The sequence below is a fragment of the Podarcis muralis genome, chromosome 6 (genome assembly GCF_964188315.1).
Source record: "Podarcis muralis chromosome 6, rPodMur119.hap1.1, whole genome shotgun sequence".
NCBI lineage: Eukaryota > Metazoa > Chordata > Lepidosauria > Squamata > Lacertidae > Podarcis > Podarcis muralis.
Window position 1 is genome coordinate 6660999 of NC_135660.1, and position 63811 is coordinate 6724809.

Consider the following 63811-nt stretch of genomic DNA (forward strand, 5'->3'; position numbering starts at 1 on the left):
CCACACAACCTATTTCACTCCTGATACCTTGTGTGGTCCGCGTTCCAGGTTCCGGGTTCAATGTAGTGATTTAGAAGAGATATTTTATTAACAAGCACACATGTACAGTATCCATCAAAGAAACTTAACATTCTTCAACTGGAGAAGCTGATAGCCTTGCTCTTAGGAGTCTACTCAACTTCAAGATACAATAACATAGCATGGGGGGTGTTAGAAGGGGGCTGTAGAAGAGGGAGAGAGGAGGAGGTGTGGGAATGTGTGTGTAAGGGAGATTTGAGAAAAGGAAGGGGAGGGGGAGGAGAAAAGGGAGCAAGAGTAAGAATGGGGATGCAAAGGAAGTTGTCAAAAAGGAGGGAGTAAGGAGGCATTAGGAGAGGGATGAAGATGAAAGCAGGGGCATGAAAGGGCCTGAAGAAAAGGAGGAGATGGGGTGAAGGGGAAAATGGATGCAAAGCAGAGCTGCAGAAAATAAGAGAGAATTGGCTTCAGAAATGGAGCTGCGAAGGTGAAAAGAGACCTCAGTAGTTGCATGGGATGAGATGGGAAGGGAAGGGAAATGCTAGGGGGTTCATGTGTCAGGAGTGGCCAAGGGGTCACCGAGTGCAGGAAGCAGGGGTGCAGCCCCTAATATTTTCCTATCTTCTTATGTGTTGCAGCGGGGAACTGCACAGAGTTTATAAGGATGGGGATGTGCTGTAGTCCCTATTATAGCCTCTTGATTGAGCTCTTTGACTCCTTCTGGCAGCTGAAAACTGAATGCCCTCAGCAGGCTGGTCAGGAAGATGAATATTTCGATCTTTGCCAGCTGCATTCCCAAACAAATGCGAGCCCCTGAAGAGGAGACAAGAAGAAGGCAGCAAGTGAGCAATAATTTACTTTCCCATGTTCATTGCTTTGTAGCTATAAACATTCTGCATAACACTTTGGCAAAATAGACACAGTTAGGATAGGGAAAACATCAAGGCTGCTGTCAATTTTCTAGCCTGGTTAGTGCTAACCTTTCTTTCTTCTTGCTATACTTATGTTTTGTTCTGTAATTTGAAGTTCCCAATCTCATATCAAGGAAGATACATTCAGGAAGAGGATGGATTGAAGATGAAGGGTCCTGTGGGAGGGGCAGGGCAGAGAGCATCTCCCAGGGCTAGAAGCCAGTCTAAGAGGGTCTAGCTCCCAGTGAGAACTGGGAGGGCTCACTTTTCTGTGTGCAGAATAAGGGTGAAGATTTAATTTTGATAGAGGACCCTGTTATTTCCTTTATTTCTTTTCAATCTTTTCTTCCTTTCCTATTTTTCTTTTTCTTTTCCCTTTTAGATTAGCATGGTTTTTATTGTGTCTCACGTATAAAACATTCAATAAAACTTGATTTTAAAAAATGAAAGGAAAACTTTGGTCAACTGCCCAAATCAGCAATGCAGAAAGGGATTAAGACCATGAGCAAACTGTCCTGCCAGATTTCTCTTTCTCGCAGCCCTGCACCACAGCGGGTACGGAGGGGAAAGGAGCACAGCACGTGTCCTTCAAACAGCACATTCGCTTTCCCACCTCAGCTGGAACGGACCATTGGGAATCTCGGGCATAGGGGATCCTGCTGCTGCTGCGAATACAGCTTGCCTCCCTGGCTGCTTAAGAGTGCTTCTCTCCCCTCCACCTTTCTCACTTTCTCACCCACCCCTCTGCCTTTCTCACTTCCTGGTTTTTGCGGGACTTCTGAAGAATGCATGCTCCAATCGCATGGCTGAATCGTTCCCTTAGGGTAGCAGCCAGGCAGGGCAGGGCGTTCGCTCCAAGGGTGGATCGAGCACTTGGATGGGGAACGAAAAGTAAAAAAAGGAGGGGAGAGGAAGAGGCGGGAGAGGAGAGAGTGCCTTGAGCATCAATTGTTAAGGTATTATGCTTCTGTGTGTGACTTCTGCGGACACGCACAAACGCGCCCTCGCGCAAACTGGCTAACTTGCAAATCAGCCCCGTAATCTCCTCTCTGAAATGAAACATTCCAAGCAGAGAGGCTCATCGGCAATCCAGTAGCCTTTCTGAGAAAGGGAAAGGTTTTGTTTCCGCCTGCAATCTATTTATATGGAATTGCACAGTGCAAACGGCAATGCTAGCTGTTTATGCTTTTCCTCATGCGATGTGAATAGAAATATTGTTTTGCAAGGTGGAATAGCCTTTGCACAGAGAAAGAGGGAGGGGGGAGTCCAACGCTTACAATTCGAGCTGAAAACAGGCTGGTAGTCAACTAAGCTTTACTCAGAGTAGACCCATTAAAATGAAGGACTAAGTGAGGCCCATTAATGTCAACAGTTGACCTTCTCTGAGCTGACTACTGTCCAAAGTTTCTTTCAGACGAATAGAGTGTGATCCTGGGTCCTAGTATGGCTCCACTGAAGGAGGGAGAAACATAGACTCTGTTGATGTGCGTGAGCTAATTGAATATGAAACATTCACTGAAAGCAAAATCTCTTTTAAGAATAAAAGTCCTATATGTTTCCGAAAGGTCATGTTCATGCCTTAGAATCTAAGGTGGCCCCCAGATGTTGGTGGGTTCCAACTCCCATCAGGCCCAGATAGCACAGCCAAAGGCAAGGATGATGGGTGTTGTAGCCCAACAGCATCTGAAGAGCCTACGAAAGCAAAGCAGGTCTGGTCTGATCAGATGTTTTCAAACTTGCTGTATACTCTGTGCCTATTGAACCAATGATATCTGTAGTCATTATTTAGCACTTGAATACTGAGCAGTTAGGCATAATCTAATCCACAAATATCCTTGCAATAATCAGGTCAGTCAAGCCCCAAGCCAGTATCCCAAGACCCAAGCATATCTGTGGAAATAGTTGAGCTCAGTTTCCTAAACCCTTGTCTGATACCATCCAGCTACACATATTCTGGAAACAAAAGTTACTGAAACAATTTGTTGTTCCATACCTATATATCTCAATGAAAAAACATGTTTATTAAAAGCTGACTATTTGTTTTCTGTTTCTATTTCTTATTTTCTATTTCTTATTTTCTCCCAGACTTAGAAAGATTGTCCACCAACTGGGAAAACCAACGTCTCTCAACTTTCAATTTCCCTGATTCTAAAATTGGATTTATTTTTTGTTTGTTTTAGTGAATCCATCGCACTAATTTTCAAGATTAGTGAAGCACACAGCCAAGGACTCTGTAAGCTATATGTGCTACATATATAGTAAATGTATAATAAACAGATAGCTGGAGGTCTTCAGAATTTGTAGCACTTTTAGTTGAGGTGGTCAAGTACCGTATATGCATTTGGAGAGTGCCCCTAAATTCCATACTGACAGACACTTCAGGTGATTTACACGAATTGCATACTTTAGTAGTACTTTGGTCTGCTTTGTTATGTGAAGTATCACAGACTGTCAGAAATTATCTAGGTAAATGTTTTATCTGTGTTAACAAGAGTTCTTTTCTTTTGAAGAGTTGGAAGTATGTCTACAATAGTGTTGTGCAGAGTTGCTTTTTAGCCTAACATTTTTGTCACACCTCTTATAGTATGAACTAGCATCAAAAACTGACTTTGATGAAATTATTACTGAGTCTTCTTCGATTAAAGCTAGAAAAATAAAGTTCTAATCACATGAGACTTCATTGAGGAGATTCCTACTTGAAGCCAGAGTTGAATAAGAACTTGTAACGTGACTTGTGAATAATGTTAATAGTTTTCTTATTTATATCAACCAAATAACACAGATACTGTGAAAACAATGCCGTTTTACATCATATAGTATTATAATATAAAGTTATCATTGTGAAATAAATCAGTATGATATTTTTCTACATTTCATTTAGGCCTATCTGTATAGTGTTTTACCACTTAATTACATTAAAAAAACTGTCAACTGCCATCTAAATGCCATTTGCTTTCCTGAAACCTTTTATTAAGACATAATAAATTAAATATTCTATTTTCTGGGAAAGAATTCAATACAAGGTGAAGTGTATGAGGAATTGAATGGCACAGGTTGGGGTGGGGTGGAGGAGAGGCAGAAAGAAGAGCTAATTTGTCCGTGGCTAGAGAGCGCACTGATCACTGCAGATGGTGACAGCAGCCACAAAATTAAAAGACACCTGCTTCTTGGGAGAAAAGCAATGACAAACCTAGACAGCATCTTAAAAAGTAGAGACATCACCTTGCCAACAAAGGTCTGTATAATAAAAGCTATGGTTTTCCCAGTAGTGATGTATGGAAGTGAGAGCTGGACCATTAAGAAGGCTGATCGCTGAAGAATTGATGCTTTTGAATTATGGTGCTGGAGGAGACTCTTGAGAGTCCCATGGAGTGCAAGAAGATCAAAACTATCCATTCTTAAGAAAATCAGCCCTGAGTGCTCACTGGAAGGACAGATTGTGAAGCTGAGGCTCCAATACTTTGGCCACCTCATGAGAAGAGAAGACTCCCTGGAAAAGACCCTGATGTTGGGAAAGATGGAGGGCACAAGGAGAAGGGGACAACAGAGGATGATATGGTTGGATAGTGTTCTCAAAGCTACCAGCATGAGTTTGACCAAACTGCGGGAGGCAGTGGAAGACAGAAGTGCCAGGCGTGCTCTGGTCCATGGGGTCACGAAGAGTCGGACACGACTAAACAACAACAACAAGGGAGCGCAATCTGGACAGTTCTGTCAGGGGCGAAATATCACCTAGCTATGGCTCTGGTCCCAAGCCACCAACTCAGAGATCCCCTTAACTTGCCACTGCCTTGCCCCATTCTGCTGACCAGCACTGCCACTACAGCCAGAAAGATGCTCCTTCTGCTCTGGCCCACTTCCTCATGTGCTGCTGCTGATGTCATTTCCTGGAAGCAGACCAGTAAGCACATCTACAGATCACAACGTAGCTTGGTCTTCTGCGTTTACCTGCACCAAATGGGAGATATTCTTCTCTGTTCATGAATTGTCCATCCTTGTCCAAAAAATGATTTGGGTTGAACTCTGCAGGTGTCTCCCATTGTGTTGGATCAAGAAGAACAGAGCGTAGATCGGGAACAATAATCGTCCCCTGCAAATAAGAAACAAGTGACTTGGAATGCATTCATATCAATACTTTTTTTTTAATCGTCCCACACTATCCCAAGACTAATCATTGCAGAGACTGATCTGAATTATTATTATTATTATTATTATTATTATTATTATTATTATTATTATTATTATTATTATTTTGGTGGGTGGCTTTGTATTCATCACTGTAAAAACTTTCTGTACAGGCAGGAACACAAGAGGACTTTCCCCCACCTCTTTTAAAATGATAGCTCACAACCAGGCGGAGACTTCTGGCCACTACATGCTCCTCCCCTGCCACAATTGCCCCATGGAATGGCACTTGCTGATGGTGAAACATGTCTGCAGATGGAACTCCTGCTCTTGCCCTTCAGATTTTTGAATAGTTCCTGTACAGCTGGCAGCATCTCTCAATATGAAACCTTCTGCTGCTCTTTGCTCTTGGGCTACAGGAGTGCAGCTGTATCACACTGTTATACCTTGGGAATGAGAAAACCATGCAGCTTGAAATCCTTTGTACATTGCCTAGGGAACCCCAAAAAAGTGGCAAATTTAAAGCGCTGCATCTCATGAATCACAGCATTGGTGTAGGGCAGTTTCTTCTTATCTTGATAGCAGATTGAGTGAGCAGAACCTATGACATCTTCTATTTCCTTGTGCATTTTATCTGAAGAGAATGATGGAAACAGGTTTATTGTGAATACTGCATTTTATTTCAGTTGGACATTTATTTCCCTTGAACATATTCCATAAATCTCTGTGAATGAGTCCCAGGTTCTTGCATTCAAAGCCCACCTCGTCCTCCAAAGAGTTTAAGTCAGTCTATATGGTTCTTCCCCACTCTAGATCCCAGGTAAGAAAAGGTTGAAAGAGAAGCTCATCTCAGTAGTTTCTGGTTGCCAGAACTGTCTGGATTTGCTGAAGGGCTGGGATCAAAGGCTGTCATATATTCATCCTCCACCCCCAGCCCTCAATATTTCCTGTTTACTTACACTGGCATGCTTTCGAACTGCTACGTTGGCAGAAGCTGGGACAGAGCAACAGGAGCTCACCTGTCTTATGGATTCGAACTGCCCACTTTCTAATCAGCAATCCCTAGAGGCTCAGTGCTTTAGACCACAGTGCCACCCGCATCCCTCATGTAATGGAGCATGGAGAGGCAGGAATGAGGCTCAGTCACTTATCTCACAGCAGGGGCATTCTTGTACATTTGCTGCATAAAGAAACTGCTAGCAGATTTGCAAAACAAAACAGGTACAGGTTGTGGTATGGTATCAAACTGGAGGGGGGAATGTGTTGATTCCTGCATTGCAGGGGGTTGTATTAGAAGACCCTTGGGGTCCCTTCCAACCCTACTATTGTAGGCTTCCTTATGACAAATGACAGAGCATTGCCATGAAACTCATCTCCAACTATAAACCTCCTAGAGACATTTTATTCTGTTACTTGACTATTCTGCTCATTCAGTGAATTTAGGGCAAGGCCCATGGTTTCCCCCCAGTCCCAGCTTTCTGGACATTTTACTTTTTTCCATCTGTTAATTATAGGTTCTAGAAACTATGAAGGAAAATGTTGGTGGGAAAAATATCTTTCCAGACATGAAAGTCAAAAACATTTAGCTTATTTCGATATTGTTTACCTTCCATAATTTACATGATAAACTCACTTTTAACTCTTTCCAATATGAAACCTTTAAAGAACTATGCTCCACCCTAGTTGTCAAGAGAAGCCCTGGCTCTCCTCTCTCACCTTGGATATCTGGATGACTTGCCAGGAGGAGAAGTGCCCATTGCAGAGAACTCCTAGTTGTGTCCGACCCTCCTACAAAGAGGTCAAAAATGCACTGGGCCAAGTTTTCTTCATCATAGGTGGACTCTGGGTCATTCCTGCTCTGGTGTTGAAAATGGGGAAAGTGACATGTCATTTACATGCATTACATTCTGTCCTTCAGCACTTTATCTTCCTTCCCCCACTTATTACCATACCACCCACACATGCTTCATGAGAGGTGGGGTATCCTCTTATAGTGCCTAAGGTGAAATGGGAAGCTGCTGCCACCCCCACCCCCCGCTGTTGCTGCCCTCACTCGCTGGATCATCACCTTTTCGTGATGAGTGGGCTTGCAAAGAATTTACCTGTCGCCATGACAACTCATGCCATCAGAACAGAGCCTTACTGCGAAGACTGTTCATTGGTCAGTGTGCACTGATCTACAGACGTAAAACAAATTCACGTACAGGCGTCTTCCAAAAAACCCATCCCAAACCAAAACACCCAAAGTCCCATGGTGATCAGCATATGGTAACAGGGGCAGGATTGTGAAATCTGGAAGCCCTTAGTCATGAAACAGCACATGGGCAGTGGATACAGATTCAGTCATTGTGACTCAAGGAACAAGGCAGTTGAGCAGCTCGGCAGCAGTATCCATGACTGAGCAGCCCTATTTAGGATCTACTCTGCTCGCTCCAAAAAGCGGGAGGGGCTAGAAAAGGTGCCCTAACCATAGTCTGCCTCTCTTTTTCCCTGACTGGATTACCACGCCCAGTGGCGTCACCACCCAGCGGTGGTAAAAGACAATTGAACTTTGGAACATGGAATATATGGACAGATATAACACAGATAATGAGCATCCTGAACACAGAACTGCCATCATTGCAAGAGAGATGTGACATTTTAACATCAATATTGCAGTGCTTCAAGAGACTCAAAGAGCAGGCAAGGGACAACTGAAGGAAGAAAAAGGAGGCTACACATTCTTCTGGAAAGGTCTATCGGAACAAGAAGGTCAAATACATGAGGTAGGCTTCACTATCAAAAACAATCTTGTAAAGCTCCTGTCAGAAGTCCCTACCAGACTTCTGGTAAACTCACCAAAAGCCAACAGGCTACTATTACCAACACACTCGTTTGACAGAAAAATAAATTTAAAACTTCATGGAGGCATCCTCAGTCAAACCACTGGCACCTCTTAGACTATGTTATTGTCTGTGCTAAAGATTTCCATGATGTGCTCCTTACCAGAGCTATGACGAGTGCCGACAAATGTTGGACAGATCACCGACTAATACGTTCCACGATGGCTATCAAGATTATACCTCAACACAGGCTTCAAGAAAGGAAACGAAGGTGCAAAATGAACACTCAAGCCCTTCAAGATACCATTAACCGGGATTTCTGTATCTTATATTTTATCCTTGGCCTTTTGCCCCCCCCCCCCAATAAACCTAGAAATTTCTTTCTGCCATTTTTTAAAACATTCATCTTTCACAATTACTGGGACTGATTAGAAGAGGAATAGCATTTTAGGCAGCACAGTCATTTTAACCGCCACTCTTTTTCCTAACAGTGAGAGATATTTCTAAAAATTTTTCATAATTGTCTTTGTATAAGTTTATATTTCTTGATGTTAGCCATATCCCTAAATATTAAATATTTAACCTTTTTATGGACTTCTATCTCAATTCCAATTTTGCTCCAATTCCATTTTTTCTTCGTCCTTCAAGTTTTTAACTGGTAGTTTTGTTTTATTCCTGTTTAATTTAAATCCTGCCACTTCCCCAAATTTCTGAATCTGCTTCCAAACAACTCTTAAGGACCATCTGCTTTCAGAATTCCCTGATAACATCGAGGAACACTGGACCAAGCTAAAAACATCCATTATTGCAGCCTGTGAACAAACTATCGGATAGCAAACCAAGAAACACGAGGACTGGTTTGATGAGAAAGACAGGGAGATTGAACGCATGATTGACAAGAAAAGGAAGGCCTTTCAGATCTGACAAAGAGAGAGAAACTGTGCCACTAAGAAAAAACAACCTATGCCAATGCTAAGGCTGAGGTTCAAAGAGGAACCAGAGAGCTAAAAAACACCTGGTGGATTAAAAAAAAGGCTCAAGAGATCCAGTGCTTAGCTGACACTCATGATGCACAGAATTTCTTCAAAGCCACAAAGACCATGTATGGGCCAATAAATCATGGCATATGCCCCCTATGCTCAGCAGACAGTACCACACTTCTAAAAGATAAAGAAGCTACTGCACTGCACTGGAAAGAACATTACCAAAATCTCCTTAACCGCAACTCCCCCATAGCTGCTGAGGTCCTCTCACAAATTCTTCAAAAACAAGGTAGAGATGAGCTTGCAGTATCTCCTAATCTGGGAGAGTTGTGTGCAGCCATTAACCAAATGAAAAACAACAAAGCCAGTGGACCTGACAGAATACCTGCTGAAGTCTTCAAAGTGGGTGGAATTGAACTTACACAACAACTTCACAAGCTCATCGAAAAAATCTGGGAGAGAGAAGAAATCCCAGCAGACTTTGGGGATGCCAAAATTATCAATCTCTTTTTAAAAGGTGACAGAATTGAGGCCGGATTTGGACTACCTTTACCTGTTCACAAGTATTCTGTGCATCCTAATAACACCAAAAACAGTTAGTAACAAGTAATAAGCAATGTTACCATAAGTATGTTTGTTAATAAAAACTGTTTCCTTGCATAAGGGTCATGCCTTAGTTTTTCACCACATAATTGTCGCAACTCCCTTTTTTGAAAAGAATAATTGGCATAAAAATGTGACAATTATGTGGTGAAATATGGCACTTCCCACTAAACATATTTAACCATTCTTTTGTCACCATAATAAGCATTGTTCAAAGAGGGAAAGATGAAAATATATTTTGTCCTTTCTAGTATATGAAGATGGATGAGACAGGGATTTGAAGTCATAGTTAACTTAAGAATATTTTGTTTTGGATTTTCTGTTTTCTCAGTCCACATTTGAATGTCAGATAAACATCAATCCAAAAAATGCTCCAAAGCAAGACCCCATAATACACTTAAGTTTCCACTCCTTTACACTCACATTTCCTAGACATTTCTATATTTGCTTATGGATGGATGTCAACCCACTTGAGCAACTAAATTGACTATGAGAAATATTTGGAGGAAACTCAATGTGATTTTCAACTGAGATTCAGAAAAAAAGATACAGTGGTACCTTGGTTTTCAAACAGCTTAGTTCCCGAACAACTTGGAACTTGAATGCTGCAAACCTGGAAGTCAATGTTTCGGTTTGCGAACTTTGCTTCGGAAGCTGAATGTGCTCCTGAGCTTCCATTTTCACTGTTGCGCTGCTAATTTGTCCCCCCCCCCCATTGTAATCAAAGCCTTCCATTTCCGATTGAAGTGTCATGAGGTGATATTTGGAGCTTATATTTGGTGCTTTTGTTTTTGCTATTTTTTTTGCGGTTTTGTTTGTGTGGCTTTTTCATCTCTGTGACTGTAGCTTGTTCTTCATTTTATGATTGATTGATTGATTGATTGATTGATTGATTGATTGTGTGACTACGGAAATGGATAAAAACCCACCATCCAAACAATGACTATCATCAGTGCAGGTAAGAAAGAATTTTAATTTTAATTTTTATCATCCACAATACTGTTTTATTTATTTTATAGTACGGTACAGTGATTACTGCTTTCATTTTATGAATCAATGGCCTCGTTAGATAGAAAAACTCACGTTAAATTGCTGTTTTAGGGGTTGTTTATAAAAGTCTGGAATGGATTAATTCGTTTTCCATTACTTTCTATGGGAAAGCATGCCTCAGTTTTGGAACACTTTGATTTTGGAACAGACTTCTGGAATGGATTAAGTTTAAGAACCACGGTACCACTGTACTGGTTTCCAGGCAATAATAATAATAAAAAATTTTTATTTATATCCCGCCCTCCCCAGCCGAAGCTGGGCTCAGGGCGGCTAACAACAATCAAATAATCCCACATTCTAAAAACATTCCATTATAAAATTAATTAAAATCAAATTGATGGCAACTGATAAGCAAAATTCTGTGCAGAATGCCAGAGGAGGGAGTCAGGCTGCGCCCTGACCAAAAGCCTAGTGGAACAGCTCTGTCTTGCAGGCCCTGCAGAAAGATGTCAGGTCCCGCAGGGATTAGCAAGGGATTAGTATTCACATATAACAGGGAATATAATGATTCCTTGAATGAGCTGCCTACAGTTTTGAAGCAGATACTCATTCGCATTCACATTTGTACATGAAAATATCTATCCTTTCCTAGCTATTTTAGTAGATGCCTATGGAAGGATGTCAACTCACTTTAGCAATTAAAATGACTATGAGGGAATTGGAGGGGGGGCAGAGAGATATATTGGTGCTTGGCAAGAGATTAGTATTCACTTATATTTATTTATTTTTTATTAAAGATTTCAACATAACAATTAATCAAAAACATATCATCCTCATTCCCCCCCCTATTTTCCCCTCCCCGAAAAGAAAACCAGCCCTCCCACCCCCCCAGACTTCCCTCAGCTCCTCTCTCTGTTCACTCATAACATGGAATATAATGATTCCTTGGATGAGCAGCATTCGGTTTCAAGTAGATACTTACTTTCTCCATCTGAAGTAGATAGAAATCAATGAGATCCTGTGGCTCATGCACAGACTGATTCTCCTTATGCTTCTTTATCTCCTCCTTTGCAAATGAATGCACCATCTCCACGCAGGAGAAAGCCTTCTTGTGGGGCCCTGGGAGATGTTTCATGAGCCATGGTAGCATTTCATAAAGCTAAAGGAAAGATAGCAGAAATGCTGCCATTACCATGAGGAAGCTTGTTCAAACCATTTGTGCTTTGGAATTGGACTTAAAAAACATGATCTGCATTATTCTTCAGGGCTAGCATATTAGTTTGAGTCTCACTAAGAAGAAGGAAGGTGTCTATAGCTTCTCTGGCATCCCACAATGATTGGATTCTGTGATTTATCCCTAGCTGAAAATGTGAAAGAAAACTATGGCTCAAAATATTTTTCCAGCTCCCTGGCATAATTTCAAAACTGGGCACAATCTCAGGACCTCTCCTGGAACAAGTTAGTGCCCGTTTGTGGTAGGTGGGGGTGGGTGGAAATAGGGTGTGGGGGGATATTCAAGTAAGTTTCATGAGTCCTTTTTTTTTTTTTTTTTTTTTTTTACAGATTAGGAATGGAGGTAGAAATGTGGAGAACTGAACTTAAATTTGAGGAAAGGGTTTAGTTGATCATCCAGAAGGGGGCTGCTTTCCTCAGCAATAGCTATAGTGCTTGAGTTGCTGGTCTCTCTTTCATTAAAAAAAATTCCAGCCAAGTGGTGGCTGCAGGGGCCTCACCATGGATGCCATCATGATTGCCACTGCTAGGTGGGTATAGAGTAGACACATTTAGTTTTCCATGATGGCAACAAAAGGATGTAATTCCCTTCTTGAGAAGATTATTTTGTTCACCTCTGTTCCCTTTGGTGGGCTCTAGATGACCTGTTGTGAAGGTCATTGTTCCATTTTTGTCCCATCTTCCCTCTAAAGTGTCTCCTGTGGTGGACAAAGTCTTCTTTTGTTGCTTTTTTATGGGGGGGGGGGGTTGGTGTGTTTTTTATCTCAATGATAATCATGAGCAATGGATCAGGCTGTGAGATAGTAAGTGGCCCTTATCTCAGATCAATTTAGACCTGATCTCACTTCTCCAACCCTCTATCAGAATATTGATTTGTGGTATTAAGGCCCTTGGGAGACCTGTTTGGCAGGAATGGAAATGACTACTCACAGCATAACCAAAGCTACATATAAATTGTAGGATAAATTCTATGGCTTCCATCAGCTTCTGGAACCGTTCATCTTCAAGAGCAAACTGGTGCCCAAAAGCCACAGCACATATCACGTTGGAGACTGAAGTAGCGATGGGCATGGAGGGGTCAAGTGGCTGTCCTGCAAAATAAAGTTATACTAATGTTAGCTCAACTGGTCCAGTTCATACTGAGAGTGGGGTTTCATGGTGGCCAAGAGAAACTGCTGGGATCTCCATTAGGAACCAAGAAAAGCATATCACATTCCTTTCTAAAATGGACAGAGGTAGGACACAAATATATCTCCATATGCCAGCTCAGCACCATCACTGAGCATCACATACCCTTTGAACGTGCAAAAACCTCCACGAGCTGATGGGCCTCCTCTGCTACTTGCTGCTCCATGCCTTTCTTTTCCCGCCACAGCTTCTGCAGAGTGACTACAACAAAGCGTCTCTGTTGCCTCCAGGTGTGACCATTTGATAATCCAATACCTATGAAAAATCAGTGAGAAATAATTACAATCATACCTCGGGTTAAAGTCGCTTCGGGTTAAATATTTTCAGGTTGCCTCTCACGGTGACCCGGAAGTAACAGAACAGGTTACTTCAGGGTTTTGCCACTCGCACATGCGCAGATGCTCAGAATGTGCACTTTACAGTATCAGCAAAAAGTGAGATTTCTCGACAGCTCTACCATTTTGATTTTTGAAGAGAAAACTGGTATCTGATACAGTGTGATGTCGACAAGTTTAGATCTTTCCATGGAAGGCCGTCACGATCAAATTTCACTTCTCATTTGGGAGACAAATCGATGGCAGGTGTTGTAGAAGGATAAAGGACTTAACTTGCTTCTGGCCACCCTAACCTGATGGGTCAGTTTCTCAGCCAGAGCAACAGACCACACCAGAGCATATCATGAGTGTATTGAGAACCCTGCTGTACAGTGTCAACATTTAGCTTTTTGTAAGCAAGCATTTATCAGCAAAATAGATGCTTTGATTCACCAATTCTTCCTAGCAAAGCTGAGAAGGGAGCTGGGTTTATCTATGTAAACAGTGGTGATTTCTGCAACAAAGAGTGAACTTGTAGGTATCACCTGAGTTTTCTCATAACAAACCCAATTCAGTTAAGGGACTTCCATGAAGAAAGATGGCTGACTAAATGTCTACTGCCAACACCCCACCGACAGAGATGATTATGTGGTGATTAATGATAGCCAAGATATAAATCTACCAATTGAACTTTCACTTGGAAAGCAAGCTATACGCTGGCACAAGAAGAGGCAATTATTAACAGGCAGAAAACAAAACAAAAAGCATGTTTTTATTATTTGCAACTAAGAAATATTCTAAACTGCTAAGGTTGATCCGATGGCCAAGAATTCTCATTTTATATTACTTTTAACTTCTTCGCCCCTTTGGTGTAAATGCCAACTGCAAAGTGAAATTTACCTCTCTGATTGTGGGAACGAATATGCTCCTCTATTAAGGAGACAGATGCAGATTTTCAAGGCAGACTGTTAAGGTGGAGAGTGAGTTGTTAATAAGACCTCAGTATGGTATAAAACAGGGTGTAAAATAATAAATATACAACAAGTAATTAACTATGGATTAGTTTTTAATATTGTATATGACTACAGTGCAGAGATTCCTGTTTAAATAGAAATGAAGGATTGGTTTTTAAAAAAAAAACATGGAGGAATGGTTGGAATTTTTGGGGAGATAAAGTCAACATACTGGAATGGAGGAAGACTATTGGGTACACACATGAAGGTGATATCTGGCTGGTGAAAGACCCTGTGTGAGAGGCAGAGAAGGAAAGATCTCCCAGGATGGGAGACTGGGGCAAGAAAGGGAAGCACCCAGGTGAGAGCTGGGAGGGTCCACTCCATTCTGTGTGAGACAAGATATAATAATAATAATAATAATAATAATAATAATAATAATAATAATAATTTTTATTTATATCCCTCTCTCCCCAGCTGAAGCCGGGCTCAGGGCGGCTAACAACAATAAAACAGTACAACAGTACAACACAACACAACACAACACTCTAAAATCATTCATTATAAAATTAATTCAAAGCAAACCACTGGCAACCATTGGGCCAGAGCTCCACAAAGATTGCCGAAGGAGGGAGTCAGGCTGTGCCCTGGCCAAAGGCCTGGTGGAACAGCTCTGTCTTACAGGCCCTGCGGAAAGATGTCAAGTCCCGCAGGGCCCTAGTCTCTTGGGACAGAGCGTTCCACCAGATCGGAGCCACAGCCAAAAAAGCCCTGGCTCTAGTTGAGGCCAGCCTAACCTCTCTGTGGCCTGGGAACTTCAAGATGTTTTTATTTGAAGACCGTAAGTTTCTCTGTGGGACATACCAGGAGAGGCGGTCCCGTAGGTACGAGGGTCCTAGGCCGTATAGGACTTTAAAGGTTAAAACCAGCACCTTAAACCTAATCCTGTACTCCACCGGGAGCCAGTGCAGCTGGTATAGCACCGGGTGAATGTGATCTCGCAGCGAGGACCCCGTAAGGAGTCTCGCTGCAGCATTCTGCACCCGCTGGAGTTTCTGGGTCAGTCTCAAGGGCAGCCCCACGTAGAGCGAGTTACAATAATCCAGTCTGGAGGTGACCGTCGCGTGGATCACAGTGGCTAGGTCAGGGCAAGAGAGGTAAGGAGCCAACTGCTTAGCTTGGCGGAGATGGAAAAATGCCGCCTTTGTTATAGCTGCAATCTGCGCCTCCATGGAAAGGGAGGTGTCGAAGATTACACCCAAACTCTTAACCTATGGTGCTGGCACTAATTGCACCCCCGCAAGAGATGGGAGTTGCCCCCCAATCCCATATCGTTCCGTCCCAGCCACAGGATCTCTGTCTTCGAAGGATTTAGCTTCAACTGGCTCCCACGTAACCATCCAGCCACAGCTTCCAAACATCTGGTCAGTGTGTCTGGGGCCGAGTCAGGATGGCCATCCATCAACAGATAGAGTTGGGTATCATCAGCATACTGATGGCAACCCAGCCCAAAACTCTGGACAAGCTGGGCGATGGGGCACATAAAGATGTTGAAAAGCATCAGGGAGAGTATCGCACCCTGAGGTACTCCACACACCAAGGAGCAGCGCGATGACAATTCCACCCCAAGCGCCACCCTCTGTCCCCGACCATAGAGAAACGAGCGCAGCCATTGAAGGACTGTACCCTGGATCCCCACGTCGGTAAGGCGGTGGTCCAGGAGTTCGTGATCAACCATGTCGAAAGCTGCTGACAGATCTAGAAGAATCAGCAGCCCTGATCCAGCTGTCTACGAAGATCATCTGTTAGGGCAACCAGAGCCGTCTCAGTCCCATGACCAGCGCGGAAGCAGGACTGGAATGGATCCAGAGCCGATGTTTCATCCAGAAACCCACCAAGCTGTTCAGCAACTGCTCTCTCAATCACCTTACCCAGGAACGGAAGATTCGAAACCGGGCAGTAATTGGTTAGATATAAGGGATCAAATGATGTTTTCTTTAAGAGCAGGCGCACCACTGCCTCCTTCAGTTCCCCTGGGAATGTCCCGGTGCCAAGGGACAAATTGATGATATTCCCTAGGAGGGCCCGCACCTCATCTGGACACGCTCTAATCAGCCAAGACGGGCACGGGTCGAGAGGACAGGTGGTGGGCTTTCCAGCTCAGAGGAGTCTGTCCACATCGGCAGGGGATATCCGGTCGAAGTGGTCCAATACTGGACCCGAGGACAATCGAGGGGCCTCCAGTTCCTTTATTGTATCCAAATAGGCAGGGAGGCCATGGCGGAGCAACAGGACCTTCTCCGCCAAAAAAGCTCACAAATGCCTCACAGCTGTGTGTCAAATTGTTATTTAATTTTGGCTGTCCCTCAAGGGACGTTAAAGACCTAATTATACTAAATAATTGCGCCGGGCGAGAGCTAGCGGATGCAATGGAGGCCGAGAAGTAAGACTTCTTAGCAGCCTTCACCGGCATCTCATAGGTTTTCATAAAAGCCCTATAAGATGTTCTTGAGGCTCCGTCACGGGCACCCCGCCATACTCACTCTAGCCGTCTGAGGTCCCGCTTCATTTTCCGGAGCTCCTCGGTAAACCAGGGAGCCCGGTTTCTGCGGGGTCGCAGAGGGCACTTAGGTGCGATCTCATCGATGGCTGGCAGGAGCTGGATATTCCAGCCCTCAACAAGCTCAATCAATGAGTCACCAGGGGGAGCAAGGTCCCGCAAGGCTTGGCGGAATCTATCAGGGTCCATCAGCCTCTGTGGGTGAGCCCAAATCGGCTCGCCACCTAAGCAGGGTGGGCGTGGACAGTCAACCCTGGCTTTCAGAGCTTAGTGATCAGACCATGGCACCTTCATTGAAGGAGACATGATCAAATTTATACCTACGCCAAAGATCAAATCCAGCGTGTGGCCTGCTTGATGTGTGGGGCCCGAAACAAACTGGGAGAGCCCTAGTGTTGCCATGGAAGACACCAGGTCCAGAGCCTGTGAGGAGGGAGTGGTATCAGCATGGATGTTGAAGTCCCCCAATACCAATAGGTTAGGGAACTCCAATGTCCAGCCGGCCACCACCTCCAGAAGGCCTGACAGGGTGGCTGCTGGTGCGCTAGGTGGCCGGTACACCAGACAGCCAAGATCTCCTCGGAGCCTCACACTAGGCCAACACATTCAATGCCGGGGATCGATGGTGATGGTAGAGCCCTGAAAGGACAATCTTCCCGGATTAATAATGCCACCCCTCCCCCCCGGCCCACAGTCTGCGACTGGTGGAGGAAGGAGAAACCCGGGGGCGCCATCTCTCGTAAGGTAATTGTTTCCCCGTTGTGCACCCAGGTCTCTGTCACACAAGCCCGATCGACCCCCTGCGAGGTAAAGAAATCTCGCAGGGTAGCGGTTTTGTTGCCTATAGACCTGGCATAGCACAGCACCAGTGACGGAGGTGAGTAATCCTTGCTCACCCTACCCTCGTCCCTCGGGATGAGGCACAGATTGGAAGGGGTAAGAGCATATCCATATCTCGATCCCCTTCGCCTATAAGATTCACCTACCTTTGAGACAGGGCTTGGCATTTCTTTCTCTCTTTTACTTTTTTGTTTGTTTGTTTAGTTAGTGTTGCTGAAAAGTTTCAATAAAAAAGTATGGAAAACCAAACAAACCCAATTCAGCCAATTTTTCGACACTGTTTTTAAGGATATAATGTGTGGTGTCAACCAGTTACTACTTCTACTGGTCCAGCTAGACAGGTTTGGGTTCTTTTACTGAGGGTGAATTCTGCACCATATTTTTGACAAGACGTAATGCATCAATGGTGGATATATTCTGCTTTGTTAATTCTTCTGCAACGCTGCCTGAACACTACTGCATTATTTCTGTCTGTGGAAACTATATTGCAACGAAAGTGGGACAAAAATAAGTTTGTGCATTTGTAGTTTTCAGCAGAAAGTTAAAGGATGTGACAGAATGGAAATGAAACTGTATGATCACCTCAAAATCTTTGCAGGCATAAATAGTATTGACAATGGAGTTGGATATAACCACCTTGAAAGTATTATGAGCACAAATCATTATGAATGTGCAATTAAAAAACGTTTTCTGGAGGAGCCCTTAGCACCAGTAATAAACTGTGGAGTTAGTGAAAGGAATTATTGGGCAAGCCAGCCCCACAGTAACTCACATTGTGTCTTTCAGAGTGAATGTCCCTGTTCTTTGGAACTGCATTTAGAATATGACTCTGTACTTTCCAAAAAAGAGGAAGACATTTTTCCCCCAACAAGCTCTCCCAGTCGTGTACAAAGGTCACTTCAATAGGTGTATACCTTGTGTTGTTTTAACCCATATTTAGTTATTGTTGATTTTTGTACTGTTTTAAAATCTTTTATAATAAATAATAATAATAAATTTTTATCTATATCCCACCCTTCCCAGTTCAGAAAACTGGGCTCAGGGTGGCTAACAACATGGCTATCAACAAATTTAAAACACTTAATTGATGCAGCCAAAAACAGCATAAAATACAGTATAAAACGTGAATAACAATAAATTCAGAATTCAAAAATCAATTTAGGGGGGAAATCCAGCCAATAAACATTAGATGATCACCAGGGCTAGCTGGCTAAATTAGTCCTATTTGGGCCAGAGAGGAGACCAGGGGAGAATTAGCTGTGGGATCCCAGAGCGGGTAATCTTCATAAAAAGGGGAGGGGAGGGGAGGAAGGGGAATAAAAGACCAGGCTAAATTCAAATTGAAAGCCAGGCAGAATAGTTCTGTCTTACAGGCCCTGCGGAAGGAAGTTAAATCCTGCAGGGCCCTGGTCTCATGGGACATAGCATTCCACCAGGTCAGAGCCATCACTGAGAAGGCCCTGGTCCTGGTGGAGGATAATCTGACTTACTTAGGGCCTGGGACCTCTAAACTATGATTATTCATAGTTTAAACTGCTTTTATATCTCTGTAAGTTGCCTTGAGGCATACATGCAAAATGCAATTCATAATTTATAATGATGATAGTAACTATGTGATTGCAAAGTTCACATGTTATATTTGCCACATGAGTCCATGCCCAAAACATGTTGGAAGAGCTTGTTGAGAGAAGCAGTGTGTTGTGTTTCTTAGAGATGTCATAATCAATCAAATCTTCACACGTACTGAAGCCAGGTTTTCATGCACCCAAATGAACGTGTCATTTGATAGCATGAGGACTAGCCACTCTGGATGACCTTAGCCCCTAGCTCCTAGCTCCTAGGAAATGCATTTCCCGTTGTGTGCAGCAGTAATAGAGAACCTTTGTTCTGTTTTTCTGGACAGCCCTTTAAGTGTTTCATCTTCAGAAAATACCAGTAGAAATTCTTATTCTTCACTACTTACCCTTTCCTTTTATCAGAGTCCTAAGTAAAGGAGTCTCTGGTCGCTCATCTAATTCTTCAGAGTGGTCAATGAGCGCTTCTTTCACTGCTTGGAATCCAGACAGTACTACAATGGGTAGATGTCCAAACCATATGGTGTAAATATTTCCATGTTGCTTTCCCAGCTACCATTTGGGTCAAAAGAGAAGAGAGGAATGATGTGTTCAAAAAATGCAGTTGGATATTTCAACTTAATATGAGAACGTCATCCTCCCTCACCTCTGCAGTTTCTCACTATGTGCAGTTCTCTTGCTATGATCTTTCCCCCTCCTCCTCCTCCTCCCCTTCCTTCCTTCCTTCCTTCCTTCCTTCCTTCCTTCCTTCCTTCCTTCCTTCCTCCCTCCCTCCCTCCCTCCCTCCCTCCCTCCCTCCCTCCCATAATTCCAACCCATTTGTTTTACTCCCTCCGAGCCATGTTGCCTCTGCCTAGGATCAGAGCAGCAGAGACACTTCATAGTAACCAGCCCTCCTGCGACAGACAAGAAGATGCACAAATCGTTGCCAGAAAATGATCTTGCCACAAACTTTGTGTGTGCAGGGATGTGGAACCTGTAGCCCACCAGATGCTTTTGAACTAGAACTCCCACCATCCCTGACTATTTTCCACGGTGGTTGGGGCAGATGGGCTTTGTAGTCCAAAACATCTGGAGGGTACCAGGTTGGCATAGGCTGGGCTAGAGTCCTGGGTCAGGTTTCAGACCCACGGTGGGTCACAGCAGGAGCATCACCACCATGCAAATATATGGCAAGGAATTCAGATGATACATGTCTGGGCTAGAGATTATTACCAATTCCAATGTTTTAAAAGTTAATATGTTCGTATCTGATGGCTGACTAATTTTGTATTTTTTGAAGAGTTTTCGCTGAAAAAGCTCAGAATTGTATTTAAGAAACAAACAAATAAAATAAATTATGGTCTGACAAAGAGTAAATGCTTGCGGAGGAGGCAATGGAAAGGTGCCTGTTCTGTTTGTCTCTTGTCTTCTCTAGTTACACGTGAGCTGCTGCTGAGAAAGGCTGATGTGCTCCTACTTCATTGCCAGTTGAACTTGTTGCCCTTCCATGTGTTGGAAGGGGAGAAGTACACAGCATTCTAGGCCAGGGATGTCCAACGGGTAGATTGGGGTGTGTCTGTGGTAGATCTTGGGGGGCCCCCGAACCCCCCCTGAAAGCTCAAGAACTTTGGCTCCCTAAAGAAGCTCAACAAATTTGGTAGATCACCGCCAGTTTTTTTATAGTGGGAGTAGATCTCAGTCTCTTGAAATTTGGACATACCTGTTCTAGTTCATGTCGCAAAATGCAATAGAACAAAAGGAAGATAAGATCAAGAACATACTGTAATGAGCTGTTTTATTAATTCAGCTTCTTGTGTTACACAATGTGTTTTGGAGATGAGTGCCCTTCAACCAGCAGCTATGAACGACACACATAATGACATTAAAACTAGTATAAAGGGGCAAGATTCTGATTAATACTGAAAAGCACAAAACCAGACAAAGTAGGATAATGGCAGCATGAGTAGCTATGTGAAATCAGGGGAAAACACAAGGCAACATAAAACGTATTTTCTATGGGTCAACTTGTAAGTGGTAGCAAGACTTCATTTCCAAGTGAAATTAGTTTCACAGCTTTCTAAATGACTCTCTGAAGCTGATTTCACAGCCCTGCCCTTGTAATCTTGGAGAGAGTATTACCTGGAGATTAATACTTACTGTAGGCTTGCCATACATCAGGAAAATTCCTGACATGTCCTTACAGGAATCGGCAAAATGTCAGGAACACCCAGATGTATGGCAACCCAATGAAAAAAGCTCAACAATTTCCTAAAAAATGGCAACCCTAGTTTACCGCAGAGATCCTTTAAGAAGATTTTGGTATTTTAGTTTATAATTTGTTTTTTATAAGTGCTTCTAGTTTGAGTGAAAAAGATTGAATAGGGCATGGAGGTTAGTACCTGTTGAGAGGCTGCTGTGAATGAATGCTGTGGTCTGTCTTTTTTCTGTAATAATATTTTATTCTTTTTTCATATAGAAAGTTACATTTGTTAACCTTGGTAACCTCAAGGTAAGATTACTTGCAATGTGTGTTATACATAGGGCTGCCTCTGAAGACAGTTCGGAAACTTCAGCTAGTGCAGAATTCAGCGGCCAGGTTGCTCACCGGAACAAGAGCAGATTACATCGCTCCTGGTCCGGCTACACCAGCTACCAATTAGTTTCTGGACCCAATTCAAAGTGCTGGTTTTGACCTAGAAAGCCTTAAATGGCTCAGTACCACAATACTTCAAGGACCACCTCTTTCGATATGATCTTACCCAGACCCTGAAATCATCTTCTGAGGCCCTTCCTTGTGTTCCTCCTCCATAAGAGGTCCAGAGGGTGGCAACACAAGATTGGGCCTGCTCTGCAGTGACTCCCCATCTGTGGAATGCTCTCACCAGGGAAGTTCACCTGGCAAAACCTTCCTTTTTAACTAGGCCTTTGGTTGATTTCATTGACATCCTATGCCCTTTTAAAATCTTATTTTTTTCTGTGGGGGCGTATTATTGGGTGGTTAATAATAATAATAATAATAATAATAATAATAATGTTCCAATTAACAAAACAATTGGAATATAGAAATTTTCCATATAGAAAGTTACATTTGTTACTCAACAATTATACAGTGGTACCTCGGGTTACACACACTTCAGGTTACATACGCTTCAGGTTACAGACTCTGCTAAACTAGAAATAGTACCTCGGGTTAAGAACTTTGCTTCAGGATGAGAACAGAAATCATGCTCTGGCGGTGCAGCAGCAGCAGGAGGCCCCATTAGCTAAAGTGGTGCTTCAAGTTAAGAACAGTTTCAGGGTAAGAACGGACAGGTTAAGAGGCTAATGATGGGAGTAAATTAACCTCCCTAGTTTTCCCAGGGGATGGGAAAATGCTGCCTCGTCCGCAGTTGCCAATAAATCACCCCCGAGTTCGAAAGAAGGAGGGGGTGGGGGCACTGGACGGAAAGCCCTCGAGTGTGTTTTTGGATCTCCTGGACGCTACTTCTGATTGTGATCCTAGTTGCATTGCTCAAGATAAATAATTGGAGAAGAGTAAATGCACATGTTTCGAGCGAAGGAAAGGGTGTACTGATTGCTAATTAAATCGACCACTGAGAAGCTGAGTGACGGGTTGGACTGAACAGAAGACTACATCAAAGAATCACAACTATGTCGGTATGTTGAAACGGATCGGAAAGGGGGGGAACTTTTCACTTTTTCAATATGATTTAACTAACAACCCCTCCCCAAGAAGAACCACCACATGACTGATAGTAAGTGAGATGGGAAAATAAACTGTGTGGAAATTATCAACTAAAGGCTCTGTTTTGCGGAAGATCTGGAAAGGTACAAAAGGTTTCTGGATGACGCAGTTCTAATTGGGAACCGCCATTATGGGACTGACTTTGTTGCAAGATTTACAGTCAAAGGGGGAGGGAGCCACTGTTCTGTTATCATATCTGAATTCTACATTTGATTTGGGAAGAACTCCCCTGGAAAGGCTGATTTATGGAGCAACTGGTCTGGGAAAGTTAATGAGCAGACGCTTAGACTGTATTTTATGGGAACTGCTGAAATGGCGCCTGCCGTTTGAATAGGACTTTTGGATCAGCGTGAAAATCCACACAGGACTATAATAATGTTTGCTTCAACTCGCTTGTGGAGATAACGCAGAGGTTATTAAGAAGAAAAATGTTAACAGCAAGAAGATTGGAAGACGGGATTTGTAAAGGATAACTACAAAGAGATGGAAAGATGGGACTTGTGAACATCAAAGCAGCAGAAATATGAGATGATTGGACCCTTTCTGAACTCAAAGCATAGGTACCCCCCCCCCCAAATTAAAATTTGGCTAAATATTTGGAGTTTATTATGTATTGGTATAATTTGGAATTAATGTAATATGATTGGTTTGTTAACTGGAAATTTAATAAAAAATATTTAAAAAAAAAAAAAAAGAATGGCCCTCCGGAACAAATTAAGTACTTAACCCAAGGTACCACCATATTCCAATTCAACAAAACAAGTGATTTCCCACTCACCCAATATCAATGTTTATAACTCGAATTACATACGATTGCATTTTAAAGTTCCATCTTATCTAATTTGATCCTCTCTAACATGTTTCTTAATATATTCTGCTGTTTTCTTGCAGTTTAAACCCCACTGTGGTCTTTGCATATGGGAAATAACTTTTTATATAGACTGGAAAGGTTTTCTAATCTTCTTTAAAAGATTCTAAATTTGTATCTTTTATCAATTTTTGTCATCTCTGCATATTCCAAGATTTTCATAAAGCATTCTTCCTTTGAGGGTGTTCTCTCCTCCTTCCTCAGTTTAACAGCATACAATAAATATTTTTGATCTGTAGTTTTTAATGCGTATTTTCAACTATTATATGGTTTTGTGCTTTGCAATATTAATAATAATACTATTTACATTATTACTATTATTTGTATTTCTTACAGCTTCTGACAACGGAGGCTTATGGCATTTACCATTTTAACCCATGCCATCGTTGAAGCTGAAATATCACAATTGTTGGGGGAAATAGATAAAACAATTGCTGGCATCGGACAGAGTTATTACTAAGCAATAAGTACCTGAATGAGAGTATTTTCATCAATCTTGAATCCAAACCTCCATGTGGCTCCAATGAGAGGAAGCTGGAGAAGTCCTGGAGGATAATGCCTGCGTGACCAGAGCTGTTTCAGGTAGTGCAGAATCAGAAGAGCCACCAGCAGAGCCCATACCTCCATCCTTCTCTTGCTGTCTCTTTCTCCTTAATTTTTTCTAGGTTGCCTGGTCAGGTTCAACTCTCTTTCTCTAAGGAGTTTTTGCTTTCATCAAAGACATCAGCAGTATTCTCTGTTTTTATATGCTCAGTTATTAAAAAGAAATAAGCAACAAGGGGTGCGACACCATTTGTAAGTAGCCTTTGAATGTGATACAATCAAACACTAGTACAATCAAATGCTATAATCCTTTTAATATGTGTCATGCAGATGTGACGAAGTGTGCTTTATATCAGGCACATTTAACTCCCAAGAGACTGTGACCTACTTCCAGTACCCTGAGAGTCATCTGGTATTTAATATGGGTATCTTTCCCTCTTATGGAATTGCTACTCCTTGTAACCTGTGCCTTGGGAAGGTACCAATCTGATGTAGGCATCAAAGCCTTCAGAAAGAACTCTGAGTTCAAGCTCTTATTAATCCAGCAATGAGGGCCACGATAGTAAATGCATTACAATTGCAAAAGCCAACAAACTTCTACCTGCAGTTGAATCGAACCACAGTGCAGTACAATTGCTACTTCCACAGAGCACTTGCTCGTTGCAATCCATCAGGGGTGCCAACTTGAATAAAATATGAGGAAGGGGGCAAGTGAGCCCCACCTCATATAATCAATCACATAATGTGGCTCATGTCCACCATTAGAATGGCAATTGCCATAAATTTGGGGGAGCCAGGACCCCTCAAATATTTTAGAGGGGCACTAAAGGGAACTCAGCCCCTAGTTCTTCGTTCCTAGGTAACCCATTTCCTGTTGAGTGCAACAGTAATAGAGAACCTTTGTTCTGGACAGCCCTTTAAATGTTTTCTCATAGTCATGAGGAAAGGAGTCTGTGGTTGCTCGTCTAATTCTTCAGATGGCTAGGCAGCACACCCCTAGAGATGCCTCCTGTTGGCATTCCACTGCCCAAGGCAGCTGTCATAGCCTGCCTTGTGGGTGGACCAGCCCTCTGCTTCATAGCTGGTTATGATAAGAATTCCACACGCACTTTCCTGAATTTACAGCGGTAGCTGCTAGTGCTAGATTTCAGGATCTGTGAGTTGGCATAGTAACACAATACAGGCATGAAGAGAGGGAACCAATGGAAACTCTGGCAGCAGATATTCAAAATGTGTGCTACATATTTCACTGCCTAATGGTCACCATCATATAATAGTCAAGCTTTTTTCAAATCAGTCCCAAAGCATTCACCACATAATGGTCACAGGGCATTCTAAGCGTGCATGAGAATGCCTTGCCCCAGTTTGGACTACCTATTATCCTTCCTGTGCCTGTTCACACATATTTTGTGCATCCTAATCACACAAAAAACAGTTAGTAATAAGTAATAAGAATTATAAACATAATTATGTTTCTTCATAAAGACAGTTTTCTCGATTAAGGGTTGTTCCTTGGCTTTTCACCAAATCATAGAATCATAGAATAGTAGAGTTGGAAGGGACCCTGAGGGTCATCTAGGGTCATAATCGTCGCACCCCCCCCCTTTTTGAAAATAATAATTGGCATAAAAATGTGACAATTATGGTGAAATATGGTACTTAACAGTAAACATATTTAAACATTCATTTGTCATCATGATAAGCATTGTTCAAATAGGGAAGGATGAAAATATATTTTGGCCTTTCTAGTATGTGGAGATGGATGACACAGGAATTTGAAGTCATACTCTAGTTTTAGAGCATTTTGTTTAGGATTTTCTGTTTTCTCAGTCCACATTTGAATGTCAGATGAACATCAATCCGAAGAAATTTATGTACAGAGGGAATGCTCCATAGGCAAGACCCCTTAACACACTCAGGTTTCCACTTCTTTCCTCTCACATTTTTAACAATGCTAATGGATGGATGTCAACCCACTTTACCAAATAAATTGACTATGAGAAATATTTGGTGGGAACTCAATGCCATTTTCAACTGAGATTCAGGAAAAAATATGCTGGTTTCCAGGCAAGAGATTAGTATTCACTTATAACAGGGAATATAATGATTCCTTAGATGAGCAGTATTCAGCTTCAAAGCTGATACTTACTTTCTCCATCTGAAATAGATAGAAATCAATGAGATCCTGTGGATCATGCAGAGACTGATTCTCCTTATGCTTCTCTAGCTCCTCCTTTGCAAATGAAAGCACCATCTCTGAGCAGGACAAGGCCTTCTTGTGGGGCCCTGGGAGATGTTTCATGAGCCATGGGAGAATTTGCTGTTGAAATGGAATACTCAGGATGAAACGGTGAAATCTGCTATGATTAAATGGGCACAAGATGTTGGACATAACATTATGATGGCTGACTGGGAACAGTTATGCACCACATGTATGAAGTTTACGGCATGTAATGCCTTAAGAGAGAATCTAATGAAAATGATCTATGGGTGGTACATAACACCAGTCAAGCTTGCAAAAATCTACCATTTGCCTGAAAACAAATGTTGGAAATGTAAGGAGACTGAAGGTACATTCTTTCACCTTTGGTGGACATGACCAAGGATTAAGAACTTCTTTATAATGAAATGAAAGAGGTATTTAAATATACCTTCCTGAAGAAACCAGAGGCCTTTCTCCTGGGCATGGTCGGCCAATTGGTGCCAAAGAAGGATAGAACTTTTTTTATGTATGCTACAACAGCAGCAGGAATACTCATCGCAAACCATTGGAAGACACAAGATCTACCCACCCGGGAAGAATGGCAGATGAAGCTGATGGACTACATGGAATTGGCGGAAATGACTGGCAGAATCCGAGACCAGGGAGAAGAGTCGGTGGAAGAAGATTGGAAAAAATTCAAAGTATATTTACAGAAATATTGTAAAATTAATGAATGTTAGAAGGATGCTGGAATGAAGTTACATGGTTTTAGCAGAAATGTTATAAAGAACTAAGTAAAAATAGATTGTTAATGGGCCAAAGTGTAAAATTTAAGGTCAGATTGTGGTAAGATAAATTATAGAACAAAAATTGAGAAAGATGGAAAGGATTTGCTGAAATAGCTAATTGAACTAGAATACAAAAAAGGGAGGTGTGAGGAGGTCGATGAAACAAGTAAATGAAAGCTAAAGATACGGAAATACTGGATGTGTTTTTAAATGTTTTTGTTTTTCTTATTGTTCTGTTGTATTGTTTTTTGCCTTTCTTTTTCTCTTCTTTGATGTATTGTAAGGTATTGTTTTGTTTTGTTTAACTTTTTATTGTTTCTTTTTTTCTTTTCTTTCTGTAACTATTAAATCTGTAATAAATATCATTTAAAAGAGAGAGAGAGAATTTCACAAAGCTGAAGTCAAGATGGCAGAAATGCTGCCATTACCATGAGTAAGCTTGGTCACACCGTTTGTGCTTTGGATTGGCACTGTAAAAAACATGATCTGCATTATTCTTCAGGGCTAGCATATTAGTTTCTCACTAAGAAGAAGGAAGGGTGTCTATCGCTTTTCTGGAATCTCCCAATGATTGGATTCTGTGAATTATCCCTAGCTGAAAATGTGAAAGAAAACTATGGCTGAAAATATTTTCCCAGCTCCCAGGCATCATTCCAAAACTGGGCACAATCAGAGGACCCCTCCTGGAACAAGTTAGTGGCCTTTTATGGTAGGTGAGTGTGGGTGGAGAATAGGGTGTGGTGGGAATTCAAGTAAGTTCACATTTAAAAGCAAATTTGCCTAATACACAAATGGAAAGACAGCCATCGTTCAAAATGTACACTTCTCCATTTTTTAAATTTTTAATTGTAGTTATTAAATCTTCCAGTTTGCCAGTCAAGTAATTCTGATCTTTCATCACAAAAAAACTAAACCTTGACACATTAGTTGGGGTGTATGAAAACCTGGCTGCACATGTGGAGATTTGGGCGATTATGGCATCTCTTAGGAGCACAAAAGACTGCTTCTCTCGGCAAGCTCTTCCAACATCTTTTGGGCACAGACTCATGTAGCAAAGGCTCCTCCAGAAAACTTTTTGATTACACATTCATCATGATTTGTGCTCATAATAATTTCAAGGTGGTTACATCCAACTCCATTTTCAATACTATTTATGCCTGCAAAGATTTTGAGGTGGTCATACAGTTTCATTTCCATTCTATCACATCCTTTAACTTTCTACTGAAAACTACATATGCACAGACTTCTTTTTGTCGCACTTTTGCAATAGATATAGTTTCCCCAGACAGCAATAATGCGGGAGTGTTCAGGAAGCATTACAGAAGAACTAACAAAGCGGAATATTCTTGTCAAGAATATGGTGCAGAATTCACCCTCAATAAAAATCCCGCCTGGTGGAACCCGTAGAACTAGTAACTGGTGGACATTACACATTCTATCCTTAAAAACGGTGTGGGGAAAATTGGCTAAATTGGGTTAGTTTGCTGAAACTTTTCAGCATACTGACTAAAACAAATAAATAAATAACCAAAATAAAAACAAAGAAAGGAAGAGCGAGAGAGAGAGAGAGAAATGCCAAGCCCTCTCTCAAAGGTACGTCTTAACTCTTGTCTCACACAGAAGGGAGTGGACCCTCCCAGCTCTCACCTGGGTGCTTCCCTTTCTTCCCCCAGTCTCCCACCCTGGGAGATCTTTCCTTCTCTGCCTCTCACACAGGGTCTTTCACCAGCCAGATATCAACTTCATGTGTGTATTCAAAATATTCTAAATGTTCGTTCCAGTATGATATCCAATTGTATTCCGAGATAATATCCAGCTGTTCCTTGTTCTGCTAGGTGATATTTCCCCCCATCTTCAGCCCCAGACATTGCTATGAGTCAAGAATAGTCCTCTTCCAATCCAGGATGATGACTTTATCACTCCCCCCCCCCAAAAAAATTCCAACCTTTCCTCCATGTTTGAAAACCATAAATCCTTCATTTTTATTTAAACAGGAAACTCTCCACTGTAGTCATTTATTTTTAAAAAAATCCATAGTTATTTACTTGTTGTATATTCATTATTTTACACCCGTGTTTATATCTTGCAATTCCATTTCCTGTAGGGAAATTTAGTAAGAGAAAAAGAAAAGAACTTCCATTTCTACCACTTCCATTCTTTTCCCAATAGGGTCACCAGAAGCTTGATAGGTTTTTCCTCTAAATTCCCTCCAAATTATACCCAGAATCCTTTCTGCATCATCTTGTAATTCTCTGCTTTAGAGAGACTAAGCAACTCTTACATGCAAAGGCATGAACTTCAGTAAACATAGTTTGTTCTGAGATGGCAACTTTTCACATTGATTTCTGTAAGTAATTATTTCTCACTGATTTTTCGTAGGTATTTTATTTTCAAATGGTCACACCTGGAGGCAACAAAGACAGTTTTTTTTGTTTTTTTAATAATATTTATTACTTTTACAACAATTTAAACACTATAAAAAAACCCAATACAGCACAATACAAAAACACTACATAACACTAAAACATTAAACTAAGAAGACAAAACAAAAACAATTTAAAAACACATCAAAAAAAGAAAAAAGAAAAAAATTCAATATCTTATCTTTCTTTCACATATTTCAACGACCTCCTCACACCTCCCTTTTTGTATTCCACTTCTATTAATTATTTCAGCAATTCCTTTCCATCTTCCCCTGTTTTCTATCCTATAATTATCTTAACACAAAATAACTTTAATTTTCCTTTAATGTTCTATTAATCTATTTATACTTAATTCCTTATAACCTTTCTACTAAAGCCATATAACTTCATTCCAACATTCTTCTAACATTTATTAATTTTACAATATTTCTGTAAATAGCCAGCATTATGTTATGTCCAACATCTTGTGCCCATTTAATCATAGCTGATTTCACCGTTTCATCCTGAGTGTTTCATTTCAGTTTAGTGTAGTTACTATGCAGAAGCTGGGGCTGGGGAAGAAAGGCATGGAGCACCAAATAGCAGAGGAGGCCCATCAGCTTGTGGAAGTTTTGCCCGTTTGCACGTTCAAAGGGTATGTGATGAGGGGTGATGGTGCTGAGCTGGTGTATGGAGATATATTTGTGTACTAACTTGTTCCAGGAGGGGTCCCCTGATTGTACCCAGTTTTGGAATGAAGCCTGGGAGCTGGGAAAATATTTTGAGCCATAGTTTTCTTTCACATTTTCAGCTAGGGATAATTCACAGAATCCAATCATTGTGAGATTCCAGAAAAGTGATAGACACCTTTCTTCTTCTTAGTGAGAAACTAATATGCTAGCCCTGAAGAATAATGCAGATCATGTTTTTTAAAGTGCCAATCCAAAGCACAAACGGTGTGACCAAGCTTCCTCATGGTAATGGCAGCATTTCTGCTATCTTTCCTTTAGCTTTGTGAAATTATCCCATGGCTCATGAAACATCTCCCAGGGCCCCACAAGAAGGCCTTGTCCTGCATGGAGATGGTGCTTTCATTTGCAAAGGAGGAGATAGAGAAGCATAAGGAGAATCAGACTCTGCATGATCCACAGGATCTCATTGATTTCTATCTACTTCAGATGGAGAAAGTAAGTATCTGCTTTGAAGCTGAATACTGCTCATCCAAGGAATCATTACATTCCCTGTTATAAGTGAATGCTAATCTCTTGCCTGGAAAGCAGTATCTTTTTCCCTGAATCTCAGTTGAAAATGGCATTGAGGTCCCACCAAATATTTCTCATATTCAATTTAGTTGCTAAAGTGGGTTGACATCCATCCATAAGAATCTATAGAAATGGCTAGGAAATGTGAGCTTAAAGGACTGGAAACTGAAGTGTGTTAATGGGGTCTTGCTTTGGAGCATTCCTTCTGTACATAAATTATTTTGGATTGATGTTCATCCGACATTCAAATGTGGACTGAAAAAAACAGAAAATCCTAAACAAAATGCTCTTAAGTTCCGGATGTCTGTTCTTAACCTGAAACTGTTAAGAACGTCGCCGCCAGAGCACCATTTCTGTTCTCATCCTGAAGCAAAGTTCTTAACCTGAGGTACTATTTCTAGGTTAGCAGAGTCTGTTAGCATATGTAACCTGACGCGTATGTAACCCGAGGTACCACTGTATAATTGTTGAGTAACAAATGTAACTTTCTATATGGAAAATTTCTGTATTCCAATTGTTTTGTTAATTGCAATATTATTACTATTATTATTATTATTATTATTATTATTATTATTATTAACCACCCAATAACACACCCCCGCCACAAAAAAGAACCACATTTTAAAAGGGCATAGGATGTCAATGAAATCAACCAAAGGCCTAGCTAAAAAGGAAGGTTTTGCCAGGTGAACTTCCCTGGCGAGAGCATTCCACAGATGGGGAGTCACTGCAGAGCAGGCCCATTCTTGTGTTGCCACCCTCTGGACCTCTTATGGAGGAGGAACACAAGGAAGGGCCTCAGAAGATGATTTCAGGGTCCAGGTAAGATCATATCGAAAGAGGTGGTCCTTGAGGTATTGTGGTTCTGAGCCATTTAAGGCTTCTTAGGTCAAAACCAGCACTTTGAATTGGGGCCAGAAACTAATTGGTAGTTGGTGCAGCCGGACCAGGAGCGATGTAATATGCTCTTGTTCCGGTGAGCAACCTGGCCACTGAATTCTGCACTAGCTGAAGTTTCCGAACTGTCTTCAGAGGCAGCCCTATGTATAACACACATTGCAAGTAATCTTACCTTGAGGTTACCAAGGTTAAGAAATGTAACTTTCTATATGAAAAAAGAATAAAATATTACTACAGAAAAAAGACAGACCACAGCATTCATTCACAGCAGCCTCTCAACAGGTACTAACCTCCATGTGCTATTCAATCTTTTTCACTCAAACCAGAAGCACGTATAAAAAACAAACTATAAACTAAAATACCAAAATCATCTTAAAGGATCTCTGGAGTAAACTAGGGCTGCCATTTTTTAGGAAATTGTTGAGCTTTTTCCATTGGGTTGCCATACATCTCAGTGTTCCTGACATTTTGCCGATTCCTGTCAGGACATGTCAGGAATTTTCCTGATGTATGGCAAGCCTACAGTAAGTGCTAATCTCCAGGTAATACTCTTTCTAAGATTACAAGGCCAGTGCTGTGAAATCAGCTTCACAGAGTCATTTAGAACAGTGTTTCCCAACCGGTGTTCCGCGGCACACTAGTGTGCCGCCGGACGTTGCCTAGTGTGCCGTGGGAGGGAGGCGGGCGAGTCGGGCTAAACCTCCGGCCCCGCTCCCCCGGGGAACGTGCCCCGTCATCCGCTTCTGCCTTGCTCCCTGTGACAGGAATTCCCCAAACTGCATCAGCATCTGCCGCTTGCCCAGCAGCCCCGGCGCTGCCTTGCGCCCGGCGCCCCCGCCATCCTCGGCGCAGGGAGCGAGGGGCGCGCAGGCAGGCGCTGCCCGGCGGAGCGACGGCTCCTTCCGAGCGGCTGGCAGTGTCTGGGCATGACTGGCCTCCCGCCTGGTCCCGCGGCGGCTGCAGACGCGGCCGAAGCAGCGCAGGGAAGGAGACGCCCGGCCGCCCAGCCCCGCCCCGCACGCTCCCACTCTCTCTCGGCGGCCGGGGAGCGGGGCCAAAGCGGGCCCCCACCTGAGTGGCGGCTGCATGAGCCAATAGGCGAGCTGGGGCAGAGGGGGAGGCGGGGCTCCGGAGAACAAAGGAGGGAGGGGGCACCCGGGAGAAGGGGGCGGGGCGCCCCAGTTCCGCCAGGTTAGAAGCCGGCGGCCTACCTCTGCTGGCCGTGGAAGGCAGCCGGGTCCGGGTCGCGCCCCGAGAGTGGCGGGGTCCGCGCACAGCCTGCCCTCCAGGCTGGGAAGTGGCTCCTAGGCTCTGCCTGAAGCCACGCAGAGCCCGCAAGGCGCCCTCGGCGCAACTTGGCCGGGGCAAAAGGCGAAGCTCTGGAGGGAAAGGCGGCCGGATTCCCCTCCTCGGCGGGTCCGGTGGTCTCCCGCCTCCTCTGAGGAAGGGTCTCTTCTTCAGCTTTTCTGATCCTTCGTGGCCCCGTTGGGAGAAGCCGAAATAAATAATGGCCGTGCCATTAAAGTTCTCTCTTTTATAAAAGGGATCCTAATAGAATCGTAGAGTTGGAAGGGATCCCCAGGGCTATCCAGTACTGTACAACCCCTGCAGTGCAGGAATCTCAGCCATAGCATCCATGGCAGACAGACATCCCACCTCTGCTTAAAAACCTCCAAGAAGGGAAAAACCTCCCGAGGGAGACCATTCCCCTGTTGAACAGCCCTTACCAGCAGAAAGTTCTTTCCCATGTTTAGTCAAAATCTTTATTGTAACGTGAATCCACTGGTTCGAGTCCTACCTTCTCTACCTTCTATGCTGTTACTATTTTTTTTTTTTTTTTTACATAAGTAAAAAGTGACCTTTCCCCATCTGGCATGGTGGTGTGCCTCGAGATTTTTTTCATGAAACAAGTGTGCCTTTGCCCAAAAAAGGTTGGGAAACACTGATTTAGAAAGCTGTGAAACTAATGGCACTTGGAAAGGAAGTCTTGCTTCCACTTACAAGTTGACATATAGAAAATACAACAACGTTTTATGTTGCCTTGTGTTTTCCCCTGATTTCACATAGCTACCCATGCTGCCATTATCCTACTTTGTCTGGTTTTGTGCTTTTCAGTATTAATCAGAATCTTGCCCCTTTATACTATTCATTATGTGTGTCGTTCATAGCTGCTGGTTAAAGGGCACTTATCTCCAAAACACATTGTGTAACACAAGAAGCGGAATTAATAAAGCAGCTTATTACAATATGCTCTTAATCTCATCCTCTGTTGTCCCCTTCTCCTTGTGCACCATGTACAAATCTTTAAGTACATGTGGGAGGATTATAGAGAGCATAATCCTGCTTAAGAGCAGACATGATGAAATTCCCTGACATGACTAATTTAGTTTCATTAATTCCAATGAGTGTACTGTGAGCATGATCTTACATAAATAAGCCCCAAAGATCCCAAATTTTGTTGCAGGACTTGCTGCTTCTGTCACTAGTGTGAATGAATCACAATAGGTTCAGAATCCCCCAAGTGGATCAGGATGTCTATTCCTCATCAGCAGAAGCGTGTAGAAACCTTTTTAAAATTATGATTTAATCATAGACATACGTTACAGCTCAATTGCCAGGAATTAAAAGAATAATATCAGCACCAATCGTTCTGTGTAACTTCAAAGAGCAAGAAGGCATGTACTTAAAGACTTGTACATGGTGCAATATTAGTTAGCTGTTACTATATGCTGTACACAAACACCTACGCGCCTCTTTTCTACTCCCCTCAGTTTCCCTGCTCTGGCCTCCCATTAGTTTACAAATTCTGCTCCCCTGTTGATTTCAAGCCAGTGAGAGTTACTCTTGAAACCCATCATCACAATAAATGTAATTACCAATTACCGTATATTGTCTCCCTGCTTATTTAACTTATATGCAGAATTCATCATGAGAAAGGCTGGGCTGGATGAATCCCAAGCCGGAATTAAGATTGTCAGAAGAAATATCAACAACCTCAGATAGGCAGATGACACAATCTTGATGGCAGAAAGTGAGGAGGAATTAAAGAACCTTTTAATGAGGGTGAAAGAGGAGAGCGCAAAATATGATCTGAAGCTCAACATCAAAAAAACGAAGATCATGGCCACTGGGCCCATCACCTCCTGGCAAATAGAAGGGGAAGAAATGGAGGCAGTGAGAGATTTTACTTTCTTGGGCTCCATGATCACTGCAGATGGTGACAGCAGTCACAAAATTAAAAGACTCCTGCTTCTTGGGAGAAAAGCAATGACAAACCTAGACAGCCACCTTTGGCCACCTCATGGGAAGAGAAGACTCCCTGGAAAAGACCCTGATGTTGGGAAAGATGGAGGGCACAAGGAGAAGGGGACGACAGAGGACGAGATGGTTGGACAGTGTTGTCGAAGCTACCAGCATGAGTCTGACCAAACTGCGGGAGGCAGTGGAAGACAGGAGTGCCTGGCATGCTCTGGTCCATGGGGTCACGAAGAGTTGGACACAACTAAATGACTAAACAACAACAACAAGAAGAAGATAACTCTTATTACAATAATTAGATTATTAGAAGAAGCAAGACCTGCTCACAGGTGCCAGGCCACAGCAACGCTTTTCAGTAGGTCTTGCCCCCATGAGGCAGTTGTGGAGGGTGAACATCCCCTCATTCCCACAGCTGTTTAGCTCTCCTCCTTCCCCAGGTCCTTTCCATGCTATCTAAGACTCCACTGATGCACCCTTCTCTGCTCCTCCCTCTTCATCCCTCTTCTGGTCCTGGAAGACACCGGGAGAGGGGAGCTTGTTGCAGCAGGAGGGGGGACACCCTGGCTCCTTCACTAGCCTGACTCATCTCTGCCTCTTGGCCTCTCCTATCTCCTACTTCTGCCTCTGCTTCTGCTTCTGGACTTCTCTCTGCCACACACTGCCCCTGTCTGATCATCAGTTCCTGGGCTCTCAGTCTTCATCCCTTGGAAATTCCCCAGGTCGTACTTCCCACCATTCCTTGGTGTTCAGCCAGTGCATGCCATCATGCCTCAAAACCCTCAATGATCCCTGGCATATGGACTTGTGGCCATAAGATATGTGCTTGACTCATGGTTCATTATGTTCCTTTTTTTTTTTAACAATATTTTTATTGGTTTTTTCCAGATACAAGCTATAGAAAAAGAAAATGAAAATAAAAGACAAAAAGCGAAAGAAAGAAAAAACCATCCTTCCAAAATATTTTTCTCATAACCAACTGGACTTCCCCACGTCTCCCTCCCCCTGCATTCTTTACAATAAAGATATCAGCAAATTATTACCTTGTTTCATGCATTCCTTTGTACTTTCCAATAGTTATACTTTATGTTTAAGAAACTTATTATCTAATTACTTTGCCTTAAAATAAAAATGATGTTACTTTAAACATTGGTCCTTTCTTACTTATAAACTTAATTTCCATATCACCAAATCTTGTTGCTGAAGCCAAATTTTCTGAGTCATGCAAACTCTTAACATTCATATAACTTATAATATTTTTGTAGATAGTCTTTAAATTTTTTCCAATCCTCTTCAATTGTTCCTTCTCCCAAATCTCGAATTCTGCCAGTCATTTCGGCCAATTCCATGTAATCCATCAATTGCGTCTGCCACTCTTCCAGTGTGGGCAAATCTTGTGTCTTCCAATATTTTGCAATTAATATTCTTGCTGCTGTTGTTGCATACATATAAAAAGTTCTGTCGTTCTTTAACACCTTCTGGCCGTCGATGCCCAGGAGAAAGGCCTCTGGTTTCTTAGGAAAGGTGTATTTAAGCACCTTTTTTAGCTCATTATGAATCATTTCCCAGAAGACCTTCACTTTTGGGCAGGTCCACCAGAGGTGAAAGAATGTCCCTTCAGCCTCCTTACATTTCCAACATTTATTATCAGACAAGTGATATATCTTAGCAAGTTTGACTGGGGTCATGTACCACCTATATATCATTTTCATAATATTCTCCTTCAAGGCATTACATGCCGTGAATTTCATACCAGTGGTCCATAACCTTTCCCAGTCTTCAAACATAATGTTGTGCCCAATGTCCTGAGCCCATTTTATCATTGCTGATTTGACTGTCTCATCCTGAGTGTTCCATTTAAGCAGCAAGTTATACATTCTCGAAAGTACTTTAGTCTTTGGTTCTAACAATTCTGTCTCTAATTTTGATTTTTCCACCTGGAAGCCTACTTTTTTATCCAACTTAAAAACCTCTTGTATTTGAGCATAATGGAACCAATTTTGCACCTTATTTTTTAATTTTTCATAACTCTGCAACCTCCAATTTTCTCCAACTTTTTCTAAAATTTCCCCATATTTCGGCCAACCAACCTCCATATTGGGTTTTTTCCAGGCCTTGGCCTCTGCTGGTGATAGCCACCTCGGGGTCTTACCTTCTAGTAAGTTTTTATATTTTGTCCAGACCAGAAATATTGCTTTTCTGACAATATGATTTTTGAACATTTTATGAACCTTTACCTTGTCGTACCACAGATATGCGTGCCAACCAAAAGCGTTGTCAAACCCTTCCAGATCTAGGACATCAGTGTTCTCAAGAAGTAACCAATCTTTCATCCAGCAGAAAGCTGCCGCTTCATAATACAACCTTAAATCTGGCAGGGCAAACCCCCCTCTTTCTTTTGAATCAGTTAGTATTTTAAACTTTATTCGGGGCTTTTTGCCCTGCCAGACAAACTTAGAGATATCCTTCTGCCACTTTCCAAAACATTCCACTCTGTCCACAATCTGTAGGGTTTGGAACAAAAATAACATTTTCGGCAATACATTCATTTTTATAGCTGCAATTCGACCCAGCAAAGACATCACCTTGCCAACAAATGTGCTTGACTCATGGTTCATTAGGTTCCAATGAGAAACAGGTAAAGGTAAAGGTACCCCTGCCCGTACGGGCCAGTCGGTCTGGGGTTGCGTGCTCGTCTCACTTAAGAGGCCGGGAGCCAGCGCTGTCCGGAGACACTTCCGGGTCACATGGCCAGCGTGACGAAGCTACTCTGGCTAGCCAGCACCAGCACAGCACACAGAAACGCTGTTACCTTCCCGCTATAAAGCGGTACCTATTTATCTACTTGCACTTAGGGGTGCTTTCGAACTGCTAGGTGGGCAGGAGCTGGGACCGAAGGACGGGAGGTCACCCCGCCGTGGGGATTCGACCCGCTGATCATACGATCGGCAAGTCCTAGGCACTGAGGTTTTACCCACAGCGCCACCCGCGTCCCAATGAGAAACAGAGATTGTACTAATTATGACTATGGTTACTACTTCATTGTGGGACGGGACATCCACGTTTGAAAGATATTTTGATTATTATTATTATTGCACCTCCTCCATTTTGGCCTTACATCTTATAGGTCAGATTCTACTGTAATTTGCCATGTTGATTTGGTAGTGTGGGCCAGCTACAGGCCTTCTTGAATGGCACAGGTCTTCTTAATCCTTGTAAATCTGGTTCTTGGGATGGGTTGTGGGTGGAAAGTGCCTCTGACTCCACGTTAGAATACCATCAGTGGAGAAGGACAAGGACAGTGCTTCTTAGAAACCGACTTAGAGCAGAAATATTAGTACTGTAATCACTCTCTGAAAGCAATGTATGATCCAAATTGCCTACATGCTGTGCTTACCCCAGTGGGTCTCTACATTTGGTTCTAGGTCATGGCATTCCCCCGGGTCCCAGTGAATTGTAGAGTTGGAAGGGACCCTGAGGGCCATCTAGTCCAACTCCCTCCAATGCTAGAATCTCAGCTAAAGACATCCATGACACATGGCCATCCAACTTCTGCTTAAATACCTCCAAGGAGGAGAGTCCACAATCTCCCAAGGGAGACCATTCCACTGTCAAAAAGCTCTTACTGTCAGTAAGTTTTTCCATATGTTTCTTTCTGAATCTTCTTTTTTGTAACATGAAGCCATTGATTTGAGTCCTACCCTCCAGAGCAGGGCTGGATCAATACATATCACAGAAGCGATTCAGTTAAACACATTGTATTTTTAAAATTATTGTTCAATTTTACAATTAACATTCACATTCAAATAAAAGTCATAATCATAAACGTATACGATTCTCTGAATCCTTGGACTTCCCTGAGCTGAGATTCCATGGATTCCATTCAACTGCATCATATAATGTTCTCCATTTTTTCCTAAAATTCCATTCTTACCATAGTTCTTGTTACATTACAAGTGTTGTTACATTGCTGCCAATGTTTTTAATTGTGTACAGTGTTCTCCAAGGGAACTTACAAATTTTCCCCATTCCTTATTAAAGTTATTCTTCTTGGTTTCTAATCTTTCCGGTCATTTTTGCCATTTTGGCGTAGTCCATCATTTTTATCAACCATTCCTCTCTGGTAAGGACTTTATCTTTTTTCCTTCTCAGAACCAAAAGTATCGGCGCTGCTGTCGTCGCATACATAGTCGTCTCTGCTCCTTTGGTATTTCTGCACCTTAGATTCCTAGTAAAAACGCTTCTGGGTTTTTCCACAAAGGTTATTTTCACAAAGGCATTGTAAACTTCATACAGGGAAGTTCCTTTGGCGAAAAATGGGACTCCACTGCGCCATCTGGTGTCATAGTGTTATAATGCATAGAAAGAGCTTTATCTTTACAAATGTAGCGGAGTCCCAGGAGAAAACTATTACTTCCCTTAATCTGGACACTATATATCTGCTGATGCAGCCTAGAACAGCATTAGCTTTTTTGTAATTTCATCACACTGCTGACTCATATTAAGCTTGTTGTCCACAGAAGACCTCAAGTGAAGGAGACAGTGTTGTTGCAGAGAGTTTCAGAAAAGCAAACTGTTTTACACCTTTATAATTTTTTTCCAGCCCCAAAATTGTGAAACAGGAGACATGACAATGTCTTGCCAGCTTTCTGTACATGATAACGTGTTCAGGAGGAAGTTGCTTTGCAAATGTGCTTTGCAAACTGCAAGCAGCAAGTTTCATTCAGCCCAGGGCAAATTCATTTGCTCCATATCTTCACCGTTCCCTGGTCAAGAATCCAAGGAGTTTTCTTGGAACACCCCCAACCTTGAAATTTCTATCCCAGAGATTGAACAGGTAGTAATCACCAGTGATACGAGCTGAAAGAATAGCATTCTGGTAAAAGTTAAATGATCCACTTTTGCTGGAACACTTAACGAGATTGTGGACTCTTGTTCATTGAAGGCTTTCAGCAGAGTTTGTTTGAGGAAGAAATGGGAATTTGCCTTCAATTATTATACTACTATCATTATACTGCTACTACTACGCTTTGGTTGGCATTCCCTGCATTACAGAGGGATGGCTTGGGCGACCCTCGGGGTCTCTTTCTGCTCTGCAGTTTTTTTTTATTGTAGGGTGACAAGCAGAAGAAAGAAATTTGTCTGGATAAAAATCCAGTGTAAAAACAGTTGTGTGAGGTTTTTTGGAAGCATCAAAGTGGTGGAGGGAGGAGGGTAGGTTTCGGAGCCCAGAAACTTGTTTAGAAAAGCTCATAAGATGCCCTAAGCAAGCAGTCAGAACTCCCCGTCCCCGGGAGACATTTGAACTGTAACCGTGTATGTGCAAACAGAAGGGGAAACGACAGGCCGCCAGAGTTCCGGAGTACTGACCCAGAAACTGAATAGCTAGAGGAGGCCAACAACCTACCTCTTGAAAGACTGACTCCCGTGACTAAAGGATTAAAAGAGCAGCAGTTACTGCTCTCCTTGCGAAAAGCACCGAGACACCACTTAGTGTGCTTTGGCATGCAGTTTTTTGACTTCCCAGTCTTCAAGAGCAGGGAATGTTTGGCTTACTAACAAAAGGCTTATCAAGTGAAGGTGTTGTAAGTGAAAATTCACAAGCCACATATTCAGAATTTTGAATTGGAAAATATCACCAATGAAAGTCCTTTGGGGGGGGGGGTAAACATTTAATGAACTGTAAAAAAAAAAGAGTAAAATTTAATGAACTAAACTTTGAGACTAAGTTGTGCCAGGAAGTTCAACAGACATGGATCAAGGGGTAAATCTGCAAAAAATATCCTTTACTGTGCTGAGTTGCTGGTTTCTGGGATTGACTTCAAAATCTTCTTGCCATTCTCTATCACCACCTGCTGGCCATGACTGAGCCCATAACCTTTTTTAACTATTTGTGATTTAAAAAAATGTCTTACACATATAGTTGAAGATAAATCTTTACTTGTCAGGCTGGCAACTGTTAAACAACAAGCATTATTTACATATAAATTCATGAGTGCAATATGTTTCTGACATGACAGCTTATACTCTAAATTCACTCTTCCCTCTGGCCCATCCAACTGAATACCTTCGAAATGATAGACTGATTCTGAGCAGGGCATGAGGAAAGATCCAAAGAGTCTTTGCATGCTTAAATTTCCAGGGTGGATTTCTAGCATTTCTGCTTAAAGGGTTGCAGGCCAAGATAGAAATATCTGCCCATCCTTATCCTGGAGAAGAGGAGACTGAGAGGAGATAGGAGAGCCATCTTCAAATATCTCCAGGGCTGTCACTTGGAAGAGGGAGCGAGCTTGATTTCTCCTGCTCTGAAGGACACAACCTGAACCCGTTGTGTTTGCTGTGATTTTCCATCTTGGTTGTGAAAAAAATTGTTCTTGTTTAGTCGTTTAGTCGTGTCCGACTCTTCGTGACCCCATGGACCAGAGCACACCAGGCACTCCTGTCTTCCACCACCTCCCGCAGTTTGGTCAGGCTCATGTTTGTAGCTTCGAGAACACTGTCCAACCATCTCGTCCTCTGTCGTCCCCTTCTCCTTGTGCCCTCCATCTTTCCCAACATCAGGGTCTTTTCCAGGGAGTCTTCTCTTCTCATGAGGTGGCCAAAGTATTGGAGCCTCAACTTCACGATCTGTCCTTCCAGTGAGCACTCAGGGCTGATTTCCTTAAGAATGGATAGGTTTGTTCCTCTTGCAGTCCATGGGACTCTCAAGAGTCTCCTCCAGCACCATTATTCAAAAGCATCAATTCTTTGGCGATCAGCCTTCTTGATGGTCCAGCTCTCACTTCCATACATCACTACTGGGAAAACCATGGCTTTAACTATACGGACCTTTGTTGGCAAGGTGAAAAAAATAGCCCTTCCATTTACACTTCTTCCATTCTTTTTCCAAGAAAAGTTCCGGAGGTTTGATAGCTTTCCTCTCTAAATTCACTCCAAGTTGTGTGCAGACTCCTTTCTCTTCCAACTCTATCTCTTCCAGCTTAGGATGTCTCTTCATCTCTTCGTCGGTGGCTTCCTTCCACTCCTCCATAGGCGCCGACTCCATGGGGCGCCGACTCCGCTGCAGAAGGGTGAGTGGCGAGGGCGGGACGGGGCCACGCGCTCCTTTCCTCGGCTGCACTCGTCGTGCGCCTTGGCTCCCGCGGCTGGCGAGGGGAGCCCGGGCCGCGCGCGGCTGCTGCTGCCGCCGCCGCCTCTCCTGGGGGCGCTGCCTCCCTGGGCAGGAACGCTGCGGGTGCGCGAGGGAGGAGGGCGGCCCCCGGGGGCTGGGAGAGCCGGGCTGCCGTGGCCGAGAGGGCTGCTCTGCCGGGCGCCGCTGACATTGGAACTTAGAAAACTTCCCGGGGCAGGACCCCGGTATGGCCCCCCCCAATATTTTTTATAAGTCGGCGACCCTGCACTCTTCCAACATCTCAACACTGCCATTTGGCTGTTTCAGTCCTCTAGTCACCTTTTGTGAAGGACTTCTTCATTACACCATCTGTTGCCTCCACCTCCACCATTTCATCCTTCTGTTCTGGAAATCCTTCATCCATATTGTTCTCCAAAGTCTCTTTGTCCTCTTTAATTCCACTTTCCATTTCATTCTTCTGTTTTGTTAGCTTTTGGGTGGTTGCTTCCGTACCCATCTCTGCTGTTTCTCCTTGTTAAAATGTTACACACACACACACACACACACACACACCAATTGCTCAGTGTTCCTCCATCCCTCCATTATTCCTAAAGCCACAGTTATCTCAGTTTTCCACCATCTCCATTTACTCAAACTTCTGCCATTGAAGGAAAGGCTAGTGGAAGTCAGGGGAACGTCTGTTTCAAACTTCTCCCCCTTCCATTCCTTAACTGTGATAAAGGATGTGAAGCCTTCAAATATTGCATAGTGCCTCCACACAACCTATTTCACTCCTGATACCTGATACCTTGCGTGGTCCGCGTTCCAGGTTCCGGGTTCAATGTAGTGATTTAGAAGAGATATTTTATTAACAAGCACACATGTACAGTATCCATCAAAGAAACTTAACATTCTTCAACTGGAGAAGCTGATAGCTTGCTCTTAGGAGTCTACTCATCTTCAAGATACAATAACATAGCATGGGGGGTGTTAGAAGGGGGCTGCAGAAGAGAGAGAGAGGAGGAGGTGTGGGAATGTGTGTGTAAGGGAGATTTGAGAAAAGGAAGGGGAGGGGGAGGAGAAAAGGGAGCAAGAGTAAGAATGGGGATGCAAAGGAAGTTGTCAAAAAGGAGGGAGTAAGGAGGCATTGGGAGAGGGATGAAGATGAAAGCAGGGGCATGAAAGGGCCTGAAGAAAAGGAGGAGATGGGGTGAAGGGGGAAATGGATTCAAAGCAGAGCTGCAGAAAATAAGAGAGAATTGGCTTCAGAAATGGAGCTGCGAAGGTGAAAAGAGACCTCAGTAGTTGCATGGGATGAGATGGGAAGGGAAGGGGAAATGCTAGGGGGTTCATGTGTCAGGAGTGGCCAAGGGGTCACCGAGTGCAGGAAGCAGGGGTGCAGCCCCTAATATTTTCCTATCTTCTTATGTGTTGCAGCGGGGAACAGCACAGAGTTTATAAGGATGGGGATGTGCTGTAGTCCCTATTATAGCCTTTTGATTGAGCTCTTTGACTCCTTCTGGCAGCTGAAAACTGAATGCCCTCAGCAGGCTGGTCAGGAAGATGAATATTTCGATCTTTGCCATCTGCATTCCCAAACAAATGCGAGCCCCTGAAGAGGAGACAAGAAGAAGGCAGCAAGTGAGCAATAATTTACTTTCCCATGTTCATTGCTTTGTAGCTATAAACATTCTGCATAACACTTTGGCAAAACAGACACAGTTAGGATAGGGAAAACATCAAGGCTGCTGTCAATTTTCTAGCCTGGTCAGTGCTAACCTTTCTTTCTTCTTGCTATACTTATGTTTTGTTCTGTAATTTGAAGTTCCCAATCTCATATCAAGGAAGATACATTCAGGAAGAGGATGGATTGAAGATGAAGGGTCCTGTGGGATGGACAGGGCAGAGAGCATCTCCCAGGGCTAGAAGCCAGTGTAAGAGGGTCTAGCTCCCAGTGAGAACTGGGAGGGCTCACTTTTCTGTGTGCAGAATAAGGGTGAAGATTTAATTTTGATGGAGGACCCTGTTATTTCCTTTATTTCTTTTCAATCTTTTCTTCCTTTCCTATTTTTATTTTTCTTTTCCCTTTTAGATTAGCATGGTTTTTATTGTGTCTCACGTATAAAACATTCAATAAAACTTGATTTAAAAAAATGAAAGGAAAACTTTGGTCAACTGCCCAAATCAGCAATGCAGAAAGGGATTAAGACCATGAGCAAACTGTCCTGCCAGATTTCTCTTTCTCGCAGCCCTGCACCACAGCGGGTACAGAGGGGAAAGGAGCACAGCACGTGTCTTTCAAACAGCACATTCGCTTTCCCACCTCAGCTGGAACGGATGCTGCTTGCCTCCCTGGCTGCTTAAGAGTGCTTCTCTCCCCTCCACCTTTCTCACTTTCTCACCCACCCCTCTGCCTTTCTCACTTCCTGGTTTTTGCGGGACTTCTGAAGAATGCATGCTCCAATCGCATGGCTGAATCGTTCCCTTAGGGTAGCAGCCAGGCAGGGCAGGGCGTTCGCTCCAAGGGTGGATCGAGCGCTTGGATGGGGAACGAAAAGTAAAAAAAGGAGGGGAGAGGAAGAGGCGGGAGAGGAGAGAGTGCCTTGAGCATCAATTGTTAAGTTATTATGCTTCTGTGTGTGACTTCTGCGGACACGCACAAACGCGCCCTCGCGCAAACTGGCTAACTTACAAATCAGCCCCGTAATCTCCTCTCTGAAATGAAACATTCCTTTTTTTAAAAAAAAAATATATTTTATTAAATTTTCTTTCAAACAGTCAGAAATATATAGAATAAAGAAAAAGAAAAGAACAAAGAAAAAAAGAAGTATATAAAAAACCAACTTTCCAAAATACCGTATTTTTCGCTCTATAAGACGCACCAGACCATAAGACCACCTAGTTTTTGGAGGAGGAAAACAAGAAAAAATATTCTGAATCCCAGAAGCCAGAACAGTGAGAGGGATCACTGCACAGCGAAAGCAGTGATCCCTCTCACTGTTCTGGCTTCTGGGATAGCTGCACAGCCTGCATTCGCTCCATAAGACGCACACACATTTCCCCTTACCTTTTAGGAGGGAAAAAGTGAGTCTTATAGAGCAAAAAATACGGTATTTTTACCATTCCAACTGGACTTCCCCACATCCTCCGAACCCTGCGTTCTTAACAATAAAAACATCAGCAATTTGTTATCTTATTTCATATCTTACTGTATCTTTCAAATATTATGTTTCTAAGTTCGAAATACTGTATCTCAATTGTTTGTACCTTAAAATAAACATAATATAGTTATTTCATGTTTCCACCTCGTCTTTCTTATAACTTATTTTTCAGTTCACCAAATCAAGTTGCTGAAGCTAAATTTTCCAAATCATGCACATTCTTAACATTCATACAACTTATAGTGTTTTTGCAAATAGTCCTTAAATTTTTCCCAGTCCTCTTCCGTTGTTTCCTCTCCCAAATCTCAGATTCTGCCAGTCATTTCAGCCAGTTCCATATAGTCCATCAATTGCGTCTGCCACTCCTCCAGTGTGGGTAAATCTTGTGTCTTCCAATACTTTGCGATAAGAATTCTTGCTGCTGTAGTAGCGTACATAAACAAAGTTCTATCCTTCTTTAAAACTTTCTGGTCTACGATGCCCAGCAGGAAGGCCTCTGGTTTCTTGGGAAAGGTATACCTAAATACCTTTTTTAACTCATTGTAAATCACTTCCCAGAAGGCCTTCACTTTTGGGCAAGTCCACCAGAGGTGAAAGAATGTCCCTTCAGCCTCCTTACATTTCCAACATTTATTGTCAGACAGGTGATATATCTTAGCAAGCTTGACTGGGGTCATGTACCACCGGTATATCATTTTCATAATGTTTTCCTTCAAGGCATTACATGCCATGAATTTCATTCCGGTGTTCCATAACCTTTCCCAGTCCTCAAACATGATGTTATGCCCAATGTCCTGTGCCCATTTTATCATGGCAGATTTAACTGTCTCATCCTGTGTGTTCCATTTAAGCAGCAAGTTATACATTCTCGGAAGTGTCTTAGTTTTTGGTTCTAACAATTCCGTCTCTAGCTTCGATTTTTCCACCTGGAACCCAACTTTTTTATCTATTTTGAAAACCTCTTGAATTTGAGCGTAGTGTAACCAGTCTCGCACCTTATTCTTTAATTTCTCCAAGCTCTGCAACCTCCAATTGTCTCCAATTTTTTCAATTATTTCCCAATATTTCGGCCAATAGGCCTCATGTTGGGTCTTTTTCGAGCCTTGGCCTCCACCGGTGATGACCACCTCGGGGTCTTACCCTCTAACAAGTCTTTGTATTTTATCCAGACCATAAATATTGCTCTTCTTAAACTGTTTTTAAACAGTTTATGAATTTTGACCTTGTCGTACCACAAATATGCATGCCCACCAAAAGCATTGTCAAACCCTTCCAGATCTAGGACATCAGTGTTCTCCAGCAGAAACCAATCCTTCAACCAGCAGAAAGCTGCAGATTCATAATACAACCTCAAGTCCGGCAGGGCAAACCCCCCTCTTTCTTTCGAATCAGTTAGTATTTTAAACATTCCAAGCAGGGAGGCTCATCCACAATCCAGTAGCCTTTCTGAGAAAGGGAAAGGTTTTGTTTCCGACTGCAATCTATTTATACGGAATTGCACAGTGCAAACGGCAATGCTAGCTTTTTATGCTTTTCCTCATGTGATGTGAATAGAAATATTGTTTTGCAAGGTGGAATAGCCTTTGCACAGAGAAAGAGGGAGGGGGGAGTCCAACGCTTACAATTCGAGCTGAAAATAGGGTGGTAGTCAACTAAGCTTTACTCAGAGTAGACCCATTAAAATGAAGGACTAAGTGAGGCCCATTAATGTCAACAGTTGACCTTCTCTGAGCTGACTACTGTCCAGAGTTTCTTTCAGACGAATAGAGTGTGATCCTGGGTCCTAGTATGGCTCCACTGAAGGAGGGAGAAACATAGACTCTGTTGATGTGCGTTAGCTAATTTAATATGAAACATTCACTGAAAGCAAAATCTCTTTTGAGAATAAAAGTCCTATATGTTTCCGAAAGGTCATGTTCATGCCTTAGAATCTAAGGTGGCCCCCAGATGTTGGTGGGTTCCAACTCCCATCAGGCCCAGATAGCACAGCCAAAGGCAGGGATGATGGGTGTTGTAGTCCAACAGCATCTGAAGAGCCTACGAAAGCAAAGCAGGTCTGGTCTGATCAGATGTTTTCAAACTTGCTGAATACTCAGTGCCTATTGAACCAATGATATCTGTAGTCATTATTTAGCACTTGAATACTGAGCAGTTAGGCATAATCTAATCCACAAATATCCTTGCAATAATCAGGTCAGTCAAGCCCCAAGCCAGTATCCCAAGACCCAAGCATATCTGTGGAAATAGTTGAGCTCAGTTTCCTAAACCCTTGTCTGATACCATCCAGCTACACATATTCTGGAAACAAAAGTTACTGAAACAATTTGTTGTTCCATACCTATATATCTCAATGAAAAAACATGTTTATTAAAAGCTGACTATTTGTTTTCTGTTTCTATTTCTTATTTTCTATTTCTTATTTTCTCCCAGACTTAGAAAGATTGTCCACCAACTGGGAAAACCAACGTCTCTCAACTTTCAATTTCCCTGATTCTAAAATTGGATTTATTTTTTGTTTGTTTTAGTGAATCCATCGCACTAATTTTCAAGATTAGTGAAGCACACAGCCAAGGACTCTGTAAGCTAAATGTGCTACATATATAGTAAATGTATAATAAACAGATAGCTGGAGGTTTGCAGAATTTGTAGCACTTTTAGTTGAGGTGGTCAAGTACCGTATATGCATTTGGAGAGTGCCCCTAAATTCCATACTGACAGACACTTCAGGTGATTTACACGAATTGCATACTTTAGTAGTACTTTGGTCTGCTTTGTTATGTGAAGTATCACAGTCAGAAATTATCTAGGTAAATGTTTTATCTGTGTTAACAAGAGTTCTTTTCTTTTGAAGAGTTGGAAGCATGTCTACAATAGTGTTGTGAAATTCATTTTTAACTTAGGCATTTTGCAAGCTCTCTGTTAGAGTTGCTTTTTAGCCTAACATTTTTGTCACACCTCTTATAGTAGGAATTAGCATCAAAAACAGACTTTGATGAAATTATTACTGAGTCTTCTTCAATTAAAGCTAGAAAATTAAAGTTCTAATCACATGAGACTTCATTGAGGAGATTCCTACTTGAAGCAAGAGTTGGCCTAACTTTACTTTTTAAAAAGATTTCAAATAACAACTCTTGTGAATAAGAACTTGTAACGTGACTTGTGAATAATGTTAATAGTTTTCTTATTTATATCAACCAAATAACACAGATACTGTGAAAACAATGCCGTTTTACATCATATAGTATTATAATATAAAGTTATCATTGTGAAATTAATCAGTATGATATTTTTCTACATTTCATTTAGGCCTATCTGTATACTGTTTTACCACTTAATTACATTAAAAAAACTGTCAACTGACATCTAAATGCCATTTGCTTTCTTGAAACCTTCTATTAAGACATAATAAATTAAATATTGTATTTTCTGGGAAAGAATTCAATACAAGGTGAAGTGTGTGAGGAATTGAATGGCACAGGGTGGGGTGGGGTGGAGGAGAGGCAGAAAGAAGAGCTAATTTGTCCTTGGCTAGGGAGCGCACTGATCACTGCAGATGGTGACAGCAGCCACGAAATTAAAAGACGCCTGCTTCTTGGGAGAAAAGCAATGACAAACCTAGACAGCATCTTAAAAAGTAGAGACATCAGCTTGCCAACAAAGGTCTGTATAGTAAAAGCTATGGTTTTCCCAGTACTGATGTATGGAAGTGAGAGCTATACCATAAAGAAGGCTGATCGCCGAAGAATTGATGCTTTTGAATTATGGTGCTGGAGGAGACTCTTGGGAGTCCCATGGAGTGCAAGAAGATCAAACCTATCCATTCTTAAGGAAATCAGCCCTGAGTGCTCACTGGAAGGACAGATTGTGAAGCTGAGGCTCCAATACTTTGGCCACCTCATGAGAAGAGAAGACTCCCTGGAAAAGACCCTGATGTTGGGAAAGATGGAGGGCACAGGGAGAAGGGGACGACGACAGAGGACGATATGGTTGGATAGTGTTCTCGAAGCTACCAGCATGAGTTTGACCAAACTGCGGGAGGCAGTGGAAGACAGAAGTGCCAGGCGTGCTCTGGTCCATGGGGTCACGAAGAGTCGGACACGACTAAACGACTAAACAACAACAACAAGGGAGCGCAATCTGGACAGTTCTGTCAGGGGCGAAATATCACCTAGCTATGGCTCTGGTCCCAAGCCACCAACTCAGAGATCCCCTTAACTTTCCACTGCCTTGCCCCATTCTGCTGACCAGCACTGCCACTACAGCCAGAAAGATGCTCCTTCTGCTCTGGCCCACTTCCTCATGTGCTGCTGCTGATGTCATTTCCTGGAAGCAGACCAGTAAGCACATCTACAGATCACAACGTAGCTTGGTCTTCTGCGTTTACCTGCACCAAATGGGAGATATTCTTCTCTGTTCATGAATTGTCCATCCTTGTCCAAAAAATGATTTGGGTTGAACTCTGCAGGTGTCTCCCATTGTGTTGGATCAAGAAGAACAGAGCGTAGATCGGGAATAATAATCGTCCCCTGCAAATAAGAAACAAGTGACTTGGAATGCATTCATATCAATACTTTTTTTTTTAATCGTCCCACACTATCCCAAGACTAATCATTGCAGACACTGATCTGAATTATTATTATTATTATTATTATTATTATTATTATTATTATTATTATTATTTTGGTGGGTGGCTTTGTATTCATCACTGTAAAAACTTTCTGTACAGGCAGGAACACAAGAGGACTTTCCCCCACCTCTTTTAAAATGATAGCTCACAACCAGGCGGAGACTTCTGGCCACTACATGCTCCTCCCCTGCCACAATTGCCCCATGGAATGGCACCTGCTGATGGTGAAACATGTCTGCAGATGGAGCTCCTGCTCTTGCCCTTCAGATTTTTGAATAGTTCCTGTACAGCTGGCAGCATCTCTCAATATGAAACCTTCTGCTGCTCTTTGCTCTTGGGCTACAGGAGTGCAGCTGTATCACACTGTTATACCTTGGGAATGAGAAAACCATGCAGCTTGAAATCCTTTGTACATTGCCTAGGGAACCCCAAAAAAACGGCAAATTTAAAGCGCTGCATCTCATGAATCACAGCATTGGTGTAGGGCAGTTTCTTCTTATCTTGATAGCAGATTGAGTGAGCAGAACCTATGACATCTTCTATTTCCTTGTGCATTTTATCTGAAGAGAATGATGGAAACAGGTTTATTGTGAATACTGCATTTTATTTCAGTTGGACATTTATTTCCCTTGAACATATTCCATAAATCTCTGTGAATGAGTCCCAGGTTCTTGCATTCAAAGCCCACCTCGTCCTCCAAAGAGTTTAAGTCAGTCTATATGGTTCTTCCCCACTCTAGATCCCAGGTAAGAAAAGGTTGAAAGAGAAGCTCATCTCAGTAGTTTCTGGTTGCCAGAACTGTCTGGATTTGCTGAAGGGCTGGGATCAAAGGCTGTCATATATTCATCCTTCACCCCCAGTCCTCAATATTTCCTGTTTACTTACACTGGCATGCTTTCGAACTGCTACGTTGGCAGAAGCTGGGACAGAGCAACAGGAGCTCACCTGTCTTATGGATTCGAACTGCCCACTTTCTAATCAGCAATCCCTAGAGGCTCAGTGCTTTAGACCACAGTGCCACCCGCATCCCTCATGTAATGGAGCATGGAGAGGCAGGAATGAGGCTCAGTCACTTATCTCACAGCAGGGGCATTCTTGTACATTTGCTGCATAAAGAAACTGCTAGCAGATTTGCAAAACAAAACAGGTACAGGTTGTGGTATGGTATCAAACTGGAGGGGGGAATGTGTTGATTCCTGCATTGCAGGGGGTTGTATTAGAAGACCCTTGGGGTCCCTTCCAACCCTACTGTTGTAGGCTTCCTTATGACAAATGACAGAGCATTGCCATGAAACTCATCTCCAACTATAAACTTCCTAGAGACATTTTATTCTGTTACTTGACTATTCTGCTCATTCAGTGAATTTAGGGCAAGGCCCATGGTTTCCCCCCAGTCCCAGCTTTCTGGACATTTTACTTTTTTCCATCTGTTAATTATAGGTTCTAGAAACTATGAAGGAAAATGTTGGTGGGAAAAATATCTTTCCAGACATGAAAGTCAAAAACATTTAGCTTATTTCGATATCGTTTACCTTCCATAATTTACATGATAAACTCACTTTTAACTCTTTCCGATATGAAACCTTTAAAGAACTATGCTCCACCCTAGTGGTCAAGAGAAGCCCTGGCTCTCCTCTCTCACCTTGGATATCTGGATGACTTGCCAGGAGGAGAAGCGCCCATTGCAGAGAACTCCTAGTTGTGTCCGACCCTCCTACAAAGAGGTCAAAAATGCACTGGGCCAAGTTTTCTTCATCATAGGTGGACTCTGGGTCATTCCTGCTCTGGTGTTGAAAATGGGGAAAGTGACATGTCATTTACATGCATTACACTCTGTCCTTCAGCACTTTATCTTCCTTCCCCCACTTATTACCATACCACCCACACATGCTTCATGAGAGGTGGGGTATCCTCTTATAGTGCCTAAGGTGAAATGGGATGCTGCTGCCACCCCCACCCCCCTTACTGTTGCTGCCCTCACTCGCTGGATCATCAGCTTTTCGTGATGAGTGGGCTTGCAAAGAATTTACCTGTCCCCATGACAACTCATGCCATCAGAACAGAGCCTTACTGTGAAGACTGTTCATTGGTCAGTGTGCACTGATCTACAGACGTAAAACAAATTCACGTACAGGCGTCTTCCAAAAAACCCATCCCAAACCAAAACACCCAAAGTTCCATGGTGATCAGCATATGGTAACAGGGGCAGGATTGTGAAATCTGGAAGCCCTTAGTCATGAAACAGCACATGGGCAGTGGATACAGATTCAGTCATTGTGACTCAAGGAACAAGGCAGTTGAGCAGCTCGGCAGCAGTATCCATGACTGAGCAGCCCTATTTAGGATCTACTCTGCTCGCTCCAAAAAGCGGGAGGGGCTAGAAAAGGTGCCCTAACCATAGTCTGCCTCTCTTTTTCCCTGACTGGATTACCACGCCCAGTGGCGTCACCACCCAGCGGTGGTAAAAGACAATTGAACTTTGGAACATGGAATATATGGACAGATATAACACAGATAATGAGCATCCTGAACTGCCATCATTGCAAGAGAGATGTGACGTTTTAACATCAATATTGCAGTGCTTCAAGAGACTCAAAGAGCAGGCAAGGGACAACTGAAGGAAGAAAAAGGAGGCTACACATTCTTCTGGAAAGGTCTATCAGAACAAGAAGGTCAAATACATGAGGTAGGCTTCACTATCAAAAACAATATGGTAAAGCTCCTGTCAGAAGTCCCTACCAGACTTCTGGTAAACTCACCAAAAGCCAACAGGCTACTATTACCAACACACTCATTCAACAGAAAAATAAATTTAAAACTTCATGGAGGCATCCTCAGTCAAACCACTGGCACCTCTTAGACTATGTTATTGTCTGTGCTAAAGATTTCCATGATGTGCTCCTTACCAGAGCTATGACGAGTGCCGACAAATGTTGGACAGATCACCGACTAATACGTTCCACGATGGCTATCAAGATTATACCTCAACACAGGCTTCAAGAAAGAAAACCAAGGTGCAAAATGAACACTCAAGCCCTTCAAGATGCCATTAACCGGGATTTCTGTAAGTATCTTATATTTTATCCTTGGCCTTTTGCCCCCCCCCCCCAATAAACCTAGAAATTTCTTTCTGCCATTTTTTAAAACATTCATCTTTCACAATTACTGGGACTGATTAGAAGAGGAATAGCATTTTAGGCAGCACAGTCATTTTAACCGCCACTCTTTTTCCTAACAGTGAGAGATATTTCTAAAAATTTTTCATAATTGTCTTTGTATAAGTTTATATTTCTTGATGTTAGCCATATCCCTAAATATTAAATATTTAACCTTTTTATGGACTTCTATCTCAATTCCAATTTTGCTCCAATTCCATTTTTTCTTCTTCCTTCAAGTTTTTAACTGGTAGTTTTGTTTTATTCCTATTTAATTTAAATCCTGCCACTTCCCCAAATTTCTGAATCTGCTTCCAAACAACTCTTAAGGACCATCTGCTTTCAGAATTCCCTGATAACATCGAGGAACACTGGACCAAGCTAAAAACATCCATTATTGCAGCCTGTGAACAAACTATCGGATAGCAAACCAAGAAACACGAGGACTGGTTTGATGAGAAAGACAGGGAGATTGAACGCATGATTGACAAGAAAAGGAAGGCCTTTCAGATCTGACAAAGAGAGAGAAACTGTGCCACTAAGAAAAAACAACCTATGCCAACGCTAAGGCTGAGGTTCAAAGAGGAACCAGAGAGCTAAAAAACACCTGGTGGATTAAAAAAAAGGCTCAAGAGATCCAGTGCTTAGCTGACACTCATGATGCACAGAATTTCTTCAAAGCCACAAAGACCATGTATGGGCCAATAAATCATGGCATATGCCCCCTATGCTCAGCAGACAGTACCACACTTCTAAAAGATAAAGAAGCTACTGCACTGCACTGGAAAGAACATTACCAACATCTCCTTAACCGCAACTCCCCCATAGCTGCTGAGGTCCTCTCACAAATTCTTCAAAAACAAGGTAGAGATGAGCTTGCAGTATTTCCTAATCTGGGAGAGTTGTGTACAGCCATTAACCAAATGAAAAACAACAAAGCCAGTGGACCTGACAGAATACCTGCTGAAGTCCTCAAAGTGGGTGGAATTGAACTTACACAACAACTTCACAAGCTCATCGAAAAAATCTGGGAGAGAGAAGAAATCCCAGCAGACTTTGGGGATGCCAAAATTATCAATCTCTTTTTAAAAGGTGACAGAATTGAGGCCTGATTTGGACTACCATTACCTGTTCACAAGTATTCTGTGCATCCTAATAACACCCAAAACAGTTAGTAACAAGTAATAAGCAATGTTACCATAAGTATGTTTGTTAATAAAAACTTTCCTTGCATAAGGGTCATGCCTTAGTTTTTCACCACATAATTGTCGCAACTCCCTTTTTTGAAAAGAATAATTGGCATAAAAATGTGACAATTATGTGGTGAAATATGGCACTTCCCACTAAACATATTTAACCATTCTTTTGTCACCATAATAAGCATTGTTCAAAGAGGGAAAGATGAAAATATATTTTGTCCTTTCTAGTATATGAAGATGGATGAGACAGGGATTTGAAGTCATAGTTAACTTAAGAATATTTTGTTTTGGATTTTCTGTTTTCTCAGTCCACATTTGAATGTCAGATAAACATCAATCCAAAAAATGCTCCAAAGCAAGACCCCATAATACACTTAAGTTTCCACTCCTTTACACTCACATTTCCTAGACATTTCTATATTTGCTTATGGATGGATGTCAACCCACTTGAGCAACTAAATTGACTATGAGAAATATTTGGAGGGAACTCAATGCGATTTTCAACTGAGATTCAGAAAAAAAGACACAGTGGTACCTCGGTTTTCGAACAGCTTAGTTCCCGAACAACTTGGAACTTGAATGCTGCAAACCTGCAAGTCAATGTTTCGGTTTGCGAACTTTGCTTCGGAAGCTGAATGTGCTCCTGAGCTTCCATTTTCACTGTTGCGCTGCTAATTTGTCGCCCCCCCCCCAATTGTAATCAAAGCTTTCCGTTTCCGATTGAAGTGTCATGAGGTGATATTTGGAGCTTATATTTGGTGCTTTTGTTTTTGCTATTTTTTTACATTTTTGTTTGTGTCGCTTTTTCATTTCTGTGACTGTAGCTTGTTCTTCATTTTATGATTGATTGATTGATTGATTGATTGATTGATTGTGTGACTACGGAAATGGATAAAAACCCACCATCCAAACAATGACTATCATCAGTGCAGGTAAGAAAGAATTTTAATTTTATTTTTTATCATCCACAATACTGTTTTATTTATTTTATAGTACGGTACAGTGATTACTGCTTTCATTTTATGAATCAATGGCCTCGTTAGATAGAAAAACTCACGTTAAATTGCTGGTTTAGGGGTTGTTTATAAAAGTCTGGAATGGATTTATTCTTTTTCCATTACTTTCTATGGGAAAGCATGCCTCAGTTTTGGAACACTTTGATTTTGGAACAGACTTCTGGAATGGATTAAGTTTGAGAACCACGGTACCACTGTACTGGTTTCCAGGCAATAATAATAATAATAAATTTTTATTTATATCCCGCCCTCCCCAGCCGAAGCCGGGCTCAGGGCGGCTAACAACAATCAAATAATCCCACATTCTAAAAACATTCCATTATAAAATTAATTAAAATCAAATTGATGGCAACTGTTAAGCAAAATTCTGTGCAGATTGCCAGAGGAGGGAGTCAGGCTGTGCCCTGACCAAAAGCCTAGTGGAACAGCTCTGTCTTGCAGGCCCTGCAGAAAGATGTCAGGTCCCGCAGGGATTAGCAAGGGATTAGTATTCACATATGTTGTTGTTGTTTAGTCGTTTAGTCGTGTCCGACTCTTCGTGACCCCATGGACCAGAGCACGCCAGGCACCTCTGTCCTCCACTACTTCCCGCAGTTTGGTCAGACTCATGCTGGTAACCTCGAAAACACTATCCAACCATCTCGTCCTCTGTCGCCCCCTTCTCCTTGTGCCCTCCATCTTTCCCAGCATCAGTGTCTTCTCCAGGGAGTCTTCTCTTCTCATGAGGTGGCCAAAGTACTGGAGCCTCAACTTCACGATCTGTCCTTCCAGTGAGCACTCAGGGCTGATTTCCTTCAGAATGGATGCGTTTGATCTTCTTGCAGTCCATGGGACTCTCAAGAGTCTTCTCCAGCACCATAATTCAAAAGCATCAATTCTTCGGCGATCAGCCTTCTTTATGGTCCAGCTCTCACTTCCATACATCACTACTGGGAAAACCATGGCTTTAACTATATGGACCTTTGTTGGCAAGGTGACGTCTCTACTTCTCAAGATGCTGTCTAGGCCTGTCATTGCCCTTCTCCCAAGAAGGAGGCGTCTTTTAATTTCGTGGCTGCTGTCACCATCTGCAGTGATCATGGAGCCCAAGAAAGTAAAATCTCTCACTGCCTCCATTTCTTCCCCTTCTATTTGCCAGGAGGTGATGGGACCAGTGGCCATGATCTTCGTTTTTTTGATGTTGAGCTTCAGACCATATTTTGCGCTCTCCTCTTTCACCCTCATTAAAAGGTTCTTTAATTCCTCCTCACTTTCTGCCATCAAGGTTGTGTCATCTGCATATCTGAGGTTGTTGATATTTCTTCCGGCAATCTTAATTCCAGTTTGGGATTCATCCAGCCCAGCCTTTCGCATGATGTATTCTGCATATAAATTAAATAAGCAGGGAGACAAAATACAGCCTTGTCGTACTCCTTTCCCAATTTTGAACCAATCAGTTGTTCCATATCCAGTTCTAACTGTAGCTTCTTGTCCCACATAGAGATTTCTCAGGAGACAGATGAGGTGATCAGGCACTCCCATTTCTTTTAGAACTTGCCATAGTTTGCTGTGGTCGACACAGTCAAAGGCTTTTGCATAGTCAATGAAGCAGAAGTAGATGTCTTTCTGGAACTCTCTAGCTTTCTCCATAATCCAGCGCATGTTTGCAATTTGGTCTCTGGTTCCTCTGCCTGTTCTAAATCCAGCTTGCACTTCTGGGAGTTCTCGATCCACATACTGCTTAAGCCTTCCTTGTAGAATTTTAAGCATAACCTTGCTAGCGTGTGAAATGAGTGCAATTGTGCGGCAGTTGGAGCATTCTTTGGCACTACCCTTCTTTGGGACTGGGATGTAGACTGATCTTCTCCAATCTTCTGGCCACTGCTGAGTTTTCCAAATTTGCTGGCATATTGAGTGTAGCACCTTAACAGCATCATCTTTTAAAATTTTAAATAGTTCAGCTGGAATACCATCACTTCCACTGGCCTTGTTATTTGCAGTGCTTTCTAAGGCCCATTTGACTTCACTCTCCAGGATGTCTGGCTCAAGGTCAGCAACCATACTACCTGGGGTGTACGAGACATCCATATCTTTCTGGTATAATTCTTCTGTGTATTCTTGCCACCTCTTCTTGATGTCTTCTGCTTCTGTTAGGTCCTTACCACTTTTGTCCTTTATTATGGTAATCTTTGTACAAAATGTTCCTTTCATATCTCCAATTTTCTTGAACAGATCTCTGGTTCTTCCCATTCTGTTGTTTTCCTCTATTTGTTTGCATTGCTCGTTTAAGAAGGCCTTCTTGTCTCTCCTTGCTATTCTTTGGAAATCTGCATTCAATCTCCTGTATCTTTCACTATCTCCCTCGCATTTTGCTTGCCTTCTCTCCTCCGCTATTTGTAAGGCCTCGTTGGACAGCCACTTTGCTTTCTTGCATTTCCTTTTCATTGGGATGGTTTTCGTTGCTGCCTCCTGTACAATGTTACGAGCCTCCATCCATAGTTCTTCAGGCACTCTGTCCACCAAATCTAAATCCTTAAACCTGTTCCTCACTTCCACTGTGTATTCATAAGGGATTTGGTTTAGATTGTATCTTACCGGCCCAGTGGTTTTTCCTACTTTCTTCAGTTTAAGCTTGAATTTTGCTATAAGAAGCTGATGATCTGAGCCACAGTCAGCTCCAGGTCTTGTTTTTGCTGACTGTATAGAGCTTCTCCATCTTTGGCTGCAGAGAATATAATCAATCTGATTTCGATGCTGCCCATCTGGTGATGTCCATGTGTAGAGTCGTCTCTTGTGTTGTTGGAAAAGCGTGTTTGTGATGACCAGCTTGTTCTCTTGACAGAACTCTATTAGCCTTTGCCCTGCTTCGTTTTGATCTCCAAGACCAAACTTGCCAGTTGTTCCTTTTATCTCTTGCCTCCCTACTTTAGCATTCCAATACCCTATATAATGAGAAGAACATCCTTCTTTGGTGTCACTTCTATAAGGTGTTGTAAGTCTTCATAGAATTGGTCAATTTCAGTTTCTTCAGCACCAGTAGTTGGTGCATAAATTTGGATTACTGTGATGTTAAAAGGTCTGCCTTGGATTCGTATTGAGATCATTCTATCATTTTTGAGATTGCATCCCAGTACAGCTTTCGCCACTCTTTTGTTGACTATGAGGGCCACTCCATTTCTTTTACGGGTTTCTTGCCCACAGTAGTAGATGTGATGGTCATCCGAACTGAATTCACCCATTCCCGTCCATTTTAGTTCACTGATGCCCAGGATGTCAATATTTATTCTTGCCATCTCATTTTTGACCACCTCCAACTTACCCAGGTTCATGGTTCTTACATTCCAGGTTCCTATGCAATATTTTTCTTTACAGCATTGGACTTTCCTTTCGCTTCCAGGCATATCCGCAACTGAGCGTCCTTTCGGCTTTGGCCCAGCCGCTTCATCAGCTCTGGATCTACTTGTACTTGCCCTCCGCTCTTCCCCAGTAGCATGTTGGACGCCTTCCGACCTGAGGGGCTCATCTTCCAGCGTCATAACTTTTATATGCCTGTTGTCTTTGTCCATGGAGTTTTCTTGGCAAGGATACTGGAGTGGCTTGCCGGTTCCTCCTCCAGGTGGATCACGTTTGGTCGAAACTCTCCACTATGACCTGTTCATCTTGTGTGCCCTGCTCGGCGTAGTTCATAGCTTCTCTGAGTTCTTCAAGCCCCTTCGCCACGGCAAGGCAGTGATCCATGAAGGGGATCCTTTCCTAGCTATTTTAGTAGATGCCTATGGAAGGATGTCAACTCACTTTAGCAATTAAAATGACTATGAGGGAATTGGGGGGGGCCAGAGAGATACCGTATTTTTTGCACCATAACACTCACTTTTTTCCTTCTAGAAAGTAAGGGGAAATGCCTGTGCGTGTTATGGAGCGAATGCCTGCGGGTGGGGGGGATCTGCTGCAGTCGTGAGCAGAGGATCCATGGTTCCCCTTCCTTCCCTCCTCCGTGGTTACAAAGCATGGATCCACATGGATCCTCAGGATTTTTGCATTGGGCTACTCCAAACTCACTGTCAGATCACATGTCTGTGGCCACAGCATGAACCACAAAAATCATATATCCACTATTTCGTTTAGAATATTTTTTTTCTTGTTTTCCTCCTCTAAAAACTACGTGCGTGTTATGGTCTGGTGCGTGTTATAGAGTGAAAAATACGGTATATTGGTGTCCTGGCAAGAGATTAGTATTCACTTATATTTATTTATTTATTATTAAAGATTTCAACATAACAATTAATCAAAAACATATCATCCTCATTCCCCCCCTATTTTCCCCTCCCCGAAAAGAAAACCAGCCCTCCCACCCACCCCCCAGACTTCCCTCAATTCCTCTCTCTGTTCACTCATAACATGGAATATAATGATTCCTTGGATGAGCAGCATTCGGTTTCAAGCAGATACTTACTTTCTCCATCTGAAGTAGATAGAAATCAATGAGATCCTGTGGGTCATGCACAGACTGATTCTCCTTATGCTTCTCTATCTCCTCCTTTGCAAATGAACGCACCATCTCCACGCAGGAGAAAGCCTTCTTGTGGGGCCCTGGGAGATGTTTCATGAGCCATGGTAGCATTTCATAAAGCTAAAGGAAAGATAGCAGAAATGCTGCCATTACCATGAGGAAGCTTGTTCAAACCATTTGTGCTTTGGAATTGCACTTATAAAACATGATCTGCATTATTCTTCAGGGCTAGCATATTAGTTTGAGTCTCACTAAGAAGAAGGAAGGTGTCTATAGCTTCTCTGGAATCCCACAATGATTGGATTCTGTGATTTATCCCTAGCTGAAAATGTGAAAGAAAACTATGGCTCAAAATATTTTCCCAGCTCCCAGGCATAATTCCAAAACTGGGCACAATCTCAGGACCTCTCCTGGAACAAGTTAGTGCCCGTTTGTGGTAGGTGGGGGTGGGTGGAAATAGGGTGTGGGGGGATATTCAAGTAAGTTTCATGAGTCCTTTTTTTTTTTTTACAGATTAGGAATGGAGGTAGAAATGTGGAGAACTGAACTTAAATTTGAGGAAAGGGTTTAGTTGATCATCCAGAAGGGGGCTGCTTTCCTCAGCAATAGCAATAGTGCTTGAGTTGCTGGTCTCTCTTTCATTAAAAAAAATTCCAGCCAAGTGGTGGCTGCAGGGGCCTCACCATGGAGGCCATCATGATTGCCACTGCTAGGTGGTTATAGAGTAGACACATTTAGTTTTCCATGATGGCAACAAAACTATGTAATTCCCTTCTTGAGAAGATTATTTTGTTCACCTCTGTTCCCTTTGGTGGACTCTAGATGACCTGTTCTCAAGGTCATTGTTCCATTTTTGTCCCATCTTCCCTCTAAAGTGTCTCCTGTGGTGGACAAAGTCTTCTTTTGTTGCTGTTTTATGGGGGGGGGGTTGGTGTGTTTTTTATCTCAGTGATAATCATGAGCAATGGATCAGGCTGTGAGATAGTAAGTGGCCCTTATCTCAGATCAATTTAGACCTGATCTCACTTCTCCAACTCTCTATCAGAATATTGATTTGTGGTATTAAGGCCCTTGGGGGACCTGTTTGGCAGGAATGGAAATGACTACTCACAGCATAACCAAAGCTACATACAAATTGTAGGGAAAAATCTATGGCTTCTCTCAGCTTCTGGAGCCTTTCATCTTCAAGAGCAAACCGGTGCCCAAAAGCCACAGCACATATCACGTTGGAGACTGAAGTAGCGATGGGCATGGAGGGGTCAAGTGGCTGTCCTGCAAAATAAAGTTATACTAATGTTAGCTCAACTGGTCCAGTTCCTACTGAGAGTGGGGTTTCATGGTGGCCATGAGAAACTGCTGGGATCTCCATTAGGAACCAAGAGAAGCATATCACATTCCTTTCTAAAATGGACAGAGGTAGGACACAAATATATCTCCATATGCCAGCTCAGCACCATCACTGAGCATCACATACCCTTTGAACGTGCAAAAACCTCCACGAGCTGATGGGCCTCCTCTGCTACTTGCTGCTCCATGCCTTTCTTTCCCCGCCACAGCTTCCGCAGAGTGACTACAACAAAGCGTCTATGTTGCCTCCAAGTGTGACCATTTGATAATCCAATACCTATGGAAAATCAGTGAGAAATAATTACAATCATACCTCGGGTTAAAGTCGCTTCGGGTTAAATATTTTCAGGTTGCCTCTCACAGCGACACGGAAGTAACAGAACAGGTTACTTCAGGGTTTTGCCACTCGCACATGCACAGACGCTCAGAATGTGCACTTTACTGTATCAGCAAAAAGTGACATTTCTCGACAGCTCTACCGTTTTGATTTTTGAAGAGAAAACTGGTATCTGATACAGTGTGATGTCGACAAGTTTAGATTTTTCCATGGAAGGCCGTCACGATCAAATTTCACTTCACATTTGGGAGACAAGTGGATGGCTTAGCTTGGCGGAGATGGAAAAATGCCGCCTTTGTTATAGCTGGAATCTGCACCCAAGATTACACCCAAACTCTTAACCTACAGTGTTGGCACTAATTGCACCCCCGCAAGAGATGGGAGTTGCCCCCCAATCCCATATCGTTCCGTCCCAGCCACAGGATCTCTGTCTTCGAAGGATTTAGCTTCAACTGGCTCCCACGTAACCATCCAGCCACAGCTTCCAAACATCTGGTCAGTGTGTCTGGGGCCGAGTCAGGATGGCCATCCTTCAACAGATAGAGTTGGGTGTCATCAGCAGCCCTGACCCGCCTCGATCCAGCTGTCTACGAAGATCATCTGTTAGGGCAACCAGAGCTGTCTCGGTCCCATGACCAGCGCGGAAGCAGGACTGGAATGGATCCAGAGCCGATGTTTCATCCAGAAACCCACCAAGCTGTTCAGCAACTGCTCTCTCAATCACCTTACCCAGGAACGGAAGATTCAAAACCGGACAGTAATTGGTTAGATATAAGGGATCAAATGATGTTTTCTTTAAAAGTGGGTGCACCACTGCCTCCTTCAGTTCCCCTGGGAATGTCCCGGTGCCAAGGGACAAATTGATGATATCCCCTAGGAGGGGCCGCACCTCATCTGGACACGCTCTAATCAGCCAAGACGGGCACGGGTTGAGAGGACAGGTGGTGGGCTTTCCAGCTCAGAGGAGTCTGTCCACATCGGCTGGGGATATCCGGTCAAAGTGGTCCAATACTGGACCCGAGGACAGTCGAGGGGCCTCCAGTTCCTTTATTGTATCCAAATTGGCAGGGAGGCCATGGCGGAGCAACAAGACCTTCTCCGCAAAAAAGCTCGCAAATGCCTCACAGCTGTGTATCAAATTGTTATTTAAATTTGGCTGTCCCTCAAGGGATGTTAAAGACCTAATTATACTAAATAATTGCGCCGGGCGAGAGCTAGCGGATGCAATGGAGGCCGAGAAGTAAGACTTCTTAGCAGCCTTCACCGGCATCTCATAGGTTTTCATAAAAGCCCTATAAGATGTTCTTGAGGCTCCGTCACGGGCACCCCTCCATACTCACTCTAGCCGTAGGAGGTCCCCCAACAAGCTTTCCCAGTCGTGTACAAAGGTCACTTCAATAGGTGTATACCTTGTATTGTTTTAACCCATATTTAGTTGTTGTTGATTTTTGTACTGTTTTAAAATCTTTTATAATAAATAATAATAATAAATTTTTATTTACATCCCACCCTTCCCAGTTCAGAAAACTGGGCTCAGGGTGGCTAACAACATGGCTAACAACAAATTTAAAACACTTAATTTATGCAGCCAAAAACAGCATAAAATACAGTATAAAACGTGAATAACAATAAATTCAGAATTCAAAAATCAATTTAGGTGGGAAATCCAGCCAATAAACATTAGATGATCACCAGGGCTAGCTGGCTAAATTAGTCCTATTTGGGCCAGAGAGGAGACCAGGGGAGAATTAGCTGTGGGATCCCAGAGTGGGTAATCTTCATAAAAAGGGGAGGGGAGGGGAGTAAGGCGAATAAAAGATCAGGCTAAGTTCAAATTGAAAGCCAGGCAGAATAGCTCTGTCTTACAGGCCCTGCGGAAGGAAGTTAAATCCTGCAGGGCCCTGGTCTCATGGGACAAAGCATTCCACCAGGTCAGAGCCATCACTGAGAAGCCCCTGGCCCTGGTAGAGGATAATCTGACTTACTTAGGGCAAGGGACCTCTAAACTATGATTATTCATAGTTTAAACTATTTTTATATCTCTGTAAGTTGCCTTGAGACATACATGCAAGAAGCAATTCATAATGTATAATGATGATAGTAACTATGTGATTGCAAAGTTCACATGTTATAATTGCCACATGAGTCCATGCCCAAAACATGTTGGAAGAGCTTGTTGAGAGAAGCAGTGTGTTGTGTTTCTTAGAGATGTCATAATCAATCAAATCTTCACACGTACTGAAGCCAGGTTTTTATGCACCCAAATGAACGTGTCATTTGATAGCATGAGGACTAGCCACTCTGGAT

General features: G+C 42.6%; 2 protein-coding genes and 1 pseudogene across 2 annotated transcripts in view; all 3 read right to left on the reverse strand.

Annotated features, from left to right (window-relative positions):
- Positions 1-568: 568 nt before the first annotated feature.
- On the reverse strand, positions 569-24336 carry LOC144327930 (cytochrome P450 2J5-like). The gene is made up of 9 exons (XM_077929671.1): positions 24181-24336; positions 19504-19666; positions 12979-13128; positions 12616-12776; positions 11435-11611; positions 6771-6912; positions 5501-5688; positions 4878-5019; positions 569-831 (listed from the first exon to the last, which is right to left on the reverse strand). The coding sequence occupies exons 1-9, from the start codon at positions 24334-24336 to the stop codon at positions 644-646; spliced, it is 1467 nt and encodes a 488-aa protein (XP_077785797.1). The 3' UTR covers positions 569-643.
- Positions 15426-18356, reverse strand: LOC144327983 (uncharacterized; annotated as a pseudogene).
- Positions 24337-43032: 18696 nt separating the features above from the next.
- Positions 43033-63811, reverse strand: part of LOC114598074 (cytochrome P450 2J5-like) — a 25961-nt gene continuing 5182 nt past the window's right edge. The window contains exons 3-9 of the mRNA XM_077929675.1: positions 61295-61444; positions 60932-61092; positions 59764-59940; positions 51604-51745; positions 50334-50521; positions 49719-49860; positions 43033-43785 (exon numbers count right to left, since the gene is read on the reverse strand). Coding sequence (XP_077785801.1) covers positions 43598-43785; positions 49719-49860; positions 50334-50521; positions 51604-51745; positions 59764-59940; positions 60932-61092; positions 61295-61444 — 1148 coding nt within the window. The 3' untranslated portion in view covers positions 43033-43597. The remainder of the gene's footprint in view (positions 43786-49718; positions 49861-50333; positions 50522-51603; positions 51746-59763; positions 59941-60931; positions 61093-61294; positions 61445-63811) is intronic.

Excerpts from the sequence above, each read along its gene's own strand:
- LOC144327930 (XM_077929671.1), bottom strand. The coding sequence starts at position 24,336 with ATGGAGGTATGGGCTCTGCTGGTGGCTCTTCTGATTCTGCACTACCTG. Across the intron at positions 13,129-19,503 it reads GACTCTGATAAAAGGAAAGG|GTATTGGATTATCAAATGGT; the intron begins GTAAGTAGTGAA and ends GATTTTTCATAG. Across the intron at positions 6,913-11,434 it reads ATCTACTTCAGATGGAGAAA|AGCAGGAATGACCCAGAGTC; the intron begins GTAAGTATCTAC and ends TTTCAACACCAG.